At 54.4% G+C, this 67,474-nt stretch overlaps 3 protein-coding genes across 8 annotated transcripts; all 3 read right to left on the reverse strand.

The window, feature by feature from the left end:
- Positions 1–10,580: 10,580 nt before the first annotated feature.
- Positions 10,581–34,736, reverse strand: ALOXE3 (arachidonate epidermal lipoxygenase 3). Its single transcript, XM_084864255.1, has 15 exons — positions 33,389–34,736; positions 32,591–32,795; positions 31,411–31,492; positions 30,789–30,908; positions 30,328–30,453; positions 26,922–27,025; positions 26,208–26,380; positions 25,612–25,755; positions 25,294–25,497; positions 25,108–25,194; positions 24,238–24,407; positions 23,381–23,502; positions 18,471–18,571; positions 17,718–17,888; positions 10,581–11,405 (listed from the first exon to the last, which is right to left on the reverse strand). The coding sequence occupies exons 1-15, from the start codon at positions 33,533–33,535 to the stop codon at positions 11,226–11,228; spliced, it is 2,136 nt and encodes a 711-aa protein (XP_084720381.1). The 5' UTR covers positions 33,536–34,736; the 3' UTR covers positions 10,581–11,225.
- Positions 34,737–36,386: 1,650 nt separating this feature from the next.
- On the reverse strand, positions 36,387–41,140 carry HES7 (hes family bHLH transcription factor 7). 4 transcript variants are annotated; one of them, XM_084863797.1, is made up of 6 exons: positions 41,044–41,140; positions 39,555–39,610; positions 38,743–38,838; positions 38,341–38,448; positions 38,100–38,187; positions 36,387–37,796 (listed from the first exon to the last, which is right to left on the reverse strand). In XM_084863797.1, exons 2-6 carry the CDS (start codon positions 39,594–39,596, stop codon positions 37,345–37,347), a joined length of 786 nt encoding a protein of 261 aa, XP_084719923.1. In that variant the 5' UTR covers positions 39,597–39,610; positions 41,044–41,140; the 3' UTR covers positions 36,387–37,344. The 4 variants fall into 4 exon arrangements, with proteins under 4 accessions (XP_084719923.1, XP_084719922.1, XP_084719924.1 ...); XM_084863796.1 differs by lacking the exon at positions 41,044–41,140 and having other exon boundaries at positions 39,555–39,722; XM_084863798.1 differs by lacking the exons at positions 38,341–38,448; positions 41,044–41,140 and adding an exon at positions 38,559–38,603 and having other exon boundaries at positions 39,555–39,722.
- Positions 41,141–51,128: 9,988 nt separating this feature from the next.
- On the reverse strand, positions 51,129–66,311 carry PER1 (period circadian regulator 1). 3 transcript variants are annotated; one of them, XM_084863099.1, is made up of 22 exons: positions 66,218–66,311; positions 60,670–61,089; positions 60,470–60,568; positions 60,222–60,376; positions 60,008–60,129; positions 59,715–59,916; positions 59,514–59,565; positions 59,245–59,387; positions 58,799–58,877; positions 58,616–58,722; positions 58,312–58,465; positions 58,116–58,224; positions 57,898–58,029; positions 57,586–57,691; positions 57,045–57,216; positions 56,833–56,963; positions 55,666–55,896; positions 53,839–54,449; positions 53,227–53,413; positions 52,842–53,031; positions 52,358–52,508; positions 51,129–51,977 (listed from the first exon to the last, which is right to left on the reverse strand). In XM_084863099.1, the coding sequence occupies exons 2-22, from the start codon at positions 60,942–60,944 to the stop codon at positions 51,708–51,710; spliced, it is 3,678 nt and encodes a 1,225-aa protein (XP_084719225.1). In that variant the 5' UTR covers positions 60,945–61,089; positions 66,218–66,311; the 3' UTR covers positions 51,129–51,707. The 3 variants fall into 3 exon arrangements, with proteins under 3 accessions (XP_084719225.1, XP_084719224.1, XP_084719226.1); XM_084863098.1 differs by lacking the exon at positions 66,218–66,311 and adding an exon at positions 56,469–56,645 and having other exon boundaries at positions 60,670–61,082; XM_084863100.1 differs by lacking the exons at positions 51,129–51,977; positions 52,358–52,508; positions 66,218–66,311 and adding exons at positions 52,638–52,772; positions 56,469–56,645 and having other exon boundaries at positions 52,807–53,031; positions 60,670–61,082.
- Positions 66,312–67,474: the final 1,163 nt, after the last annotated feature.

The raw sequence follows: 67,474 nt of genomic DNA on the forward strand, positions 1-67,474 counted from the left end.
CTGGGCACCCGGCTGAGCAGAGCCACTGGGCAGTTACCTGCATCGGGTCTGGCCCCAGTGGGTGGGGGTTGGGGAAAGGGTGCAGCTGGCCTGCTGCCTGGCCATTCCTCTCTGGCAAGTGGGACAAGCAGTGGCCTCAGCAGGAAGGCTGGTCCACCCTGCCAGGGCCCGGGCCCACAGAGGAAGGGTGCGGGTGAGGAGGCTGGAGCTCAGGGACCCTGGAGAGCAGAGAAGGTCAGGGATGGGAGAGGAGGGGATTTGTTGCTTCTGGCTGAGCCAGGATCAGCAGAGCAGGGACTGGGTTGACTACAAGAAGAGAAGACAGTTGGAGTACATTTGGGACACAAAAACTAAGCTAAAGAAAAATATGTAATTTGCCGAAACTGGTTTGGCTCAGTGGATAGAGTGTCAGCCTGCGGACTGAAAAGTCCTGGGTTTGATTCCGGTCAGGGGCATGTACCTTGGTTGCAGGCACATCCCAGTGGGGGTTGTGCAGGAGGCAGCTGGTCGATGATTCTCTCTCGTCAATGTTTCTAACTCTGTCTCTCTCTCTTCCTCTCTGTAAAAAATCAATTAAATATATATCTATATATCTATATCTATATATATTTTTTAAAGAATAAATATGTAATTTGTAGTATAATCATAACAGAACCCTACCCAGCAATTAAAAGTAAGAATGGCCAGCACCGGTTTGGCTCAGTGGATAGAGAGTCGGCCTGCGGACTGAAAGGTCCTGGGTTCGATTCCGGTCAAGGGCATGTACCTTGGTTGCGGGCACATCCCCAATAGGGGTGTGCAAGAGGCAGCTGGTCGATGATTCTCCCTCATCGATGTTTCTAGCTCTCTATCCCTTTCTCTTCCCCTCTGTGAAAAATCAATAAAATATATTTTTTTAAAAAAGTAAGAATGAACTATGACATGAATTAATCTCATAAAATGATGTTGCATGAAAAAAGCCAAACATAAAGGAGTACATGCTCTATCATTCCATTATATGAAGGTCAAGAACAGGCAAAACCAAATGATTCTTGTAAAAGTCAGGCCAATGAGAGTCACGTAGGGAGCAGGAAATGTTCTGTATCTTGATCTGGGTGACATATATGACACTATAAGCACTTTATTATATCTGTGTTATCCCTCGGTTTTACAAAGTACTCACTCCACCTCCCACCTCCCCCCAAAATAGAAACAAAAAGAATGAAGTTAGAAAGAGGGTTGGAATCAGGGGTTGGGTTCCAGTGGAACTGGGTTTGTCGGGAACCCGGTCATTCATTCCTCCCTGCCTTCATTCATTCAAGAGATGTTTAAAGAGCACACATAGTGTTCCGGGGGCTTTTCTAGGCACTGCGGGTACAAAGAAGAAGTAAAACACACACAGAGCTTCCTGAAGCTGGAGAGAAGGACGAGAAACTGTAAACAGCCCTGGCCGGTTTGGCTCAGTGGATAGAGCGTTGGCCTGTGGACTGAAGAGTCCCAGGTTCAATCCCGGTCAAGGGCACATTCTTCAGGTTGTGGGCTTGATCCCCAGCAGCTGACCCACGGTTCTTTCTCATCATTGATGTTTCTATCTCTCCCTCCCTCTCCCTTCCTCTCTTTCTAAATGCCAACAAAAAATATTTAAAAGAAGAGAAGCAGTAATCAGTTTCTTTGCTGTAGGGTTAGCCATTAGGTGCTCTGTAGAAAATAAGTGTGGAGTGGCAAGGGGAGCCACGAGGCCCGAGGTGGGGCCGGGCCCTGGGAGAAGCCTAGATTTAGGAAGGTGTTGGGACTAATTGTATGAGAGGCCCTGAGTTATACTCTCAACAGCCAGCATTTGAGACCCAGGGAGAGTGAGAAGAGTCACATTCCCATCCCCCTTTCGGGGCCTGCCCTCTCCCCTTCTGCCTCCCAGGGCGGCTCCTGCCAACCAGGAAGCACCAACCCAGGTCTCCTCCCTGGCGGCACCCTTCTGAAACCATCGAGGGAAGGTCACACAGTGCCCAGCCCATGTTGGGCCAAGGGGAGCTGGGATTCTGAGATGGAGAGAAGGTTCTGGTAAGTTCAGATTGAGCTTAGAGATAGGGGTGTGGTTGGAGCTAGGGAGTGAATGACCTTTCTAATACCCAGATCTGCTCATGTCACCCCCATCCCTCCAACCTCAGATCAAGCCTGGCAGGGGCTCCTTCTTGCCTTTGAAATAAGGTCATCATGCCTTCACATGACCCCTCTGGCCTACTTCACACAGCTCATCCTCACCACATTCCCCTTTGCTCTCTTCTGTACGGGACTAGGAGCTCTGGACTTGGTACGTCACGTGAGGACTAGATGCCTTTCATTCATCAGCAACAGAGAATACTATGTGCCTGGCACTGAGTCAGATCCTAATAATACAATGCAGCCAAAGCCAATCCCTGCCCTTTCTCCTGGGGCTTACAATCTGGTGTAGGAACAGACGATATTATTTTATGACCACGTACGTTAAGCACTCCGTTAAATAGTGATAAGTGCCGAAGAGAAAAAACAGAGCAGAGAAGCATAATATAAAGTACAAGGGAACAAATTTTAGATATACACTGAGTGTCCTCATTATTATGAATTCTGAACGCATATGTAAATATTAGAGGCCCAGTGCATGAATTCGTGCATGCGTGGGGTCTGTCCAGCCTGGCCAGAGGGAGGGGACATGAGCAGTTGGTCGGCCTGCCTGCTGGTTGAACTCCTGGTCAAAGGGACAATTTGCACATTAGCCTTTTATTGCATAAGATAATGGCCAGGTTCTTATGCTTTCAGAGATCATAATAATCTGGCCACTCAGTGTAGAGTGGCCAAGGAAGAGCTCTTTGCGAAGGGACTTTTGAGTAAACACATGAAGGAAGTGAGGTCAGTCCCTTCCAACCACAGGGCCCTTGCACATGCTGTCCTCTAACTCCTAGACCTAATTAATGTTTCCTCTTCCTTCTGTTCTTAGCTTGACCATTGCTTCATCAAGGAAGGCCAAATTTAACTAGTAATGGCTCTCATCGCATGATAGTTAACTTTTACTAGTATTAAATGATTTTTTTATATAATTTAATAAATCTTTATTGTTCAGATTATTACAATTGTTCCTCCTTTTCTCACCCATAGCTCCCCTCCACCCGGTTCCCACCTCACCCTCTGCCCTTACCGCCCCCCACTGTCCTCATCCATTGGTGGATGATTTTTTTCCAGTCTCTTCCTGCACCCCCCACACCCTTTTCCCCTCGAGAATTGTCAGTCAATTCCTTTTCTATACCCCTGATTCTATTATAGTCACCATTTTATTCTGTTCACCAGATTTTTTATTCACTTTATTTTTAGATTCACTTGTTGATAGATATGTATTTGTTGTTCGTAAATTTTATCTTTACCTTTTTCTTGTTCTTACTCTTCTTAAAGAATACCTTTCAGCATTTCATATAATACTGGTTTGGTGGTGATGAACTTCTTTAGCTTTTTCTTATCTGTGAAGCTCTTTACCTGACCTTCAATTCTGAATGACAGCTTTGCTGGGTAGAGTAATCTTGGTTGTAGGTTCTTGCTATTCATCACTTTGACTATTTCTTGCCACTCCCATCTGCCTGCATAGTTTCTTCTGAGAAATCAGTTGACAATCATATGGGTGCTCCCTTGTAGGTAACTAACTGTTTTTCTCTTGCTGCTTATAATATTCTCTCTTTGTCTTTTGCTCTTGGTATTTTAGTTATGATGTGTCTTGGTATGGTCCTTTTTGGATTCCTTTTATTTGGGGTTCTCTGTGCTTCCTGGACTTGTAAGTCTATTTCTATCACCAAGTGGGGGAAGTTTTCTGTCATTATTTCTTCAAGTAGGTTTTTATAATAGTATCTTGCTCTCTCTTCTTCTGGCACCCCCATAATTTGGATGTTGGTACACCTGAAGTTGTCCCAGAGGCTCCTTACACTATCTTCATATTTTTGGATTTGTTTTTCTTTTTACTTTTCCTGTTGGGTGTTTTTTTGCTTCTTTGTATTTCAAATCTTTGACTTGATTCTTGCGATCCTCTAATCTGCTCTTGGACCTCTGTAGATTATTTTTTATTTCAGTCAGTGTATGCTTAATTTCTAGTTGGTCCTTTTTCATATCCTTGAGGGTCTCACTAAATTTATCAGCCTTTCCTAGAAAATTTTTGAAAAACATTGTAACCGTGGTTTTGAACTCTATATCCAGTAGTTTACTTTCCTCCATTTCTTTCATTTGTGACCTGTTTCTTTGTCTCCTCATTTTGGCTGGTTCTCTGAGTTGATAGAGTGGCTTTGTGTGCTAGGTGTTCTATAGGGCCCAGTGGCTCAGCCTTCCCAGTTACCGGAGGTGGACACTCTTGGTGCACCCTTTTGTGGGCTCTGTGCACAGTCTTGTTGTAGTTAAGCCTTGATTGTTATTGGGAGGAATGGATCTCCAGGCCAATTGGCTATGAGGATCAGCTGTGTCTATACTGGGAGAATGTCTGTGCTGAAGACACCCTTATGAGGCAAGACTTGCTTCAGTGGGGCTTTGAGTCTGCCCCCTGAGTGTGTCCCTTATGGATCTGAGGAGTTGTAATCTGGATTGTCCTACTCTGACCCATGGGTACACTGGCTCTTGGGTCTCTAAGGAGGTGCTAATTTAGCCTCTGCCTGAGGCCACCCAGTAGGAGCTAAGGAGAGATCTGCAGATTCCTCCTTTTTGTTTGGGTTTTGGAGGTGCCCAGATGAGGCCCATCTGTGAAGCAATGCAAGCTGCTGTGGGACCTTAGGCCTTCTTTTGGATGTTCTGGGTCTCACTGACTCAGCTGCAGTTTGTTAGATAAGTTTGGATTTCAAAGGACCAGGACATTCATATGCAAAAGCCTCTATGCAAAGGTAGGGTGGGGCGGAGTCTCAAGGTAGAGCAAAGAGCAATGGCTTCCCGTCATCCCTGCCCTAAGAGGCCCCTGATTCTCAGTGTCTCTCAGTAATCGCTGCAAGCACCTCTGAGAGAAAGCCGCCCCCGAGTTCCACCCGATGTCAGACAGTCCAGTTTCTCCCTGTATGAGTCTGGGTCCCCAGAGTCTTGCCCAGAGCTGGAGTTCAGAGTAGTCGGGAGCTTGTGTCTCCCTCCTGCTTGAAAAGATAGCCACATACTTAGTTGCCAGCCCTCTCCGTGTGCGCACCTCCACACCTCTGCCTTTACTTCAGCACCTTCTCTTCCCTTCTAGTTGTAGAATTTCCACTCAGCCAGCCTTCCTGTGGTTCTGGATGATGTCCATTTTGTCTTTTATTTGTAGTTTTGAAGTTTTGTGTGAGGTAGCAGTTCAGGTGTTTACCTATGCCGCCATCTTGGTTTCTCAGAAGGTCAGAATCTCGGAGATCTCCCCAGCTTTAAATGATTTTATTCTAATTCTTTATTGATTTCAGAGAGGAAAGAAGAGGGAGAGAGATAGGACCATCACCATGTCCATCACAATGTCCACAATCATTCATTGGCTGCCACCTGCATGCCCCCCACTGGGGATCGAGACCATCTGGAATCACACCTCATTCTGTGACTTCCTGGTTCAGAGGTCAATGCTCAACCCCTAAGCCCACCCAAACAGAAGGTAGTTAACATTTTTTTTTATTAATGTCTGACTTCTCCAAAAGATTAAACTGTCATTTGCTTTGCTTTTCTCCCCCACTCCAGGCACAGTACCTGGCACCTTGGAGACTTTTGAAACAGAATTCCTTTTTATTTTTATTATTATTATTATTATTATTAATCCTCACCACAGGATATTTTCCATTGATATTTAGAGAGAAAGAAGGGGAAAGAGAAAGATAGAAACATCGATGTGAGTCATATTGATTGATTGCTTGGGATAAAATCGGTAGCCTAGCTATGTGCCCTTGACCAGGAATCGAACCTGTGATCCTTCAGTATGTGGGCTGACACTCTAACCACTGACCAAGGCAAAACATAATTCTTTTTTTTTTTCTAATTGATTTTTCACAGAGAGGAAGGGAAAGAGATAGATAGCCAGAAACATTGATGAGAGATTATCATCTACCAGCTGCCTCCTGCACACACCCCCCACCGGATATGCCTGCAACCAATGTACATGCCCTTGACCGGAATCAAACCTGGGACCTTTCAGTTCGCAGACCGATGCTCTATCCACTAAGCCAAACTGGTTTCAACCAAAACATAATTCTTTTTAAAATATATATATATTTTTTTTTATTGATTTTTTACAGAGAGAAAGAGAGAGGAATAGAGAGTTAGAAACATCTATGAGAGAGAAACACCGATCAGCTGCCTTCTGCACACCCCCACTTGGGATGTACCCCCAACCTAAGGTACATGCCCTTGACCTGAATTGAACCAGGGACCTTTTAGTCCGCAGACCGATGCTCTATCCACTGAGCCAAACCGGTTTCGGCCAAAACATAATTCTTAATGGTTGGATGGGTTAGTGATAAGAACAAGGTCAAGATTAGGAAAAGAATCAACAATAGGGTTGGAATTAAGATGAAGATTCAGAGAACTGAGGTAGATTGGGGTAATGATGAGGTGAGGGATAAGGAGAGGTGGGGGGGCAGTTGTGGAACGAGTTAAAGAGATGGAGACAGGATTGGGGAGAAGGCTGAAGATGAAGGTCATGCCCCCACCCTGGATGACTGGCAGAGCTGTCTCATCACCTGGCACCATCCTGTCCACACTGAGAACAGGAGCTGTCAGGCAGGTCAGGCCCGCCCTCTCAGCTAACCCGTGACTCTTGGGGAATGCTAGAAGCCTGTTGATGCAAATTTGCATCTTAAGATGCAAATTCCTGCAACCTCTCCCAGCTTCCATCCTTCTAGCCACTCCTCTCCCCTGGAGACTGTGTCCCCAGGGGGCTGCTAAGGCTTGGTGAGAGGCAGGGTGGGGTGAAGTGGTAACTTTGGCTCGGGGACTTGGGAAACTGCACCTCCAGGTTCCTCTGGGGCACAGGGGTGAGAGGCCCAGCCTTAATCCTCTGACCGAGTGGGAAAATCACTCAGAGGGGGGCGGGGAGGAAGCAGGGACACACAGGTAGGGCAGGAGGAGACCTTGGCGAACAGGGAAGGGAGTGGAAGAGTTTGGTGTAGAAGCGATTGGGTGTCAGCACAAACGGTAGGGTTCTGCCCCCACGCCCAAAGGCTGCCTCCTCGGTCACAGCCCACTCTCAGGAGGTCTCCCCTCAGCCACTCGCTTTCTCCCGACAAAGCAGGAGTGGGGCTGCTGAAGCCTGGAGTGGGGTTCAGGTTCCTGAGGGGAACAGAGAGGGAAGCGGGGGTGGTGGGGATGGGACTGTAGCTGGGGACGTGGACGGGATTAGGCATGAGATGTCACTGGGGCACTCCCCAGTTACGACCAAAACGTGGACGCATGACTCTGGGTAGGTGCTCATTGGGCTGAAGAACTGGTTCTCCTGGACTGGGGTGGACCCAGGGAGCAGGAGAGGCCTCTGGGAAGGATGTAAGCTTGCAAGGCTAGCTCACAGTGGCCACCCACACAGGAAGCCCAGTCTTCACTGCTGGGGCACCCCTCTCCCCATCTTGCCCCACCTCTAGCCCTGCAAGGCAGGGAGCAGCCCTTAGATCCCACACCTCTAAGACACAGAGACAAAAGTCAAATTGGGTCACTTCTCTGCTTAAACCTCCCCTGAGCTTAAAATGGTGTTGCCCTTAAAAATATATTTTTATTGATTTCTTACAGAGAGGAATAGAGAGTTAGAAACATCGATGAGAGAGAATCATCAATCAGCTGCCTCTTGCACACCCCCTAGTGGGGATGTACCCGCAACTAAGGTACATGCTCTTGACCGGAATCGAACCCGGGACCTTTCAGTCCGCAGACCGGCACTCTATCCACTGAGCCAAACCAGTTTCGGCACAAAATGGTGTTGCCCTTAGATTCAAGACCAAGGACTATGTATGACCCATCTTCTGTCCATCCTTCAGTCACCTTACTCCAGCCCCCCTGGCTTTCTCCTCATTCCACAAACACATGCCCTTCAGGGTCCCAGCACTTGGCCTGTGACATCTTTCCCCCAAGCTGTCCCGAGTGTTTTATTCTTCTCATCCAGATCTCAGCTCAGCTGCCACTCCTCAGAGTGGCCGTCCCTGACCACCAGACCTAATGTTTCCGCCACTCACCACCTCCGGGCAGGCTCACACCCCACCTGGTCTTATCTCCCGACTACACTACCACCATCTGACAGGGCTTGTTTGCATGTCTGGTGATCTATGTGTTTGCTGTCTGTTGCCCTGTACGTCAGGAGAAGTAGATGGTACCAGGGGAGTTGACAGCTACTTCCCCAGTGTCTCAAACAGTATCTAGGGCTGAAACCGGTTTGGCTCAGTGGATAGAGCGTCAGCCTGCAAACTGAAAGGTCCCGGGTTCGATTCCAGTCAAGGGCATGTACCTTGGTTGTGGGCACATCCCCAGTGGGGGGTGTCATCGATGTTTCTGGCTCTCTATCCTTCTCCCTTCCTCTCTGTAAAAAATCAATAAAATATATTAAAACACACACAAAAATAATAATAAATAAATAAATAAAAATAAAAACAGTGTCTAGGCAGGGGTCCTCAAACATTTTAAAGTGGGGGCCAGATCACGGTCCCTCAGAGAGCTGGAGGGCCGGACTATATGAACTACTAATTCCTACTGTAACACCTCGGCTGCGCTCACTGCCCAAAAAACCTGGCGGGCAGGATCAGACTCCTCTGCGGGCCGCATGTGGCCCGCGGGCCGTAGTTTGAAGACCCCTGGGAGACAGGAGCTATGAGGCAAGCAGATCCTAGAACGTCAATGCTGGAGGGACTTTCCAAGGCTTCTTGTCCCTCCCATTTCTGACATTATTTGGGCCACTGAGGCTGAAGGCCTCGCTCAAGGCCTGCTGGGAAAAGAGGTCTGCTGGGCTCCTCACTGGACCAGTCACCTTTCAGACTGACCACAAGGCACAGAAAGGTCCAGAGTGCAAACTGGAGAAAGCTTCCTATCTGACAGGACTCGAACCTTTTACATGAGCCCCCTCCCCAGCGATGCCCAGAGCCGGGCAGAATCCTACGTGCCGCTGGCTGCGTCTCCTCAGCAAATCTCCCTCCAAACTGGTTTTCGGGAAAATCAGATTCTAGAGATCCGCCCTGCTCCCCCCCTCTCTGGCCCGGGGGCATTTTCAGGATGGGCATGCCTCACTCCAACTTCGGTGCAGGCGAGGAGTGTTCATCCTCCTGGAGGGACAAGCTGCCTGAGTGTGCCCTGACCCCCCTCCAGCGTATCCTGGGCCACCGTATCCTGGTCCTGCTGAATAAAGAGAAAGCCCAGGATGGTGATGGGGCGGGGGGGGGGGGGGGGAGTGGGGGGAGGGGCATATCCAGCCTCTGCCACAGTCTCGCTGGCCACAAGGGACACCTCTGGATACGTCTTAGTCCTATGATTTTGTTCCAAAATGGACAAAATCTGGTGATTTTTACTAAATTCTCGGGTTACAATCTGCAAGTGAGATATCTCCACACACACTTTTTCGTGCACAGTGACATAGGGATCGCCATCTCCCAGGATCTCAGGTGCAAGATGTGAAAACCCGACCTTTGCCACAGCCAAAGATGCACACACACACTCTTTCCCCCCACTCTCCTGCCCCCTGCACGGTGCCTCTGAGCAGAGAGGAGCCATGAGCAGGCTTTGATTAGGCGCAGAATTTGACTCAAGGAGCAGAGTAGGTAAAGGGGGCAGCATCTGAGGTCCAGGGAAGCAGGAACAGGGAGGTGTGGAGTGGCTATGGAGAAAGATACGAATATCTGTTTTTAAGGGCAACGGGGCTAGAAGGGAGAACATCAGACGCCCTAGATTGCCATCTGTTTCCGTCAGGATGGGCTAGATTATGCTGCAGCAACAAACAAGCCTGAAATCTCAATGGCTTAACCCAACAAATGTTTATTTCTCTCTCAGCATCATGTCCAACTCAGGTCAGCAGAGGGTTCTGCTCTAGGCCCTCAGAGGCAGAAGCTGATGGAAATGCCATCTCAACACATGCTTCTAGAACAGCAGAGACAAAGAAAAGAGAACTTGGAGGGGGATGGGGGGGAGACTCATGCCAGGAATAAATGTTCCAGCCTGCAGGTGACCTGAATCACTCTGCTCACAGCTCATTGGCCAGAACTCCTCCATGACTCCACTCACCCACAAAAAAAAAGCTGGAAGTTGAGTCTCCCAGTGCGTGAGTCCACAAGAGAAACCAGATCTCAGCGGCAGCACTAATAGCTCCCACACCCAGAAGCTGGATCCTCAGGCTTTGCAAAATGCCTACGTTTTTCCTATCAGCTCCTGGAGCGTGGAGATTCCTTCACTTCCTGATGGATGACATGCTCAGGGAGGTGAAGGCAGGAATGTAGACACTGGTTAGGTGGTGGGTTGAACTGAGAGGTTTCCTGTCTCCAGAACAGATGATCCAGGGATTCAGAGCCGCTCCATCCTTCTCCAAGCCCCACCCACCGATCGCACGCACGTGTGCGCACCCACACACACACACACACACACACACACCAAAACAAAAGTGAAATGGGAGTCCAATATGTTGGTTTTTATTGAGTTCACTGGGCTCAAGGACAAACAAAAGGAGGGGGGGGGGGGGCAATGGGAAAATGAGAGCTGGGAGAGACTCCGTGCACATCCAGGCTGTGGAGCGTGGCCCTGAGAGAACCACAGCCAGAGCCCCGGCGAGCTGGGCTCTAATTCGAACCCTCCCCTGAGATAGGCTGGGGTCCGAGGGGTCCCTATGGCCGGCCTGAGGCACACATCCCTTCTCGCCCAGCCTCCATGCTCTTCCAGAGAAAGGGTTGGGTTGGTTGGTCCCAGATTTAGAGGAAAGTGGAAACAAAGAGGCCAGGTCGGAGAAAGTTCTGGGATGGCGGGAGGCTGGGAAGGAGAGCTGACGATCCCACACTGGGGATCCCAGTGGGAGGAGGTAGATGTTGACAGGAGAGGGACGTAGGAGGGCAGGGGGTGACGGGGTTCCATCCTTGGAGGGTCTGTTGTGCATTTGACTTTAACCAGCAGCTTCTCACCCAGGAGACAGCTCGGAGCCGGTTCCCATGATGCTAGAGCCATCTCGGTGGAAAAAGCCCCACCTGCGAGGAGCAGTCTCAGGCTGCTGGCGAGCAGGGAGGAGGAAAGAGCCTGGGGGACGAGGAGAAGCCGGCCCTCCTCCTGCCCGGCCTTTCTTCCAGGGCGGGAGGCCGAGGGGATTAGATGGAGACGCTGTTCTCAATGAGGGGAGGGTCCAGGTAGGCGTAGGGCAGAGCCAGGCCTTTGTTTCGCTCCCGGATGTCCTGGGAGATCTGGGCCAGGCGGCTCTGGAAGGCGGCGATGCTCCGGCGCGGGGCCTCCTCGGTGAAGTGCTCATCCGGGTAGGTGCCCAGGGGCCGCTGGGAGAGAACCAGGGGCGGGTCAGGGTGATGCTCAGGGCAGCATGGAGGATAATGAAGGCCCACATTTGCCAACCAACGCAGGCAAGGTGGCTTCCCAGGGCATGAACTAGGCACAGCTTTTGCAAACTCAAGATCTTCAAACCACATCCCGCAACCTCCACTCCCCGCAACCACGGGCACTGGCACTGGCACCAAGCAGAGCAGCGGACACTGAGGCTCACGGCGCAGGGAGTGTGGAGCCTGAAGGGGACCTGGGAGCAGCCAACCTGGAGGCAGTGCGCCCTCTGCTGGTAACTCTGTGCCTATTCCCCTGACTCTGTTTCTGCGTCTGAAAATGGATGGACTGGACTAGAACAGTGGTCTACAAACTGCGGCTCTTTGGCCCCTTGAGTGTGGCTCTTCCACAAAATACCACGGCCTGGGCGGGTCTATTTTGAAGAAGTGGTGTTAGGAGAAGTTTAAGTTTAAAAAGTTTGGCTCCCAAAAGACATGTCAATGATTGTACTGTTGATATTTGGCTCTGTTGACTAATGGGTTTGCCAACCACTGGACTAGAAAACCTTTAGAGGTGCCTGGGCCAATGTCCTATGAACTAAAAGAACACAACCACACTCACAACTCAGCTGCAAGCCAAGCACACACGGTCCAGCAAACGTGCCTATGTGTACACCTGTTACCTCACCACTGAACCAAATCCAGGCCCTGAAGACAACCAGGCCTGAGGTATCTTCCCAACCACCCAGCATCATGGCGCTTTCGCCAGCACAGTCACCATCACCGTACACTGTCACACTACGCAGCATGGCCAACTGCAATCAAGAAGCATGGCGGCCCTGGCCCGTGTGGCTCAATGGACAGAGCATCAGCCTGCGGATTGAAGGGTCCCAGGTTTGAGTCCTGTCAAGAGCACATGCCTGGGTTGCGGGCTCAGTCCCCAATTGGGGGTTTACAGGAGGCAGCCTATCAGTGATTCTCTCTCATCATTGATGTTTCTATCTTTCTCTCCCTCTCCCTTCCCCTCTGAAATCAATAAAAATATTTTTTTAGAAAACAATAAAAATTTATTTAAAAAAAAAATACTACAGTAAACTTCAGTCAGTGGCATCCTGTGGCAGTACAGGGCTGCCCCTCTCTCCATGACCACACACCCAACCAGCGCACCATCATAGTTCATGGGCTCCTCATCCTAAATAGAACACACTTCTTGTCCAATACAACCTTCGACAGCATAACCTTTGCCAATAGCACTGATTTTTAAACATTCTTTGTCTTGTTTTATCACGCTGGTAAACCTTCCAGAACAGTGCTAAATTGCAGCGGTAACAGTGAGCACTGCTTTATTGTCCCTGACCTCTATTGTTATACATTAAGGACGATGTTTTTGTTTTCTAAAATATATATATATATATATATATATATATATATATATATATATATATATATATATTTTTTTTTTTTTTAATCAAAACTGCATCAGGGAGTTTCATTTACCTGAGTTTTTATTAGTAAATGGCTGCTCACACTTAGCAAATGCTTTTTTGGCCCATATTGAGATAATGATATGGTAAGTTTCTTCGTTGATGTAAAAATTATATTGTCAGATTTCATAAGGTTGAGCCAATCTTTCATCCCTAGAATACACTAGACTCCGTCATGGTGTATTGTTGTTCTATTGTGTATTATTGGCCTTCATTGGCTAATGATATATTTTTAAGATTGTTGCAGCTAAGTGGAACAAGTTTATAATTTCATTTTCTTAATTACAGCTAACATGTTGTAAGCACTTTATATGGACCATCGCAATGGCACAATCATCCTGTTAGACAGGCCCTCTTATCATCATCATTTTATAGAGAAGCGGAGGACGGTACGGGGGTACATGGTGATGGAAGGAGGCTTGGCTTGGGGTGGTGAGCACAGTACAGTGTACAGGCGATGTGTGTGGCACTGAGCACCTGAAACCTGTATAATTTACTAACCAGTGTCACCACAATAAACTCAATGAAAAGGAGAAGGAAGGAAGGAAGGAAGGAAGGAAGGAAGGAAGGAAGGAAGGAAGGAAGGAAAGAAGGAAGGAAGGAAGGGAGGGAGGGAGGGAGGGAGGGAGGGAGGAAGGAAGGAAGGAAGGAAGGAAGGAGGAAGGAGAAGAAGAAACTGAGGTTTGGAGATGCCCAATTATATAGCCAAGATCACATAGGGGGGAGTGTAGATCAGTGATGTCTACCTGTCTTCTTCTTCTTCTTTCTTCCTTTCTTTTCTTTTTTTTTTTTTTTTAAGAATAGTTTACTATTTTTTTTTTTTAAGAGAGACAGTAAGGGAGAGGGAGAGAGAGGAAAACATCAGTGTGAGAGCAAAACTGGGAAATTGAACCTGAAACCTTTCCGTGCATGGGACAACGCCCAACCGACTGAGCTACGCCGGCCAGCGCCCACCTCTCTCCTCAGGAGCACTGCCTTTGCAGGTGCTGGTGCCAGGGTCCCCAGTAAAACGGAACTCAGAAAAGTAATTTTGGAAACTTTCAACTTTTTCTATAACTTTCAACTTTTTCTATACCTTCAAGCAGTTTGAATAATTTAGGAATTACTTGTTTTTTGAAGGTTTATTAGAATCTTGCTTTGCAAGGACGGGGTTCAGATCTTTTCATTTATGTATAGTTTTCTGGTGGTACGTTTTGTTTATGTTTTCCTAGAAAATTATTTACTTCATCTAGATTTCCACATTATTTGCATAAAACTATCATTAGAATTTTCTAATTTCTTCAGTATTCTCTGTATTTGTAGCTGAATGCCTTTCCCATTCTTAATGTTGTACATTTATATTCTTTCTTTCTTGTCTTCATTAGAATTGTTTCTGCTTTTTTGCTTTTATTGGTCCTTTCAGAGATTCAATTCTATGTTTTATTTACTAAATTGACATCTAATTTCTAAAACTATAATTTAGCTGTTTAAAAAGCAGAACACAGAAGTATGGGAGACTGGGTTCAAAGCCCTTTTACTAGCTGTGTGACCTTGAACAAATTGCTTAGTGTCTCTACATCTCAATTTTCTCTTCATAAAATGGAACTACTGTCTGGCCAGTGTGGCTCAATGATTGATCATTGACCTATGAACCAGGAGGTCACGGTTCAATTTCTGGTCAGGGCATATGACCAGGTTGCAGGCTCAATCCCCAGTGTGGAGTGTGCTGGAGGCAGCCAATCAATGATTTTTCTCTCATCATTGATGTTTCTAGCTCTCTAGACCTCTCCCTTCCTCTCTGAAATCAATAAAATATATATATTTAAAAATAAAATGAAACTACGATTTCCTGAACAGTTATATACGAGGCACTGTATTAAGCATTTTAAATATAGCTACTTATTTATTTTGTATATTAAAATGGTGGATGTCCTAACCAGTTTGACTCAGTGGATAGAGTGTCAGCCTGTAGACTGAAAAGTCCTAGGTTCGATTCCGGTCAAGGGCATGTACCTTGATTCTGGGCACATTCCCAGTAGGAGGTGTGCAGGAGGCAGCTGATCGATGTTTCTCTCACATTGATATTTCTAACTCTCTGTCCGTCTCTCCTCCTCTCTGTAAAAAAAATCAATAAAAAATATTTTTTTAAATGGTGGGCATACGGTATCTAATTTAATGACTAAGATATAATAGATCCTCAAGGGTTAGCTGCTAGAATTGTCCAGGTTAAACTCCCCATTGTTTCATGGGCAAGGAATCCTTCGCCCTCACCCTCTTACCTACTTATCCCTCACCCCTCTATATTGTGACTTAGAAGAGTATGATTTTTGCCTGGCTGGAGTGGCTCAGTTGGTTGAGTATCATCTCATGAACCAAAAAGTTACCAGTTAGATTCCTGCCAAGGTGTCTGCAGGAGGCAGCTGATTCGTGTTCCTCTCCCACTCCCTCCCTCTCTCTCTCTCTCTCTCTCTAAAATAAACGAAACATTAAAAAAAAAAAAAACAAAAAAAACACACACATATATTTGGTCTTCCTCCCATTCTTGGCACAGAGCTTCTAAAGCCCTTATAACTTCATGATAGAGTACTAAGGTATCTTTTGTTATTCAAAATAAGCCCCTTTCAACCCCACCTCGGTTTATGTTAATGAGGTGACTTCTGGAAAGCCCTTACGGATGGACTACCATGGGAATCAACCAATCGATTAGAGACGCGAAACTTTGAGTCCAACCTCTGGGGAGGGGAGAGGCGCTGGTGATTAAATTAGTCTCCCGTGGCTAATAATTTAATCAATTATTCCTGAGTAATAAAGCCTTCATCCAAATCCCTAAAAGGCGGGTTTGGAGAACCTCCAGGCTGGGGGAGCATGGAGACACTGGGAGGGTGGCACCCCAGAGAGCAGGAAGGCCCTGCACCCTCCCACCGCCTGGTCCTGGGCATTTCCTCCAGCTGGTAGTTCCTGAGTTGTAGCCTCTTATAATCAACCAGTAATCTAGTAAACTGTTTTTCCTGAGTTCTGGGAGCTGCTCCAGGAAATCAGTGAGCCTGAGGAGGCGGTTGTAGAAACCTCTGATGGATAGTAGTTTGGTCAGAAACACAGCTGACAACCTGGACTTTTGACCGGCAGTGGGCACCTGGAGGGGGCAGGGCAGTCTTGGGGGACTGAGCCCTTGACCGAAGGGATCTGACACTGTGTCCAGGGAGTGTCCGAAGGGAGCTAAATCACAGGACATGTCGCTGGTGTCTGAGAATTGCTTGGTGTGGAAACAATCCCACGCAGTTGGTGGCCAGAGTGTTGAGTGAGAGGTTGAGAGTATCACAGAGTATTCTGTGAGTAGACAAAAAGCAAGAGAGAGTTTTTTCTGTATAATGACAGAAACGAAAATCTTGGAATCCTTGGGAGGTGGGACCAGAAAGGATCAGGATCCAGGGAGGAGTTTCTGGCATTCCAAGGCCATAAGATGGTTACGTTAAAACTTGTTAAACCAAAACCGGTTTGGCTCAGTGGATAGAGCGTCGGTCTGAGGACTGAAAGGTCCCGGGTTCCATTCTGGTTAAGGGCATGTACTTTGGTTGTGGGCACATCCCCATTGGGGGGTGTGCAGGAGGCAGCTGATCGATGTTTCTAGCTTTCTATCCCTCTCCCTTCCTCTCTGTAAAAACTCAATAAAATACATTTTAAAAAATAATACTTGTTAAGGAGATAAAGCATGATAAATGAGGGTAATCTTGTAATGTCAGAGGATTTGTGAACAGGGCCGGGAGGGCAGAGGCATGACTGATAACGTGCAAATGAAGATGATGGTAATTGGCTATTAAAGGGCTGCTCCCTATATATAATAAAACCTGGCCTAAGCAACAGCCTCCTCCCTGCCATTCCCGCCTCCAAAATAGCCCTTCCCACCTGTCTACGCAGACACAGAAGCGCTCTTGCTAAAGCACAAACTCAGCCACGTCACTCCAGTCTAAGTCCCTTCGGTATCTCCCCATTGTATTCTGAATGGACACTGAGCCTACACTGTGCCTGTTAGGATCCTCATGACACACAAAGGAACTCTTGCCTTCACTTCCCTTCATTTCACTTGGTCTCACCCTTCCCTCTGCCTAGAAATTGACCTGCCCCTGCTTTGTCTGCCAAATTCCTGCTTGTCTCACAGATTTCAGCTTAGATGTCCCTTCCTCCAAGAAGCCTCCCCGGGTTCACCCAGCCTCAGTCAGGTTCCCCAGGGCCCTGTCTTCACCTCTCCCATTAAACTCTAGCAAGCCCATAAGGACTGGGTTCCTACCTGCCCAACGGTGTCTGGCTCATTGCAGGCACTCAAGAAGTACGTGTTCAAATGGAGGAATTATACCTAAGTAGTTCCTACAACACCGTGGTATCCTTGTTCATTTATCTTGAGCTAGACAGTAGCATTCTTGGAGGCAGGAAGGCCTGACTCATCTTGATATGCCTGATGCCCAACACTGTGTTGACACATGGGAGGTATTCAAAAAATGTGTGTTGAATGTTTGATGAATGGATGAGTGGTTGATAGATGAATGTCTGGTGGATGGAAGAATACGTGGTTGGATGGATGGATGGATGGTTGGATGGATGGATGGATGGATGGTCTGGTAAACTGGTGAATTGGATGGATATTGTATCCCAGCCACTAATAGGTGTTTGCTTCACTATATGTCTCTTGGGATCAACTATAACTTCCTGAAGGAACTAAAGAACCCAAGGCCGTTCAGTAGTGGACATAAATGCCAGCAGTCATTCCCCGAGTCCCTCTGGAACAGTCTACCATCCCCTCCACTGCCCAGGCCCTGCAAACCTCTCCCCACCACCGGAAAACACCTGCCACACACACCTGGTCCTTGGGCTCTTGGCTGACCAGCCAGAAGAGGAGGAGGTTGTTACAGGTGATGTTCACTTCCGGGAGGGTCTCCAGGTAACTCTTCAGGGTGGTCGTCCCCTTGGTCTGCGGTGGGGGCTGCCTCATGGATGACGGCGCATTGGGCATCCAGGCCCCAAAGTCATGCTGTGGAGACCCCCGCCCCAGTGAGTCAGCTGGCCAGAGGGAGAGGTCCAGCTTCTTTGTCGTAATTCCTGATCCTGCCTCCTACCATCCCAGGTCTTGCACTTGGGAAATGAGGGATTGTGTGGAGAGGGAGTGGCATAGAACAGAAAGTTCCAGAAGTGAGGCAGGAGCCTGCCTCAGCCCTTGTTACTCCCCACCCAATGTCCCAGGACTGGGTGGAGTGAATCACCAAGGAACAGGGAGGACTCAGAGAGGAGGTAACCCTAGAAATGGGCCTGGGGCTGGCATGCCTAACGCAGCAACCTGAAACTCCACTCGCCTGCATCCCAACAAGGACAGAAGTCCTTGCGTTCTGCTCCCTGAGCAACGCCAACTCAGGTCAACATCGCGGCCTTGGGCCCAGCTCCACCCCAGTCATCATCCAACACCCGTCCTTCACTCCACCCAGTCCCCACTCCAACCCCATCCCTGATAATAAGCTCATCCCACTCATGCCCTCATCGGGAACTCCGGCCTCGGGTGCATTGCTGAGCCTAACCTTTCCTGGCCAAATCGCCCCTGGCCTGCCCTCTGCAGCCTCACCTGCCCACTGTTGACAGCGGCGTGCTGGGCGGAACAGTTGAAGATGATGGCTGTGAGGAACTTCTGCAGCTCTTGTGGGGTGCGCAGCCGGCATGGGAAGCCTGGGTATGGGAGGAGAGGAGGGAGGGGAGAGGGTGTGGAGGGGACTGGACTCCTGGGGGCAGCTCAGGGCTGGGGCTCGGCGCAGGGGGAGAGTAAGAAAGTGAGGGCTGAACATTTGGCCACCACTGTCAGAGTAGGATTAGGGTTAGGATGAGGTTAGGGATGGCTTTGTGGTCTCTGAAGGGGGTCAGGACAGGAGCTGGGTCCTGGGGTCGGACCAGAAAATGCCCAGCCAGCAGAGCGCACAGCGGAGCAGCCAGGTTCAAGCAGACCACCAAGGCAGCTCTGCCTGCAGCCTGTACTAGCATTTCATGATTTAAGTCTACCCAGCTCACTAAGATTTGTCCAAGCAAGCTCCCAGTGGCAGGTCATCTGCTACTGGGCTTAGAATGTGCTGCTCACAAGCTCACAGTGATGGAAGCAGAAGGAAGCTCACGGGCCAGGGCAGGCAGGCAAGGCACAGGGGCCACATCACTGGGGAAGAGCCTCCCTGAGTGAGCGGGTGAGCTGAATAGAAAGAAGACCGAGGAGGCGTTCCAGCCCTTGGCTCTCTTCTCTCCATTCGTCACTGGTCTTATCCACGGCCTTGGCTTACCCACCTCCCAGGGGCTGACAGCCCCTAAGTTCACATCTCTGGCTGCTCCCCGGGCCCCTGGACTCTAGACTCAGACTTCCCATCTGTATACCTGATGCTTGACTCCCTGCCCTACACCCCCCCTCCCCCAAACCTGTCCTCCCCACAGTCATCCCACTGGGATACCCTTTGTCCTGCACACTGACTCTTGTTAGCTCACCCCACACATGTCAGCGATACTCCCAGAAGCCGATTTTGTCTCATCGCCTTGTCTCCACCACTACCCAGTACCCATCCTCTCATCCTGGATGAATCTACCAGCTTCTACCATGACCCCTGCCAGCTAGGGTAAGTGACCCTTTAGAATCCTAGGTTCAGTGATGTCACTACTGGCCAAAACCCTCTACCGGCTTCCCACATCACTTACCTCCCCGTCATCTTATCTGGCCTGGCTCTGGCTTGTTCTCGGACTTCAGTTCCTCCCCAACTTTTCTCCCTCTCACTTACTCCAGCCATGCAGGCCTTCCTTGGATTCCTCAAAACTCCCAGCATGCTCCCACCTCAGGGCCTTGTCCTCCCACCTCTGCCCACACACACACTCTCCCCCCAGCGATCCCCAGAACCAGCTCTCTCGCTTCCTCACATCCCTACGCAAACATCACCTCCTCAGGGAAGCCTTCCCGGACCGCCGATCCAAACTTAACCCCCCACCTCGACACACTAGTGATTTCAGATGCTGTTTCATTCTCCTTACCGTTCGTAACCATATGTTTTGTTATCTGTGTCTCCCCACAAGAATGTTAAGCTCTATGAAGGCTGGGGCTTTTGTCTGTCATGTTCACGGCTGAACCCCAGCATTTGGAATAATAATGAATGCATATCAGCAGCCCAGTAATGACTGGTTGAATGAAGTGAATACACGAGAGGGTAAGAAGCCGGAGTGGAAAGGAATGGGGTGTAAGCCAGGTGAAGGGTGACTGGGGGTGAGGCTGCAGCAGGGTGCCAGTCCAGCTGGATTCTGGGCACCATTTCAGAGGATTAGCGGGGAGGCGCCCCACAGGCTTGGCAGGTAAGCAGGAGAAGGCTGGGAGAGGTGGCACTGGCTGAGAAGCAGCCGCCACAATGCAGGAACAATGCGAGGACTGGGACTAGGGTGGGGACGGTGGGAAATGATGGCGACAGTAGGGTTAGCTACCCAACTGGATTGAGGTGACGAGGAAGGCAGAGGGGAACGTGAGTCAAAGATGGATCCTGGGTTTGGAGTCACGATGACTGGAGAGAGACTCATGCAACAGAGCAGACAGAGAGGTTGGGAAGAAGGCCTGGCGATCTGCCTGGGGATGTGTGGGCATTTTCTGAATGTTCACTTCGTGGTTGAAAGTCTAACCCTGAGGGCTGAAGATAAAAAAAAAATAAAAGTAGCCGAAACCAGTTTGGCTCAATGAATAGAGTGTCAGCCTGCGGACTGAAGGGTCCCAGGTTCGATTCCGGTCAAGGGCATGTGCCTTGGTTGTGGGCACATCCCCAGTAGAGGGTGTGCAAGAAGCAGCTGATCGATGATTCTCTCTCATCGATGTTTCTAGCTCTTTATCCTTCTCTCTTCCTCTCTGTGAAAAATCAATAAAATATATTGAAAAAAATTAAAAATAAATAAAAATAAAAGTAGCCGAAACCGGTTTGGCTCAGTGGATAGAGCGTAGGCCAGAGGATTGAAAGGTCCCAGGTTCAATTCTAGTCAAGGGCATGTACCTTGGTTGTGGGCACATCCCCAGTAGGGGGTGTACAGGAGGCAGCTGATCAATGTTTCTAACTCTCTCTTTCTCTCTCTCTCTTCCTCTCTGTAAAAAAATCAATAAAACATTTCTTTTTAGCCGAAACCGGTTTGGCTCAGTGGTAGAGCGTCGGTCTGCGGACTGAAAGGTCCCAGGTTCGATTCCAGTCAGGGGCATGTATATTGGTTGCGAGCACATCCCCAGTTGGGGGTGTGCAGGAGGCAGCTGGTTGATGTTTCTAGCTCTCTATCTCTCTCCCTTCCTCTCTGTAAAAAAATCAATAAAATATATATTTTTTAAAATTCTTTTTAAGTGAAGCAGTTATCTATGGGAATTTTTCTCGGCTCATACTGTTTATCTCCGCCCCCCCCCTCCCCCCTGAACTATGGAACAAAAGGCATACTGGCTGAGGTTAATGAATGCGCCTTTTACCTTAAAGCATATGAATCTAGAGTAAGTTTGTCGGGAGAGCTGTCTGTCAGTCTGAAGAATGTTCTGATGTGTTAACTCAGAGAGTTTAATGAAGCGAGAGAGGAGAGCTGAGCTAACAGTAAGGATATCCCCCTCTGGGTCTTAAAGAGGAATTGGCTCATCCCAAAGAGAAACTGCCTTTGAGAAGAGCAGCAATCCGAATCAGGACCGCCCAGGGTTGACAGCAAAGCTCGGGGCGAAGTCGCCCTTTAAAAGATCCAAAGGCAATCTGGCTGTCACCGCCTTTACTCAGAAATCACCCTGGGCAGCACTTATGTGAGACAACCTGACATTATGTGCCTCCCAAGATGAAGCAACGAGGAGACCACAGCATCACCTGAGAAATATTCTGGCCAAAAAATAGTTAACCCTTAGTTTACAGGGGCCAGAGGAACAAGCTGAATGACAGCATGAGGAAGCAACGTGATAAATTCAGAAGGTGAGACACTGTGCAAAACTGCTTCTGGCGTTTTCAGTAGTCTTTGTCCGATGCCCTGTGATTTTATTAAAAAGGAGGGGAGCCGAAACCGGTGTGGCTCAGTGGTAGAGCGTCGGTCTGCGGACTGAAAGGTCCCAGGTTCGATTCCGGTCAGGGGCATGTACATTGATTGGTTGCGGGCACATCCCCGGTAGGGGGTGTGCAAGAGGCAGCTGATCGATGACTCTCTCTCATCGATGTTTCTAACTCTCTATCTCTCTCCCTTCCTCTCTGTACAAAATCAATAAAATGTATTTTTAAAAAATAAATAAAAACATATCTTCAGGAGGGTTTTTTCCCCTCTTTTTTCTTTTCTTTTCTTTTTTTTTTTTTCTTTTGAAGCTACAAGCGCTGCTCATTCTATTGGTGGGTGTGTGAGACCATTCCTCCTCCCTGGGTCTACACACACACACACACACAGGAAGTTCTCTGGGCGGCCACTGGAAGTTCTCAGTCAGCTGAGAGATGTCCTGTGCAGTGAGAGTCTTCCCCACGCAGGCGAGGGCCGGGGGCCCTGTGCCACTCAGAGCTTTGCTTTTCTCTTACCACACCCAGAGGTAGCAGTCTCCTCTACATTTTCCAGTGCCCGCCGTACAGACCATAATACAGCGGCACCAAGGAAACGGGCTTTGAAGAGTAGCAATGGGGTGTACCACCCGGAGAGGCCAGAAATCCTTTGGAATGACCTCATTTCATGTTTGGGTCTCAAGAGTGAGAAGGAAAGTCCTTCAGGAGATGCGGAATGGAGGATGCCCAAGCCTGGAATCAGCCACAGGAGGGACAGGAGACAAGGTCAGTCAGTGAGGGCGGGGCAGAGAGAGGAGACAGATCCAGGGTATGCCAGCAGCGGGGGCCGGGGGAGAAGCGGGAGGTTCAAAAGGACCTGTTCTCCCAGGAGCTCAAGGGAGACTGAGGACGGGAGGGCGTGCTAAGTTGGACTGAGGTTAAGCAGAGGCCTACAGAGGGTTGGTGGGCCTCAGAGGCCTCTCGGGCGGTGTCAGAGGAGAGGGAGGCATTAGGGTTATGTAACTGGAGTAAATAAGGGGAATTGGGCAGCGGCAGGACCAACTCACTCTTTGAAGCCAAACGAAGTGAGAGAGGCTGATGGTGGAGGGGCCGGCACAGTCATGAGAGAGTATGAGAGAGGCTCCCAGAATCCTGTGTGTTTGAAGCCAAAAGTGACTCCTCCTACATGATGTGACACATCCATACAGCTCAGCAAGGAGAAGTGAGCGGGTGGGCTCAGGCCCATGGAAAGGTCTAGAAGGGACCAGATGGGCACAGGGTAGTAGTTGAAAGCAGGGGCTTGGCACACCGGAGGAGCTGGCTCTGGGTCCTGCTTCTGCCACTTATTGTGTCACCTTCTCTGTGCCTCCTCCTCATCTGTTCAGTGGGGCTAACAGGATGCACTTCAGCAGTTGATCAGTAAATAGGAACTGGTTAATGGGGGGTGGGGGGGGGAGCATTGGGTCATTGGAGCCTGTGGGTGGGGGATGGAGAGGGAACACAGTACCTGAGCTTTCCCGGTTCAGGAACCCCCAAGCAAAAATCTCGCCGACCCAGGCCTGCAGTTCGGAATCCTGCTGCACAGACGCATCGCTGGGGTAGTAGTAGCACACAATTTCTGAGACAAAGCTGCAGGGAAAAGATGCCCACGCCATGGCCGTGACCTTGGGCTCAGGCCTGACCAGAAAACCGAGCTGCAGTGCTGCTCAGAGTCCACTGAGAGCCCATGGGGTTCGGTGGAGAGACCCCCACCAGATGCAGCTGGAACTGGGTGCCCAGGCTTCCCTCACGCCTCACCCTCCGCTCCTGAGTCATGGGCGCTCTGGGCCTCCTTCCTGCACTGAGGGCTGAGGAGGGTACACAGAGGAGAGCCAGGCTCACACTGCAACCTCTCCCCACTCAGCATCCAAGAGACAGGAGGGCCTGCCGCCTAGAGGCCCCAGCCTACGCCTGGCTGTTTCACCTTCTCTGGATGCCCTGTCCTTCCCTTCCTCCACGGTGTGCACACACAGCCAGCCTCTCCCCAGGGCAAAGCTGTCAGCCATTCCATAGGGGACCCCAACCCCCTCTCACCCTTGGAGTGCCCCATGCTTGGGCCAGTAACACCTGGAGTCCCAGCACCAAGAGCCCCAGCCAATGCTCCCCCCTCTCCCTCCTCCTTCCCCCCCCCCCCCATTAACCAGTTCCTATTTACTGATCAGCTGTTGAAGTGCATCCTATTAGCCCCACTGAACAGATGAGGAGGAGGCGCAGAGAAGGTTACACAATAAGTGGCAGAAGCAGGACCCAGAAGGAGACTCATACCGCCCCTGGACCAGGAGGCCCGCCGGAGGCCAGACTGGGTCCAGAGTCCCAGGCCCACACCTCTCAATGGCGGCCCAGATCTTCAGGCCATCATCCCGGTAGTGGTAGTTGGGGATAGCCAAAACCCCGCGGGCCCGCAGGCTGTCCGGGAAGCAGAAGTTGGTGTAGGTGAAGTGGGCCAGGCCGGTGCTCATGAGGTAGAGGAGGCCTTGCCTTCCGATGGAGGTGACCTGAGGACACATCACAGCTCAGCTCAGCTCCCGGGCCCTCCCCTTACCCCCACCCATCCCCCACTCCCAGGGCCGGGGCACCAGATGTGACGAGTGCCGCAGCAGAGGGGATTTCTCAGTTAATCAAACGGACCAAGACCACGGATCAAAGCCTCCATTAGGGGCCCGACATTGGCTGCTCAGGTTGCGGCCCTACTATGTGCATAGGAGGTCATCCTTAGGTATTTAGTAACTAAAAGAATGAACTGCTGCTACAGAGGCAGGGAGGCGAGCAAGGGGCTGTGCTTCGACGGGGAAGGGGGGGTACCCTACCCACTTGAAAGCCTTTTTTAAAAAGTCCCGATTTTTTGAAAGATTGGAAAGATTCTTTCCAAAAATTGGGACTTTTTTAAAACGCCGCGGGAAGCGGGAAAATTTGTTAGAAATCAGGACTGTCCCGCCCAAAGCGGGACCATCTGGTCACCTTACCAGAGCATTTGGAACTTGGTCTGAAGGGGTGGGGCCGCGGGTGGGATGAGTGGGCGGAGACCCGGTGTGTGGGCGGGGCAAGCAGGAGGCTGGCGGGGAGGGGCGGGTCTTGTGGGCGGGGACTGGCAGGAACCGTGAAATGAGATTGGACGGCCAACGAGCTTGTGGGCGGGGCAAAGAGTCTTCCGGGGCGGGGCCTCAGAGCAGGCGGCGGGCAGGGGCGGCGGCGCACCTTGTCCACCAGGCCCTCCGGGTTGAGCAGCGTGGCGCGGGCGATGGTGTTCACCTGCAGCGTGTACCGGGTGTGGGGAAGCAGGAGCTGCGAAGGGAAGGAGGTCACGGGAGCCGAGGGGAGAAGGCGCCTGGCCCCACCCCTCCGGCCCGGCTTGGGGTTGGGGGTGAGGGAGGTCGCACCGACCTTGTAGACGGGGTGGCAGAGCGGCAGCTGGCGCAGCGTGGCCATGGCGAAGGCCTCGCACAGCAGGTGCGTGCACAAGAAGTGCGTGTTGTTCTCGTGCACCAGGAACTCGGAGTTGCGCACCCACGTCTTGGCCAGCAGCCAGTCCCAGTCGGAGTCCGTGGGGAGAAAGATGGGGCTCTCCGGCCCGGGGGTTTGGCTGAGCTGCGTCCAGGAATAACAACGGGGGCGGGGGTGGGGGGGATGGGGAGGGTGAGACTCAAGCCTCCTAGTGTGCCCCGTGAGGCCCCACCCCCCAAAGCCCCGCCCCCGGCTCACCTGGATGGCCAAGGGCATGAGCGCCCCCTGCGGGTTGAGCCACAGCAGGCAGAGCGGGGCGGCCGCGTACTGCTGGCGGCCGTTGAGGCAGTGGACCGGGGCCTCCGCCAGGATCCAGTAGTCGGCGAGGAAGATGTTCCCCCTCTGAGGAAGGGACACAGAGCCTCGGAATACACTTCCCGCCCGCGCGCCCCCTTTCTCCCTGTCCTCTGCCCACTCCCGCCTCACCTCTGGCCTCAGGGATCAATGCTGGGTACCCCCCACCCCCGCCCCAGAATGTCCGGAGTGAGGTCCAGCAGAGTCCCTCCTTTTGCAACCTTTCACCTGGCTTCCCAGCCTGGACAAGCCCGCGTCCTCTCCCTTCTCCCCATACCTGGTCCTTCCGACTTTAATGCAGAGAGATGACCTCCGTGCATCCAAGAAAAGCAAAATCAGCCAACACCTCAGCCTTCTGGGGGATGCCCGAGGACTAGGCTGCTCCGGAGAGCCCGGGCATCCGCCCCCACACCCTCAGAGCTCCCAGTGCTCCCTGCTGGTTCCTGGCCGTCTCACCCTCACCCGTCACCCACCTTTGTCCACGGGGGCAACTCACCCACCTCTAGCTCTGTCTGCAGGCAGGTGCCCGGCCCCAGCAGCGGGGCCACCATGTCGTTGGTGACGGGCAGCTTGCTGGGCAAGCTGGGGATGCAGTGGATCATGACGGGGTTGACGCCATTCAGGAACTGGTACCCGAAGAAGGAGTCCTCACACCAGTGCTCTGTGACGTACTCTAGGGGGCAGGACGGGGAGGAACTGGTTGGTCTGGAAACGGCTCCCCCAGAGCCTGCTCTTGCCCAGGCCTTTGCTCATCACGAAGGTTTAGGGTTTCGTGACAGCAACCCTATGAAACAGGTATAATTACATCTTCATTTAACACCGGGCACTGAGAGTCAGAGAGATAGAGTGAATTGCTCAGTGGGGTGGGCATAATAGGGCTTTGCACCTACGTCCGGCCCCAAAGCCCAGAACTCTTGTTGGTGGGGGTAGAGGAAGAGAGGCGAGGGCTGCCGATCGGGATCCGGACTCCCTGAGTGACCCTTGACCCTCTCCCAGGCCAAGCAACGTGTCTCTCCGTCCTCACGCCCACGTTCTTGTCCCCTGGCAGAGGAGTGGAGAAGCGTGGGGTCCGGAGGGGAACCTGAGATCGCCACCTGTGGGACCACGAGCTCCTCCCCCTGGAGCCCCATCCCTCTGGGAGCGCTGGAGGTGCTCCCCGGAGGGCTCTCCGGAGGGGCCCGCGGCCTGAGCACGGACCCGCTCGCCCTGCGCACCTGAAGTGAAGGTCTTGTGGCACAAGAAGATGTGCCGGATGTCATCCAGCCTCTTCCAGGAGCCCTTCCGGTCCAGCAGCCCGCGGAGCTTCATGCCCAAGGACCTGGGGGGTGGGAAGATGGGGAGGGTGGTTCCTGGGACAGCCGGGGACCCTGTGTCCCAGCCGAGAGGTCTGGAGGGAACGGACAAGATCAATGTCCAGAACAGAGGCGCCTAGCAGTCCTCAGGGAAGAAAAGTCTAATGGCCAGCTGAGGCTTTGTAGGGGTGACTCCACGTGTGTGTGCAAAGGTGGCCCCTCGTGGCCACGTGGTGCAGGGGAGTCCCTGTCACTGGTGTTTTGGCTGCTTCCTGCAAGCTCCCATCTCCTCGCAGACATTCACGGGCACCTCTTCCTGCAGGACAAGCCCCAATGCGAAGGCAGGCCAGGAACTCCCCACCAGCCGGTTTCTATCAGCCCACCCAGTTCTTTCTCCTCCCAGGTGGAGAGAAAGGTGCACTAGAGAAAGCCAGCACTCCAAACACAACTAAAAATGTATTTTGCACGCTGGACTGATAAAGGTAGGCATGGAGCCAGGACCAGTTTGGCTCAATGGATAGAGCGTCGGCTTGGGGACTGAAAGGTCCCGGGTTCGATTCCGGTCAAGGGCATGTACCTTGGTTGTGGGCATATCCCCAGTAGGGGGTGTGCAAGAGGCAGCTGATCAATGACTCTCTCTCAATGATGTGTCTAACTCTCTATCTCTCTCCCTTTCTCTCTGTACAAAAATCAATAAAATATATATATTTAAAAAAAAAAAAAAAAAAAAAAAGCCAAGACCGGTTTGGCTCAATGGATAGAGCGTCGGCTTGGGGACTGAAGGGTCCCGGGTTCGATTCCGGTCAAGGGCATGTACCTTGGTTGTGGGCATGTCCCCTGTAGGGGGTGTGCAAGAGGCAGCTGATCGATGACTCTCTCTCATTGATGTTTCTAACTCTCTATCTCTCTCCCTTCCTCTCTGTACAAAATCAATAAAATATATTAAAAAAAAAATAAATAAAAAAAAAAAGGTAGGCATGGAAACCTGAGGGGCGTGCTCTTTCCACTTTGTGGAGGTCTCTGTTAGATTTCTTACAATGAGCATATGTTATTTCATAATGGGGGGGGGGGGGGGTGGTAAGTGCTTGGAATGAAGTCTGCTTTCTCCCCTGCCCAGGGCTTTCATTAAACTACTAGAGGCCTGGTGCGTCCTCTCAGCCCAGCCTGTACCCTCTCCAATCCGGGATCCCTCTCACAATCTGGGACCACTGGATCCTAACTGCTCACCTGCCTGCCTACCTGATCGCTCCTCACTGCCCGCTTCTGCCAGCCTGGTTGCCCCCAACTGTCCCCTCTGCCGGCCTGGTTGCCCCTCACTGCCCACCCCGCCCCCCACGCCACCTGGTCATCCCTCACAGCCTGCTGTTCGGTGTTGGGTTGTCCCTCATTAACCACCCCCTGCCGGTCTGGTCACCTCATACAGCCTGCTGTTCGGTCCTCACTGTGAGGCGACCTGACCGATTTGCATTTTACCCTTTTATTTGTATAGACGCCTCTCCTAGAAAGCCATCTCCTACATCTCCACCTCGTACCAAACCTACGTGTCCTTCTGTGTGCATTTTAGAAGCAACATCCTTTACGAAGCATACCCGACTGTCCCCCACTGTGTCTTTCCCAGAACGCTCAGCACCCCCTTCACTGCCTCGTAAAGGCAATGTACTCACTCGTACCACCGCCCGTTGCGCTGGGCGCTCTTGGGGCTGTGACTGGGCTCTGTGCGCCCTGGCATAGCCTGGTCACAATACTCACTCCCTCCCCAGGCCAGGGCCAGAGAAGGGACTACAGCACAGATCAGGCGGGTTTGTGGCAAATGGCCAATAAGGCCGGCTCTATGAGCACGCCGGTGCGGGTCATTGAGGCAGCAGGGGGCGGGGGCAATAATGACCTGACAAGCCCGGGACAACTTCCTGTGTGCTCAAACGCCACTCACTCCTCCTTCAACATGTGCTTGCTCAGGGCCTGCCCAGCCAGGCCCAGGAGGTGGGTGGGAGGAGTGTAAAGGAGAGAGAAAGGCCTGCCTCTTCCCAGGGGCTGCCACAGGCCGTTCCCACAGCTCCCTGCAGGGACCCACACCAAAGACCTGGCTACTGACCCTCCTCTCCACCAGCAGCTAGCCGCCAACTGCCGGCTCCCTCTTCCCTCAAGCCTCTTCCCACGCCAGCTGCCCTGGTGTTCTCCTGGGACATCCCCTGCCTAGACCCACATATCCATTCGGGGAGCAACTCAGGTGCCGCTACCTTCCCGAACGCTCCTCTGGTCCCCGGCAGAGGTGCCCTGCCAGGGCCTCTTAGTGGCCCTTGTCCTGAGCCCTGAAGCCCGAGACGCCTGGGCGGCCTGCCCGCCCCCATCCACCTCAGACCTTCCCACCCCCCGCCATTCCCTCTCCAGAAGCATCCTTCTGGCTCCGAGGCCTGGACTCAAGGCGCTTATTGTGGCCTCGGCTGGGCCTCTTAAAGCAGCCGCTGAACACATGGCTCGCTGAGCCTCTCTCTCCTGCCAAACCTGCCCAGGTTTGCCCAGAACCCACCCACTTGTCCTCTGCCTTGTCCTCTGCCTCCCCTCTCCCTGCCCTGGTTGCCCCTTTTATGGCCCCAGCCTCTTCTCTCTCTGTCCCTCAGGCTCCGCTCTCTCTCCTTAGACTCCTCTGTTCTCTGTATCCCTAAGGGCTCCCCCTGGCTCCTTAGTCACCCATTCTTTTAACGAATTCAATTAACTGTGCACAGCATGGCTCCAGGCACTGCTGGGACCTTGCTGAGTAGAAAGAGAGGTCTGGCTCTTCAGCTTTAAGAAAGTGGTCAGACCACGTCAGTTCCAGCTCCCAGAACCAGTGCTTTCTAGCTGTGTGAGCTTGATTTTCATTTAGCCTCTACATGGTTTCCTCCTTTATAAAATGGCAATACTATTCATCCCTACCTTATGGGCTTGGGAGAAAATGTAAGGAAGTACCACCCAGCACAAAATAATGTCTCCGTAGAAGCTGGTAGTGTTAGGGTACAATCTTGGCCTGGGGAGCTCAGTGTCATTAGGGAACAGAGTTAACTAGCAGCTGAGCAGTGCGAGGCCGCAGCGGGCGCTGTAAGTGACGTGGCTGGAGGGGCACAGCGACCCTCTGTGTCCAGAGGAGGCAGAGGCTGGGGGGTGGGCAGGGAGTGGCTCTGGAGCGGCAGGTGGGCTGGAAGCAGGCTATGAGCCAGGGAGACAGGGAGAGGGGAGGCAGAGGACAAGGAGAGGGAGCCGGGCAGGGAGAAGGGACAGTGAGGCTGAGATGTGGCTGTGCATCCAGGGGCAGAGGCGGACGGAAGAGGGAGCAGGAGGGCAGGTGCCTCACGCAGGGAGGGCATTGAAGAGCAGCGAGGCCGTCTTGGTGGCCGAGTATCTGATATTGGGCTCCATGTGCAGCAGGGATGGGATGTCAATCTTCATGGGGAAGCCAGGCAGGTACCGATTCCCACTTCTGGGGGACAGGAGAAGGTGGGGAAGGAGAACAGAGAACCGTCAGTAAGGCCTACAGCCCACTTCTCTATTCCTCCTCTCTCTCTTTCCCCAGACATCCCAGGCCTCCCCTCACACTGGGCTCCTTCCCTGCCCTCTCCCATCAGGCCAGAAGCCACCTCCTCCTCTCTGCCATGCCCCGGGGCCACCCCTGCCTCCGCTGCTCCTGGCACTTGAATTAAATCTCCCTTATTGTAGCTCACAACTTCCCTTTCCAGGCTGTCTGGGGCCATCCTCTCAACAGACCCTTCACTTCACCCCCCTCCACCTTCTTCCCAAGCCTGGGGCCTGCCTCACCCGTCGTCCTGGTTTGCACGGGTTGTTGTCCTGGTCAAGGTAAACTTCTTGTCTGACTCCATCTGCTCAAAGCTGCTGACGTCCACCATGCCTGGGAAGCCAGGCGCAAAGACCTTCCAGCTTCCGGGGGAAAGAGGTCAGAGACAGCGAGTCACACTTGGCGAACACAGAAACTTTAGCTTTTAAAGACATGTCTTAGAATGAAAACTCCCCGGAACTCCCACTTCCTGGGTGAGTGACAAAGAATTGGGATTTTCTCCCCAAGGCCCTGGGCTTCAGATCAGGGCAGCATCTGAGGATGACACGAATGTCCAGGCTGGGTTAGGGTCAGGTTTCTGTTGAGGTTAAGATCATGGCCAGTTTGGGGGTGAGGGTGAGGATAGGCTGAGATTTGTCAATACCACAGTCCCATTGAGGGCTGAGTGCGGATTCCCTGATGGTATTGGGACGATGATTGGCCCTGGCCTTCTGGGGCTGGACTCCAGGTCAATACCAGGTTTAAATAATGGGCCTGATTGGAGTTGGGCCCCAAGGCTGGGGCTGAGGTCAGAATGAGTGACTGTGTGATTAAGCCTGCAGTCAGAATGAAGACGGGGAAGAAGTGGAGTTCGGGCTCCCTCACCGGTAGCATTCTTGTCGGGCCTGGAGTTCCCGTTTCCTGTGGTCCAGGAGGAGGGGAAGGGAGTCGTGACAAATAGTTCTCGCTGTGGGGAATGAAAATTACTCATCGTTTCAGTCCTTTCTAAACAACAACTTCTCCATCAAAGCTTGTCTAACCCTTACACCCAGCCCCTCTGTAATGTGGACACCCCATGTTCTTTGTGTGTCACCAGCACAGGGGATTCAGGAAACCTCACCCCCAAATCCTAACAACCTTCCTTATTGATTGCATGTTTGTTTCCTTCCCCAGACGATAAACTCTTTCTGGGCAGAAAGCACCTTATATTCGTTTTTATTCCCAGCATCTGGCATGCGTTGGATAAATGAGACGAGCACATATGTTTTGTAACGTGATGGGTAGATCGCTATGATGATAATGGGGTTTGAAGTGACGTCTATGAAGAATTCACTACAGGCTGAGGGGTCAAGTTCACTTATTTGACCTTGACCTAGAACAGCATCTCTCATCCCTAAGACTCACTCACACTTTGGACTAGCCCTAGTGGTGCTTTTCTAGGTCAGACGGCTCAGGAGATGTGGGGGGTCAGAGGCTGGCGGAGTTAGAGCCCAGCATTCTTGAAAGGCCACCCAAATTCAAGAAGAAATCCTAACAGCCACCCACGGGGACGTCAGCCACTCTGGAGAAGCCACTAGTGGTGGACAGGGCCTTGGCAGCTCAGCGCTCGGAACTTCTCCTCCCATTGAAATCCAACTGCTCAGCTTGAGGGTTAGCTCCTTTGGGGTTCCAGAGGAATCGCCATCTGTGTGTGTGTGTGTCTGTGTCTGTGTCTGTGTCTGTGTCTGTCTGTGTCTGTGTCTGTGTCTGTGTCTGTGTCTGTGTCTGTGTCTGTGTCTGTGTCTGTCTGTGTCTGTGTCTGTGTCTGTGCCTGTGTCTGGTGGTGTGAGTGCACACAGTGTGGGTCTAGCCTCTGATTGTCTCCAGAGAGGCAGATCCTGTCCGAGAAGCCCCTGCATTGCAGGGCTGTAGAGGCTCACTTTTTCTCAGAAAGCATCCACTTGGGAGCCCTGAACTGGTTACATAACCCCAACCCTGTGCCCTACACCCTGGGCTCCGGGAGACCCCACCCCTAATCCCAAAAGCTGCGCTCTGCAGCCCAAGGCCAGCCCCGCCTCCGGCCCACCTGTGCCTGGTCGCAGCTCCAGGGTGCAGAAGCCCTCGATCCACTGGTAGCAGGGGAAGGGGACGAGGGTGCCGTCGGGGGCGGTGACGCGGACGTGGCTGCAGTACCAGGAGTCCTTGCGGAAAAAGGCATAGCGCTCCTTGTGCAGACGCAGCAGCAGGAGCTCCCCCAGCTCTGCGGGGCAGCGCACTTTGTACTTCTGCACCTGAGGGGGCCAAGAGAGGGGGCAGGTGAGAGGCGAGGACCTGCCAGAGCTGTCCTTGCACCTTGCAAGGTGCGTCTACCCCCGCACCTGTCCTGGCATCGGAACCTGAGCTGCCGCTAACCCATGTGACGGCTTTGTGTGGATTAGAAAAAAGCAGTCCTTCCCCGGGCAGAAGCCACCACCGCTGCCACAGGCAGGGCAGCTTCTGCTCTTCACTGGCCCCCTTGGTGGCCAGCTTCCCCCTAAGACGCACCCCCCAGCAATCCTGGGGCTTGGCGGAGAAGGTGGATGCCCTCCAGAGAAGAAACCCAGACTCCGGGAGTTCAAGAGACTCGCCCAAAGCCCACCCTCAGTTACGAGAGGAGAAGCTGGAATGCTGACGCCCCTGCCCAGGACTCCTTCACACTCCTGTCTGGGTTTATTCTCCCGGGGAAAGACAGGAACCAGACAGAACAGGGATGGGGAGGAGCTCAGAGCCAGCAGCCAGAGTTCTGCAGGATGTGATGAGCCCCGAAGGGACGGTCCCCTCCTTCAGGGTCCCCTGCTGGCCCTGCCCCCCCGGGGGTGCTCCTCCCTCTCCCCTCTGTACTCACCGATCCGGGGGTAAAGTCCCTGCCCATGTGATCCAGCGGCTGCTTGGGGCTCTCACCGCACGTGCCCACCAGAGTGACGGAGATGCTGTCCAGGGTGCCTGCCCCCAGGTAGGCACCAGTGGTCACACACACGCGGTACACGGCCATGACGGGCGGGAAGGAGGGATGCCCCCGGCAAGGTGAGCCCCAGCAGCAGCCGGCCTGGAGGCGAGCGAGCGGCAGGCGGAGCAGGACGGGACTGCTATGGTGCTGAGCCGCTGGCGGGAGGTCTGGGGGGCGAGGGGAAAGGCCTTGGGAGAAAGGCCCAACTCCCTCTGAGATGTTTTCTCTGTCCTGAAGCTCCCGGCCTCTGCCGGGGCCTCTGCTCGATGCCGGCTCCCTCTCCCCGCCCACACCTGTCTGCTAATAGCTGTTTGCTGGCCTCTGGCGCAGCCGGTCTCTCTGGCTGGCAGGATAGGGCTCACCCAGATGGATATCAGGAGCCCCAGCCTCATTGGGAAGGGAGGGACCAGATGCCCGGAAAGAGGCAGCGAGGAGGTGACGCCTGTCTGATTGGGACATTGCCTCCTCCTGGTCAGGGGCCCTCCAGATGCTCTGGGGGCTCCTGTCCGCCCGGCCTCTCCCACGTTCCCCCTCCCCAAGACCTTTTCCTCATCTCTCAGCCGCAACCGGGAACGAAGCACCCACATTCCTAGTTGTGAATCATCCACGTGAATCACGGTACCGGAGTGAGACACACTCCGCCGTAGAGCACACGTGACCGCAGCCACACGCAGGTGAGCCGCACGCGCATTCCTGCACACTGCACGCGGGTCAGAGGCAGCTCCCCGGTCAGCCCGCACTCCGCAGCGCCGCCCCACGCCCGGCCCTCGGTGACCCCTGTCTTTGGCACGCCAGATCTCAATCTCTCCCTGGAATGGAGCTCGTCAGGGTACCGAAGTGGACTCCCGGCGCACAGATTCTGAAGGTCCCATGTGGCATTCGGGCCCGCCCTCGACCTTCGGGCCGGTGGGCGGGAGCGGGGGTGCCCGAGTGCCTAAGATTTAGGTCATTCACACCCCGGGGAAACCTCCCCGCGAGGAAAGCCCGCAGCCGGCAGCGGCCCCGCGCGGCCAGTCCCGGCACCGCGCTACCCCAGCCGCCGCGGCTCCAGCCCTCGCTAACCAAACGGCGGAAACTACTCGAGGGAGGCCGGTAAGAAGCGCGATCAGCAGTTGCCCGCCGCTCCAGCTTCCTTAGGGTCTGCTCCGGAATCCTCTGAGCACTTGCATACAATTTCCCGTGGGTTTTGCAAGCGTGGAATTTTACAAGTCTATTGCTCTTAAGGATATCAGAGCACTAGAACCTGCAGAGCCCGGATAGCTCAGTCGGTAGAGCATCAGACTTTTAATCTGAGGGTCCAGGGTTCAAGTCCCTGTTCGGGCGTCTCACCTTTTTTCTACTTAAATAGCAATATTCACTTTTAAGTACAATTAATATTTGTATTCCTTCAAACAAAACAAAGGAAAAGAATAACAAAAATACTATTAATTAGTTTTAAAAGGAACTGGTATTAAGTACGCCAGTTTTTAATTTTTAAGTACGCAGAAGATAGAACGAGTAATGGGAAGGAAAATAGACATGCTTTAGAGTAGGACATATACGAGTTATATATGCTATCTTAAATTTTCTGGTAGCCACATTAAAAAGAGTAAAAAGTTTAATCAAGATGTATATACATTAAGTGTGTGCAGTGTTTTGTATATCAATTATACTTTAATAAAATTAAAAGTAAAATAATAATAATGGAAAAAGAAACTGTGGTGGTAACAGGAGTACATGGTAGCTCTCTGTACTTTCTGTTCATTTTTTCTGTAAACCTAAAACTGCTCTATGAAATAAAATCTGTTATTTTCTTTAAAAGAGTAAAAAGCAACAGTTGAAATTAATTTTAATAGCAAATTTTATTTAACCCCAAATATCCAAAATCTGAGCATTTTAAACATGTAATCAATATTTAAATGTTAATAAAATTATAACTTTTCTGTATTAAGGCTTCTATGGACGATTTCTATATTACACTTACAGTACATCTCAATTCATATTTCAGATGCTTGATAAGGGCGTCTACTTTATCCAACAATTGTTTTTATGTTGTTTTGTCTTCTCTGACGAGTACAGAGCAATAAGTAGAACAGAGTTTACCATTGTATAAATATTCAGAAGGCCTTCGAGCCAGTTGGTTCCATGGTGTAATGGTTAGCACTCTGGACTCTGAATCCAGCGATCCGAGTTCAAATCTCGGTGGAACCTTAAGCTTTGTTTTTCACAGTTGTCAAATGTGTTCTATTATGTATTGTTTTATATATGAGGCTCTTTTATGAAAAGGATTTAACAAGAAAAACTACAATTTTGTTCTTTGGGCTTTCACACTGGGTAATTGAAACCTAGCACACTCTGAGGAAAACAGTCAATCGTATATGTATATGAACACGTGTTGCGCTAATTTTGAGAGGTAAGCATGTTATTTGAGAACATGTTAATTGGCAGATCAGTAAGTTACTAAGAAAAGAAGGTTACTTTGGCAGTTTCCATCAGGTCTTGGTTTGGGGCTGGGATGCAGATTTAGGTAGGGTATGTCTGGAATACCAGAGAGGGATGACAGTGGTGAGACCTCTCTATGAAACTGAGGGAGATCCCACAAGGGCATGAATTGTTTCAGGATGTATGAACCAGGAGGAAAAAGTCTTAGTTTGGCAGCGGTGGGATTCGAACCCACGCCTCCGGAGAGACTGGAGCCTAAATCCAGCGCCTTAGACCGCTCGGCCACGCTACCTGCGTGAAGTAACTGTTATCCCACAGTCCTCCTAAGAGACTATAGAAAAGTAAGCTAGAAATGGTTGTATTAAATTGGCTGGTCTTCTTTGGAAACCATCTAGATTCAGAACTGCAGAGCAGCAGACAGGCCAAAGGAAACAAAGACACACCGAAATTTACAACGAAATGAGTTTATTTTGATGGGTGGGGCCACATCTGGGAGTGGGGTGCGCCCGGGCTGGAAGCATCCCCCAAGCAGGCAGCCGGAGCTCTGTGCTCGTCCCCTCACTCATATTCTGTTGCTCTCTCTCCCTGTTTCTTCCACCCACGTGCTCCCGCGCTCCCACCTGGCTCACCTGCTTTGCGCCCGCTACCTCTCCCAGGTGGGCCTCTGCGGTCCTACCCGCGAGCTCTTGGTATGCCCCTCCGTCTCCCCCTCCCCCATCCAGCATCCGTATGCCGTCAGACGCCGCCGCCAGTTAGCGGGCTCTGTGGCGCAATGGATAGCGCATTGGACTTCTAGTGACGAAAGAGCGATTCAAAGGTTGTGGGTTCGAATCCCACCAGAGTCGATTTTATTTCAACTTTTTTTTTTTCCTTTTCTGTTTTTTGTGTTTTTTTTTTTTTCTTTCTTTCTTTCTTTTTTACCCCAGCTAAAGGTTCCCGTCCCTTCTCCCCCTATCCTAACTCTCTTTTCCTCCTTTCAGCTCCACTGTCGGTCTCTGCTCTGCTCTCTTCTTTACTTACCTGTCTGCCCTAGGGCTTGGGCCTCGAAGAGCAGGACTGGGGGGACAGGAGACAGAAGGGAAGGGAAAGTAGGCGTGGACGCCGAGATAAAGGCAGGCCCCTGGCTTTGGGACACACGGGGATTTAATAACCATTTTATTCCATGCACTAGGGACTCGAGAAGGGGTTGGGGCTGGGCTGGGACAGAGAGGGTACAATCCTAGACGCAAGGGGGGAGCCGGGGAAAGGGACAGGAACCAGGAAAATATATATTTATATAGATACTCTAATATAGACCACATCTCACCCGCGCGCTGCGCCCGCGCGCCCCGCCGCCCTCCCCAACACCTCCTCGCCCCGACGCCCGGATCCCTCTGCTGCCCTCAGGCTGGAGTCTCTACCCTCCCCCCAGCCCCGCCCCCGCCCCCCAAAGCTTAGGGCCAAGGTCTCCAGAAAGCGGGCGGCGGGGGCGGCGGGGCCTTGGGCGCCCCGTCTTGTCTGTGAGGAGGCGGACGCGGCGGCAGCAGTCCGGTGAGGGGTGCCGGCTCGCCGGGGTCCCCGGCGTGGGGGGAGCAGGGGGACGGGGACCAGGCGCACCCGGGGCTGGGGGAGCCCGGGTGCACGGGGGGGAGCGGGTGCAGCGCGGGGCCGGGCGCCGGGGCGGCGGGGTCCAGCGGCGGGCGCGGGGCGTGGGGCCTCGGATCTCGGGGTTCCGGGCGGGGCGGCTTGGGGCGCAGGTAGCCGTGCAGCGCGGAGAAGAGCTGGGCGCGGGCGGCCGGGCTGGCGTCGTTGGCGAAGGCCGCCAGGCGGAGCAGGCACTCTCGGAAGCCGGACAGGTAGCAGCTGGCAAGCGCCTCGGCGTCCTGGGCTGGGAACCGGGGGACCCCTGGAGCCGCGGGGCGGGCGCGGCCGACGGGAGGACGGGCGGTCAGGGCAGGGGCCCGGCGGGGGGCAGGGGCGGGGCGCGGAGGGACCGAGGCCGGACAGGCGCGCAGGGACAGGAAACCAAACGCACGGACAGAGAGAAGGCGAGGGAGACACAGAGACAGACACCGCGGGCGTTATTAACCTCGCCTCGGAGCACAGCCTGCCGCCCCCCAAGCCCACCGTCCGCGGCAGAGCCCGCCCCGCCGGCCCCGGCCCGGGCCCCGGGGACCCCCCTCCCGCCGCTGCCCACCCCGCGCTGTACCCGGGGGCTCCACCCGGCTGCGCTCCCTCAAGTAGCCCACGGCGAACTCCAGAATCTCCGCCTTCTCCAGCTTCGGGTTCCGGAGGTTCTACAGACGGGAGGGGAGGGCGCAGACAGGGGGGCGGGGAGAGAGGGGAAAGTGGCAGGGGGAAGAGAGGAGGGGGGGCGGGGGCTGGGGCTGCCCCCGGGGCGCGTGTGCGATCCCGGATGCGGAGTGGAGGTGACCGAGCGCGGTCCTCACCCGCCCGGAGATGGAACCGTCCAGCCCGAGGGCGTGACACCGACCCCGCACCGCGCGGAGGGGGCACTGAAAGCCGCCAGCCCAGTGAGCGGCATCACCGCCCTGCGGCTGTGGGGAGGGGAGGGAAAGGGAGGAAGAGGGGGAGTTTGCAGACCCCGAGGTGGAAGCAGACCCGCCCTGGAGGGAAATGGGCAGAGCGAGGTGTGAAACTTACAGACCCGAGAGGTGGCCACGGAGGTCGCGTTCTGGGAGCGAGAAGGGGTCTGGGGTGGGATTCCAAGGGCGGGACTCAGGTAAGGAAGCCTCGGGACCGGGGTCGCCAGTGCAGCCAGCATGTGTCCCCACCCCAGCGGGAAGCCCTGGGGCGCGAGGACGGGGCGCGGGGGGTCCGGGAGCACTGACCTGGTCCCGGGTCTGTTCCAGCAGCAGCAGCCTCAGCTCCTCCAGGCTGCGGTTGATGCGATCCCGGCGCCGCTTCTCCACCAGCGGCTTCAGCATCTGGGGCGGCGGGAAGGGAGAGCGGGAGGACCGGACCAGGACTCAGCGCGGCCTCCCCCTCCCCCCGAGAGCCCTGAGAGCCGGGGCCCGGCCCGTGGGGTGCCTCTCCGCTCCCCCGTCTTGTCCCCGCTCCTCCCCTCCCTGTGTCTCTCCTCTGTTCTCTCTACTCCTCCGCACCGCGCCGTCTCTCTCTGCTTCAGTGGAGAGACCTCTCTGCGCCCAGACACGCGGCCACACGGTGCCGGACTCAGAGCGGCGGCCTGAGTGTAGAAAGGGGGACACCGAGCGGACCGCCCTCCTCGGCTCCCTCGGACCCGCGGCGCGGTCCCCGCTCTGGGCCGGCGCTCACGTCCTCCGCCCGGGCTCGGGCCTCGGGAGCCGGTGCCCCGGGGCCAGTGCGTGTCTCCCTTTATTCCCGCTCCGCTCCCTGCGCCCCGCGCCCCTCTCGGCTGTTTCCCTCCAACACCGGCCCCTCCCACGTCCCCGAGGCCGCCAGCTGCCACCGCCGCTACCCAAACCCCAGGCTTCTGCTCCTGCTGCCCCCGCCCCCCCACACACACGCCCGCGGGTCCTGCCCTGCCCCGGCCCCTCTTCAGGCTTTGCAGCCTCCTCCCCAGCTCCGGGCTCCGGGTCTCCGCACACCTCCCGTCCAGCCCGCGTCCGCAGCCTCCCTCCCGGCCGGACCCGGGTCTCCGCTCCCTCCTCCCGCCGCTCACCTTGGCGCCGTCCCTGTTCTCCGCTCGATCCCGGGTGACCATCGCTCCTCCGCACCCTGGTGTGGACGAGTCCCCGCTCGCGCTGCGCCTTATATCCCTCAGGGGCCGGGGGGGCCGGGGGCACAGGGCGGACCCGGGCCCCTCCCGGCGCGGCCCCCGGCACGAGGCTCCCGGAAAGGGGCGGAGCGCCCGGGGAGGGGCGGAGAGGAACGGGCCTGGGAGTGTGGGAAATGAGGGGTCAATGGAGCACCAGCTGTTTTAGGGGCCATAAGGCTGTATAAGAAGGCGGGTCCCGGCTGAAGGGAGGAGGTTATTAGAGGGGAGAGAGTTCAGGTGATTTGGGGTCAGAATTTGCCACCAGAAAAAAGAAAAGAAAAAGAATTTGCCACCAGAATCGAATCGCAGCTTGTTTCGGCGATCACTGTACCCCCACTGAGAGTGAAAAAGCAGTTAGCACCCTCGGCTCCTAGCCTGGATCTTATACATCTCCACCCAAAAATGACCTACGTATTTAAAATAGGAAGAGACCTAAAGTGTGCGAGGTGGATCTGTCTAATTCAACTGGAGTTCTGCCTGGAGCGGGGAGAGAAGCTGTTAGGCCGAAGGCAGTCATATTAATTCCCCAGCAGGGAGGGGACCGGGTGGCCCAGAGTCCGAGGGGCCACGGTGACCCGCGTTGTGCGCACTGGGCCAGGCCTGGGCCATCTGTGCTGAGGTTTGTACCAGAGGTCCAGCTCGTCCCTGAGGGACCGAGCGGGGGGAGAAGACCACGGCGTGTTATCAAGTAGCTAATATAGAATCTAAGTAAAGTAGGTAATCGGGAAGAAGATCATCCTGAGGATGTCTGGACCGGGGCGAGGGGAACCTCAAAGAAAAGGTAGCAAAGCACGGGCAGGCGGTGGAGAGATATTTCCGTAATAAATGTATTTGATTCAAAAATGGGGGCAATTCGGGCGTGTGGCTGCCAGAACACCTGACACAAGTGAGCTGGCTCCCAGGAACCTCCTGGTAACTAACTATAGGGGAGCAGGGAGCAGGCAGTTTTCTTAAAGGGACAAGAAAGGGATACAAAATAGGGATCTACACCCACCCCAAACCAAGACCATGACCCTCTGCAGAATGATGCTACTTCAGAGTAAAATGACCCATAAGGTAAACTGAGAGGTTTAACAGGACAGCAAGAGTGCTAGCGACAAGGAGACGTCAAGACAAGGTTGGAGACCAAGTCGGAAGATAGTTGCGGAGTAGGAAACGGATGGGAATCCGCCTAGCCCTCCCAGGGCCCCTTCACAGCCTGATATTTTTCACGGAGACTACCCGGCCAAAGCAGGGGACACAGACCTTGGGGAGGGCGCTCCCATTTGGGTTTAGGGCCCCCAGCAATCCCACCTCCCCCTACCTGGGCCAAATGGGAAGGCAGATGTGTGGCCCCAGTAGCCCCCGCGGCCCCCCTCCTTGGGAACCTGGGCTCAGGCTGAGTTTTTCTCACCTGCACGCGAGGTTTGGGGGCCCCTGGCTGTTCGCACCCGGGTGTGGGGCCGCCCCTGGCCATATGGGGCAACTTTATGGCCCAGTGGTTGTATCCGGGAGAGAGGAAGGATGGCTGGGTTGCTCCACCCACACGAACTATTCAGAGCCACTCTTTCCCTGGGTCCCTTGCAGGCACAATCCGCCTGATCACCGCTCTGTGAACCTCTTATAGGCTCTGGCGGAAGCCTGCCAGAGCGCGCATTGGTGGTTCAGTGGTAGAATTCTCGCCTGCCACGCGGGAGGCCCGGGTTCGATTCCCGGCCAATGCAACACTTCCTTTTTCCCGCCCCACAAAAAAAAAAAGTTTGATATTTCTCTGAGAAGCATCTTTTATTAATATTCCCGCCAGATATTCATATATTACTTTTTTACTCTACCGAAGGGCTTGAGGCTCTGGATGGAGATCTTGATTCCATAACTTCTCACAAGTCCATCCTCCCAAGCAGGGGGTCCTGCTGCCTGGCCCAGCACTCCCTGCGCCCCCAGCCCCCGCGCCCCCGCGGGCGGGACCCTGAGAAAGGGCGCCGCGCCCGGATCCCTGCCCCGGGGGTCCCCTGGGCGCTCCGCGGGGGAGGGGCGAGGTCTCCCCGCCCCGTATGCTCTGTCTCGTTCCCCTGCTCTTCTTTCCGGCACTCCCCTCGTTCGCTCTCCCTGTCTTACCTCCCGTTCTCTCCGAAGCGCCCTTTCTTTTCCCAAGTCCCAGGGTCTCGGCCCTTGGTGTCTGGCAGCCTCTCTCTGCGCTGCGCACCTCTTGGCGTCTCTGCCTCCGTCTCTGTCACGTTCTTCCCGGGTCTCTTAGCAACTTTCGCGCCCATCTCTCCGGGTCGCTAGTTGTCTCTGCGGTTTTGACTCCGGGTCTCTCCATCTTTCCCGTCTCTCTCCGCGCCTGCCTCTCGGGGTCTCTGGGATCTCTCGTCCTCTCCCGGTCTCTGCCCCGGTCCGCACTCCGCGCTCCCACGCTCCTGGCCTCCCCGGGAAGCGCGCTCACACCTCCGGTTCCTGCCCCTCCGCCCGCCCCTCCCGGCCGCTTTGATCCCGCACGCGCCGCCGCGGCGGGGGGCCCGCGCCCGCCAGCTGCCGGCCGCTCTGAAGGGGGGGGGGGGGGGCGGGGCGGGGAGGGGCGGCTGGTGCCCGCACCGGCCGCGCAGGTGGCAGTTTCCGGCGGGTTCGGCCCCCTCCGCGGCCTCCTCCGGGATCTGCTCCGGCGGCTGCCCGCGCGGTGCTGAGCGGGGTCTGCCTCGGTCCTCCCTCTGGAGCCGCCCTGGGCCTGGTCTCTGCCGCTGGGTTCTGTCTCCTGTCTCCCTCCCACGTCTGTTTCCTCTGGGTCTTTCTTGTCTCTGGATGGTGTCAGCGAGTGGGAATGCTCTCTTCTAGGTTCTCAGGTGGGACAGCGGCCCCAGAAGGACATTGAACAGCAATCCGAGCGTCTGTGTGTCTGTGCGCACAGCCTGTGCCTCCTGCGGGGCTGCAGTGAGACTTGGAGGGCGCATTGGATCTGGTTTCCCCTGAAACTTAGTGCATGACCGTGGACGGGAGACAGAAAAGAACTAAGAAAGCAGAAAATAATATAAATTCAGATGTTATGAGGCTGGGGGCGGGCGGGGGACACCCGGATGTGGCAATGACCTGAGATGAGGAAAGTGCTACTTTCAGTCTGGGTGTTCAGGGGCGGCCGCTAGCAGGAGGTGACATCTGAGCTCAGCTCAGCCGGCCATGAGACCTGCAAAAAAGCAAACAAACCAGCAAGTGCAAAGGCTCTGGGGCAGGAAAGGGGCTTGCTGGTGGGAGCTGGAGCAAGAGGGCGTTGTCCCCGGGAGGGAGAGCTTGGGGCTGCAAAAATGGAAGGAACAGCCTATCACATGGGGCCTTGGAGGCTCCGGGAGGAGTTTGGATTTTCGTCTGAGTGCAATGCGAGAGTTTTAATAGGAAAGTTATATTCACTGACCTTTGTGTGAAAAGATCGCTTTGTCTGCTGTGTGATGGAAGCAGAGATACCATCTGGGTTGCCAGAGCAGTCACGGAGGCAGGATCTGATTGTGGCTTGTCCAGAGGCGGTGGCAGTGGAGAGGGCACGTGAACGCCTAGGTTTTTGGCTTAAGTACCAGGAGGTTGTGGTGCCTTTTATTGAGATGGGAAGGGGGAGGGACAGAAAAGGTTTGGGGAGAGAAAAGAAGCATTTTACTTTACTCTCAGGTTAGTTGAGATCCCCTTAGACACTCAAGTGGAGGGTACAGGTAAGCCAAGGATACACAAGTGTGGGGGCCAGAGCTGGAGGGTAGAAACAGGGGAGTCACTGGATGGTTTTTAAGGTGATGAGATCAGAGTGTCTAGGGAGAGAATGTGGAGAGAGAAGAGGCTTAGCAAGGTGCACTTGAGGTCAAGTTGAGGAGGGAGAATTGTCAAAGGTGATCAGAGAGATAGCAGAAAAGCCAGGGGAGTGGGGTGTCTAGCAAACCAAGAAAAGAGAGCGTAGAAGGAGGAAGCAGTCAACTCTAGCTCAGCTATTGAAGAAAAGCAATCATCTGGTTTAGCACAAATGGCCTGGGGTAAGAGTGGCTGTGCAGTCCCAGCGAGGGGGTTGAGGTAAGAGTGGGAAGTGAAGGCATACAGACAGCGGACATGGACAAGTTTTGCTGTGAATGGCGAGCATAACACTGTGTGGCAGGTAGATGAGGTTTGCTAGAGAGGGTTTGAGGACGATGGAAATAACCAAGTCCTGGCTGGTGGGGGAAGGTGGGGTGAGGTAGGTAGACTCCAGTGGCAGGTAGAGAAGTCAACCTCAGCTGGTAGGGGAGACAGAGGGCTTGGGTCACTTGGGAAGGGGGAAGAATGAGGCGAGTTATTTTCGCAAAGAAAAATGAATCAAGCTCATGTCCGGAGGGGAGAAAGCTACAGGTTGTTTGAAGAGAAGGGGTGAAATGTTCATTTTGGAGAGAGGAAAACAAACCTAAGCTACGCAAATAGGATTTCTAGGCAGGTGGAGAGTCCATCCGAGATTTGGGATCAAACATTTGAGTTTCAGAAGCCAATTCGCCTTGAAGCCAAAGAGGTTTCGGCTTCAGGACCCCTCACTTACTCAGGCCTCTGGGAGGCCTGGCAACACCTCCACAGGCCATGTGCTTCTATAACATTTGCAAAGTGAAGGCATTTTTAACTGTAAACGGCAAAGACCACTGTCGCCTTCCATTCTGCTTTCCCTCCGTCCCATTCCCTCCGCCCGCTGTGCGGGCATTTGGGGGGATCCGTTATGGAGAAGGTGAGTTGGAAAGACCCAAAGTTGACATTTTTGTGGGATATGTTACTGTGGCTCCAGTCCTTCCACATCCAGTTAGGTGCGCCAAGACATCCTGGTGTAGGAATGGCTTCCAGAACCACTCCTATCGCCTGTGCCCACTCACAGCCTTTGTGCTGCGAAGGTGCAAAGCTGAGGGCACCTAGGATAATGTGCCCCGTGGCTCTTGTCACTATAAGTACATGGATAACGGAGGAGAAACAAGATTCGGAATAGATAGGGTTGTGATCTCTTGTTTCACTCTAAATACTTTCTGTACCTAATTTTGTATACTTTTCTAAAAAGCCCTCCCCACTCAAACCACACACACACACACACACACACACACACACACACACACACACACACACTTCAGGCCCCCGTGAGGGCAGTTGTTGGGGCCTGGTGATTTTTCTCCAGCCACGTTCCTGTGCAGCTGTGGCTCTGAGGACATTCCCACCCCCATTCCCAGCAGTTATGGGGTTATTGGACAGGGTCTCTGTGGGTCTGGCATGCCTCTGTGTCAGTGGGGGCCTATATATATGTATGTCTGTTTGTGTCTGTGCATATGGCGCGTGTATGAACGTCTGGGTCTCCAGCCTCTTCCTGGCCATGCTCTCAACACTGAGCCACTGGGCTTGGGAGAGGGGAGTTTGTGTCCATAGAGAGGCAGGGGGCAGGGGGCAGGGGCAGGGGGCAGGGGGCAGGGGGCAGGGGCAGGGGGCAGGGGGCAGGGGGCAGGGAAGCAACGGAGACAGCACAGCTGGTCCAGCTGTCCGAGCTTCCCCTCCCCGCTGGGATTCCTCCCCATGCCTGGGTTCCAAGGCTCAGCTCCTCCCTCTTTGTTCTTCAAAGGGGAAGCTGGCTTCCTGGGACCCGCTGGGTCCTGAGCAGGGGGAGTGTCTAGAGGGTTGGATCCTGGGAGTCGGGGGGTTCGGAAGTAGGAGGACCAAGCCTCTGGGCCAAAGGAAGAATCAGGATAGGATAGAAGACCTTCCTATAGCCCCAAACAAAACAAACAATACTCCTTGCTCTTCTGAGTCAGACACTTCTTGTGGGGGAAACAGTCAAATGAACATTGTAAACACTTACCTTTTGTTGGGTGGTGATAGGTGCTAGGAAGAAAGTGAGGCAGGGAGTGGAGAATGAGGACTACAATTTTAGATCATGAAGGACTCACTGAGGTGAAATGTAAGGTGAGAGTCAAACTACAGGGGTGCCTGTGGGGAGAACACTCCAGGCAGAGGGGTTTGGCGCTCAGAAAGGCCTTGAGGGGCAGCACGCCTGGTTTGTCAGAAGAGCAGAGAGCAGCAGGGCCTGCAGAGGCCTGGCTGGAGTGGAGGCAGCGAGTGCAGAAGTCATAGGAGGTGAGATGGGAGCCACCATGGGAAGGCTGATTAGGAAGGACCAGCGAGGCCGCTGAGAAGACTTTGTCAGGACTCACTCATCTCTCAGTGAAATGAGAAGCCATTAAAAGGCCTTTTCTCTGCTTTTTTGTTTTTTTGGCTCTTTTAATTTGTATATAATTTTAAACTTTAAGAAAAGATACAGCCCTAGTTGGCTTGGCTCAGTGGATAGAGCATTAGCCTTCAGACTGAAGGGTCCCAGGTTTGATTCCAGCCAAGGGCACGTACCTGGATTTCAGGCTTGATCCCCAGTAAGGGGTGTGCAGGAGGCAGCCAATTAATGATTCTTTCTCATCACTGATGTTTCTATCTCTCTCCTCCCTTCCTCTCTGAAATCAATAAAGAAATATATATATATTTTTTAAAGTTACAATAATAATAAAAGAATGCCTGCAGACTCTTTTCCCAGGTCCATTAACTGTTTACATTTGCTCCCGTTGCCTTATCACTGCCCTCTAAATAGAAAATATTTGTTTTCTGAACACAAACTCAGTGTGTGTTTCCTAAGAACAAGGACATTCCTAGCAGAATAGTATGTAATAGGACAAATATCAGTATCAAGAGATTAAAATTAATACAATACTATCATTTAATCCCCAATCCATATTCAGATTTCCTCAAGGGTTTCAATGATATCCCTTAAGCTCTTTTTCCCAATCCAGGATCACATGTTGCAGTTAGTTGTTATGTCTCTTCAGTCTTATTTAATCTGGAAGAATCTTTTCTTTAACATTTAAAGAATAGTATTTTAATCATATGTTTTTCTTCAAACCAGGAAAAATTGTTTACTTTAGAACCTGGAGATTTTAGTGGAATATTGATTAGCAGGTGACTAACTTTGGGACATCAGTTTTATTCTATAAACTTAGGTCTAAGTGAAATGACAAAATTTTATTGTGTAGTTTTCTTTTTCTTAGAGTCAATACTTCTGTGTTTTTTTTGGGGGGGTTGTTTCCTATAAAGTATTACTACTAATTCTTTACCCAAGCTCAACTTTAACTCTCAAGTGTGAGCAAACCCGCCACATAACCCATCAATTTCAGCTTTAACAATTATTTAAAACAGCAATCATGAGAGAGAATCATTGATCAGCTGCTTCCCATGTGCCCTGGGGAGCACTCCTACTGCTCCAACCTGGACGGGTTTCTGCTTCTCTGCTCCACAGCTCCTGGGGTTTTCTTTATCATCGCCTTGAAAATTCCCTTCGCATCTTTTTTTTTTTGTATTAGACTGTGGGTTTCTTGTCAGTCATGGCCTCTTGCCTCACTTCCTCTGTTGTGGTGTTGTGCAGTCTCTAGTTTGCTCTGAGAGGGAATGGATGGGGATAAAGCCTGCAATCTAGGCATGTGCTGGCGGACACTCTATCCACTGTGCCAAACTGGCTAGGGCTGCATTTCTTCCTTTTAATATTTTCATTGATTTTTTTTTTCCCAGAAAAGAAGGGGAGAGCGGTAGAGAATTAGAAACATTGATGAGAGAGAAACATTGATCAGCTGCTTCCTGCACACCCCCCATTGAGGATGTGCTTGCAACCAAGGTACATGCCCTTGATCAGAATCAAACCTGGGACTCTTCAGTCCACAGGCCGACGCTCTATCCACTGAGCCAAACTGGCTAGGGCTGCATTTATTTCTTTTTCTTTCTTTCTTTTAAAATATATATTTTATTGGTTTTTCACAGAGAGGAAGGGAGAGGGATAGAGAGTTAGAAAATCGATGAGAGAGACACATCGACCAGCCGCCCTCTGCACACTCCCCAAGGGGAACGCGCCTGCAACCAATGCACATGCCCCCGATCAGAATCGAACCCAGGACCCTTCAGTCCGCAGACTGACACTCCATCCACTGAGACAAACCGGATCGGCTGCATTTATTTCTTAATCTATATATTAAAAACAAGAAATTCATAGATACCCCATTGAAAGAAGAGAGAAATGAAAATCATTTTTTTTTTTTTTCCACAAAGAATCACTTTGTGCCCAGTGGTTGGAGCATTAAACCACACACCAAAAGGTCTTGGGTTCCACTCCTGGCCTAGAGCATGAAACTGGGCTGAAGGTTCGATCCCTGATCCACTGGGCAAATGCAGGGGGAGGGAGCAAGCAGTTAATATGTCTCTCTCACATCTATGTTTATCTCCTTCCTTCCCACTCTCTCTAAAAAACAATGGAAAAATATCCTCGGGTAAGGATTAACCAAAATAATTTTTTTTAAAAATCACTTTGCTCAATGTGTTCAGAATAGATTGAAAGGATACAAGAAACGAGAGCAGATAATCTGGGTGAAGATGAGGGTGGAATGGGCTAGGGTGTAGTGGTGTAGTAGTCCATTTTTTTTTTAAAACATTTTAAATAAGAAGTTGCTGACATTCAATGTGCAGTGTATGAGAGAAAAATCAGAGATGATCCTAAGGTTTTTAGCCTGACCAACTACAGAAATGGAATTTCTATTAATTGAGATGGAAAGACTATAGGTGGAGCAGGTTTGGGGAAGACCCATCAGGAGTTTGGTTTGGACATTTTAAGTTTATAATTGCCTACTAGATATTCAAATGGAAATGAAATGTAAGCAATACTACATCTGTAAGTCAGGGAACAGTTCTGGAGCTAGAGATGAGAATTTTGTATGTATTAATGTATCACTAGTTGATATGTAAAGCCCTGATGCTGGAGATCACTAAAGGAGTGAGTACAGATAGAAAAGAGGTTGGAAAATTGAGCCTTGGGAACAGCCCAACATTTAGAGATCCAGAAGATGCCGAGTCAGCGAAGAAGCTTGTGAATGAACTGCTAATGACCTAGAAGGAACATCAGAAGAGTGTGGTGAAGAGAAGGCAAGTGAAGGGAGTGTTTCTCAGAGGGAGTGAGCATCTGTGTCAATTGGTCATTTGGTAACCTCAACGAAAGCAGCTTTGATGAATGGGGGCACGAGCACCTGATTAGAGAGAGTTCAAAGGAGACTAGGAAAGGGGAGTTGGAGACATTGGGTATAACGAGTTGCAGGAGAGGGTAACAGAGAAATGGAGTGATAGATGAAGGGGGGACATGAGGTCAAGATAGCTTTTGTTGTCTTGCTTATTCTAAATTGGAATACATTTTAGTCTGTAGGCTGGTGGAAATAATCCAGTTAGAGAGGAAAAACTTGATGGTATGGAAAAGAGCAATATTCGTGAGCCCTTGTGGGCCAGAGGGAAATGGAGATCTACTTAGTAAGTGCAGAGGTTGGTGGTAAGTGGAAGGATTCATCTACAGTACTGAGGGAAAGGGAGAGTATGTGGCCACAGACAGGTAGGTAGGTAGGTAGGTAAGGAGGCAGGTAGGTGAGATTGTGGATATCGATGGGAAAATCTCTTCAGAATGCCTTATTTTCTGTGAAACAGGAAATAAAACCGAGGGGGGGGGGTGCAGGGATTTATGGTTTGGAGTGAAAGGAGAGGGAATGAAATAGTATAGAACGGTTGCAAGGTGGATGAATTATGGAAATGTAATACGATTGATCAATGGACTTGAGGAATCACCTGAGTTTGGTGGAATTATGAATTCAAATTGGCAGTTAAAAGACTTCCACAGTACTGCCATAAAAAAGAAGGAATTCTCATCATTTGCAGCAACCTGGATGGAATTGGAGAACATCATGCTGAGTGAAATAAGCCAATCAATGAAAGAGAAGCACCACATCACCTCACTCATTTGTGGATAATAAAGAACATTATAAACTGATGAACCAAAAGATAGATATAGAGACAGTAAAGCAACAAGTAGACTGTCAAATTACAGCGGGGAGGGGAGGGAGATCTGGGGGAGATAATAGATCAACTGAAGGACTTGTATACATGCATATAAGTACAACCAATGGACACAAAACTCTGGGGAGGGAGGGTATGTATGGGGGGGAGGGGGGCAAAAAAAATCAATAAAATATATTAAAATAAATAAATTAAATTAAATTAAAAAAAAAAAAAAAACTTCCACAGGACACAGCCTTCAGAAATGTAGGAAGGAGTGTAAAGCCTGCAAGAGGGAGTTTATGGAGTGGTCACCGGTGATTGAGTCTGAGAGTTCTAGAATAAATGCAGGATCTTCTCCAAGGAAAGAAATCACTGGGAAAACAAATTACCAAATGACTCTTCTTCAAAACTTCTGGCGCTGTGAGCAGGATTCGAACCTGCGCGGGGAGACCCCATTGGATTTCGAGTCCAACGCCTTAACCACTCGGCCATCACAGCCACAAGGGGCCCACTGCCTGCACAACTATAGCTGTCTATAAAGAGGTTTGCCCCTGGCCGGTTCTGTCCCGCCTCCACCCGGTTATCTCGAGATGTTTGTGCATACGGACCTGGATGCTGCTGGCCGCACCTGCTTTGCATCAGGCATCAGCAGCCCTATGGGCGCAACTTTCCTTCCCTCCTTCCTCGCACGGAGCCAAATATGGCTCCAACAAAATAAGCCCAAATCGGCCCAAACCCTTCAAAGCAAAGGGATGCCCAATTGCGAGAAGCCTTTTGGAAGAGGCGGAAATGAGTTCGCCCCTCAGCAATAATATACTAGTCACCTGGGCCAGGTACCGCTGGGATTCGAACCCAGGGTCTCCTTTTTACGCAGGCCCTTTATTTTACTTATTGATTTGAGAGAGGAAGGAAGAGCAAGAGACACTGATTTGTTTTTCCACTTATTTATGCGTTCATTTGTTGATTCTTGTATGTACCCTGACTAGGGACCCAAGGGCAACGTTGGTGTACACGGCTGATGCTCTAACCAGGCTACCCAGCCAGAGCCAGACGGGAGATTTGACCAGCTAAGCCATGGTGCTGATGCCAGGCTGGTACATCCTCAGATAGAACTATTCATGTGGCCGGTAAAACCAATTACAGAACAATGGCTGCCCCAAGCCGGCAGCAGCTCATCCCTTTCAAAGGTTTCCCTTCCCAAAGGTTTTGCGATCTGAACCACAAAGTTAATGCTCCGCCCCTCCTCCTTCCACATTTTTGGGGGCCAACTTGACCATGCATGGGTTCGTGACTCCTGCCCCCTTAGCCACCGACACCTTCAGGCCTTCTCCTGTGCGGTGACAAAGAAGTCAGAAGTCCTCAACTGCTTCAGGACACCCAACCTGCTGACCCACCATGGTGCTTGCTTTTCATGCCTCCCTCCTTGGACAAAGGAGCTGAGGCCATGCTAGAGTGAGAGGGGTGTGAAGTAGGTGGAGATTCAGCAGGCTCAGCATAGCCCTTCAGTGAAAACGGGCGTGGGGAGAAGAGGGACAGGAACTGCTCTCACAACAACCTTCCTGGAAGCAGGGGGAGGACAGAAAGCCACCTCCTCCCCAAGACCTCCCCTTACCCAACCCCAAACTTTATTCCACAAAGCCCTGGGTTTTATTCTTTTATTTTTTGTTTTTGTATTAAAAAATATTAAGAGACACAATATCAAAAACACAAATGTCATAGGCAGAGGGAACAGCTGAGAACGCCTGGGTCCCACCTGAGGGCAGCACCAAGGACCCCGTGGTCCACCAACCTCCCCCACCTGGAGCAGCTAGAGGTTCGGACCGCTGGCTCCTGCTGGAGCCTCGGCCCTCCTCTCCCATCGGGGGAGAGGCAGGAGAGGACTCCTCCCCCAATAAATAAGTGCAGCCCCAACCCTTGGTTCCCAGGATCAGGGCTCAGCTGGGACATGGAGAGGCCACGTCAGCAGCCTGTCAGCAACCCTGTCCAGGGAGAAAGGACTCAGCAGGGGAGGGAGCTGAGGCTTCTCTGCAGATTCCACCCCTTGTTCCCTAGAGGCCAGAGGCACCCTGGATCCTGGGCTGATGTGATGGGGGTCCAGCCCCCGACAGTGGGAGAAGCTGGGCCAGTTTGCTGCTGGTTGGTCCAGCCACATCTGAGTTCTGAGAGTTGGATGTGGAAGAAGCTTCTCATGCACTCCTGGAGGTGGCCCCCAAATGCAGTTTAGCTGGTGCCATTTTCCGTGGCAGGTAAGGCTGGCCTGGACGAGCTCCCACCTTGTTCCTCCTCCTCCATGGCCTGGTCCTGAGAGCTTGAGATCCGAGCCCCAGCTTGGGCCTGGGCCACATCTCCGCCCTCATCCTCACAACTGCCTCCGCCACCTTCGCCTCCACCCTCTTCCATGGGCTCCAGCCCCAACCCATCCAGTCCTGAGAAGAGGGGGTCTTCAGGGTGGCCGAGGTCCTGGGTGCTACTTCCGCAGTCCACACAGGCCTTGGAGGGAGAGGGGGTGAGTGAGTCAGGCAAGGTTCTCCCACTGATAACCCCCTACCCCAGCTCCGAGCACCTCCCAGAATACACTCCGAGGAAACATAGTCCATAGAGGCATGTGGGCCAAGACTGGAAACTCCACTGTGCCCTGACCCAGGCCCCACCATGGGGCAGTCACAATGGTCAGTAGCATAGAATTGGCCCAGAAAAGATCTACAAAAACACATGTGGTCTAATACTACATAACCCAGCAGCAAACTCAGTAAAATCAAGATTCTTTAGAATAATCCAGCGACAATAAAGGGAATCAGCCCTTAGCCTCTATCCTCTTGACCTGAGTTCAATTCGTTCTCCTCCCTCCTGGCCCAGATTCCTCCTCTCACCATCACGTCGAGGACCCGAGGCAGCTGGCCCTCCCGGACCCAGGAGTGCACGGCGCCCAGCTCCCTCCGCTGGTCCTCCGAGAACCGAGGCTGCTGCTTCTGCATGGCCCGGAGCCGCTGCCGGTCCTGCCTCAGCACGGAGGCCATGTCCCTGAGGGAGGGGGTTCAGAGGTCAAAGCTGGGCGGTGGGGTCAGGGCCCATGAGGCTGGCATTCTTCCGCTACCACAGCTCCCCGCCCACTGCCTCATGCTCCTCCCGAGGCGTTCAGGGCTTCTGAGACCAGGAGAGCTGCCCTCAGCCCGGGAGGAACTAATGAGAGGGCTCCGACAGGCAGGGGACAGGACAGACAGAGAGCCACAGAGGAGAGCCAGCCCCAGAAAAGAAAACCCCGCGTGAGGAGTGAGGGTGGGCCACCTTCTGGGGAGTGAGGGTGGGCCACCTTCTCCACCTCTCGAAAGGATGGCAAGGAGGCCTCAAACTCACCTGGAGGGCACCTGGTAGGTCATCATGACGCGCTGGTCAGCGTTGGCCATGAGCAGCCAGATGGGATCCTGGAGCACGTACTTAATCACCTGGTCCCCCGGCTCAGCCTTGGCCTGGGCAGCCCCAGCCTCCGCTTCCGAAGAGTCGATGCTGCCGAAGTACTTGCTTGTGTGGCTACTCTGACTGCTTCCTATAAAGCAGGGTGACAGGGTGCCAGCCAGTGGAGTCAGCCAGCTGGCACGCCCACCTCCCTCAAGGCCCCATGTCCAGCCCACTGGCCTTAGGAGCCCAAGCCGGGCGTGGCCCAGGCTGCCCACCAACGTGGGGCCTGGACTCAACTCCCCCGTCACGGCTCTACCTCGGAGGCACTGGTGGGGGCACTCACGTGTGATGCTGGCTGAGGTGCTGCCCCCCTCATGGGAGCCTGAACCAGACCCAGAGCCCAAACCGGAGCCCAAGGAGCCTGAGGCGGCAGAGCCTGTGCCCGAGCGAGAGTCTTCTTGCAGCAACAATTCCAGGAGGTCACTGGAGCCCGAAAGTGCGTCCTGATTGGAGGACTCAGTTACCTCCACCTGGTGGGGGAGCCGGGAAAAATTAAGGGATCAACACCTGGGCTTCCCTTCAACTGCTTCCACTTTCCACCGGTTGGGGAGCACACCCAAGCCAAGTGGCCTTTGATCTGATCCAGGATACTGGGAGGGGAATGAGAGAGCAGAGAGCTGGCGAAGAGCAGGGACATGGCGCCGAACCATTTCCAAGGGGCACATGCACGCTCAGAGGTTATTGGGATGTCCACACCGCCTGTCAGACAGACAGGACTGTCCCCCTGCACAGGCAGGCCGCGGGGTTCTGCCTTATTCAGAAACTCAGCTGGGGTCTCCCACCCCCCCGGCCACCTTCTGGAGATGAGGTGCAGGCAGAGGGCAGGAAGCAGTGCAGAGAGGAGGAGGAGCACAGGGAGGAGGGCTGCGTAAGAAGAAGCGGAACCCGTTCTCACCAGTCTGGCCTCTGGCTCGGCGGCCTCCTCACTGGGAGGCAGGGGCCCAGCACAGCTCCCAGGGCCCCCTGCGGCAGCCCCCTCCTCTGCACGGAGGGGCTCCTCCAGCTGCAGCAGGTTTAGCTGGAGCGGGGAGCTGCACCGCGAGTTGAAGAGTGGAGAGTCTGGGCGGCGGGGAGGGCTGGGGGCCGGCGGGGGCAAGGACGGGGAAGGGGAGTGGGACATAGGGGTAGGGGGACCCTCGGCAGGAGTCTGAGGGACCCCATAGGGATAGCTGGAGGGGGTAGGGAACAGATAGTTAGGTAGCACCAAGGCTACAACTGGGGTCATCAGGGGGGCAGGGAAAGCTGCAGGGGACACAGAGGCGGGGGCCGAGGAAAGAGGCTGGGGACCCTCTCGGGGGGAGAATACTGGGAGGGGGTAGGGCTGTACCACAGCTGGGAAGGGAGTGGCGGCTGGAGGGGGGGGCCAAGGGGCGGAGGGGGGGACGGGTGAGGGGTGGGAGACACAGCAGGGGGCTTCCCCCCGAGGGGGCTGGTGGGGCCGTGAGCGCTTGGCTTTGGCCCGGCAGTGGTGTCGGCGGCCGGGGGGCGTGCGGCCGTGGCGGCAGCCTGTGGGGAGAGACCGGGGTGAGGGAGGGCCTCCGTGTGGGCTTGGCGCCCCGCACTCACTGCCCTGCCATTCTAACGCGGGAGAGGGCGGGCGACAGCCCTAGTGTAGCTTCTCAGCCTGCTAGAGGGGACTGGGGAGTGGGAGCCTCCAGGCAAGAATCACAGGAGGCAGGACAGGGGGTTTATTGAGAAAGGAGCGGGGAGGGAAGGTTACATGAGGGCTGAGGGGTTGAGCTGGGTGTGCAGGAGAGGCACTGGCCGATGGGGAGAGCAGGGTGGTCCATAAACGAATGGGTGGGAGGCTTCAGTCCATGCATCAAGCTCCCTCAGGCGCTGCCAGTGTTGGCGCTCCTTCTGCCAGTCAAAGCCACGCTCTGCCTAGCTCTTGATGTAGCGAAGACATAGGCAGGAAAGCCGATCCTGAGCCCTGTGTCCGCCTACAGGAGGCCTCCCTCAGTCACTGCTGGGCTGCTGTCTGCCTCTTGAAGCCTGACTTTGTATAGATCCCTCTCTTTTTTTAAATATTGTTTACTGCTGAAACTGGTTTGGCTCAGTGGTAGAGCGTCGGTCTGCGGACTGAAAGGTCCCGGGTTCGATTCCGGTCAAGGGCATGTACATTGGTTGTGGGCACATCCCCAGTAGGGGGTGTGCAAGAGGCAGCTGGTCGATGTTTCTCTCTCATTGACGTTTCTAGCTCTCTATCCCTCTCTCCTCCTCTCTGTAAAAAATCAATAAAATATATTTAAAAAAATATATGTTTACTGATTTTAGAAAGAGGAGGAGAGAGAGAGAAACATCGATATGATCGATTGCCTCCTATACACACTCGACTGGGACCAAATCGGCAACCTGGGCATGTGCTCTGATCGGGAATTGAACTGGCAACCCTTCGGTGCACAGGATAACATTCAACCAACTGAGCCACACTGCCAGGCCTGTATACGTCTCTTACTCAGTGACAACTGAGTCTGAGAGGGCACACCTCTGACCTGACGCAGAGCGCCAGCCCCCGTGCTGCCCTCTGGCCGCAGCCTGGCTGCCGGCCCAGTGGGGAGACCCTAACGAAGGGCCGGCCCCAGGCGGGCCCAGGGCCCAGGTGTGGAGGCAGTAGGAGTCTGGGTCTCTGGAGCAGAAACATCTCCCTCAAAGACCCCTCCCCGAAACAGTCCGATCCTAGACTGGCAGAGGGCAGCTCAGAGAGGTGAAGGTTGGCTACCTCGCTCTCCAGGGGCCGAGGGAGCCACGGAGGAGCCGTTGAGTCCACGCAGCCGGCTGAGGTCCCGGAAGCGGTTGAGGAAGGCCTGCTCCTCCTTCTGTGTGTGCAGGCACAGCATGGCCTTGGTCAGGCCCACGGGGCGGTAGGCATCTGGGACCGGGTCAGGGGCTGCTGCGGGGGTGGGGGCCGCGCATGGAGCCAGGCCAGGCGGGTCCTCCATCATGACGATGTCTGAGGAGGGCGAGATGGGGAAAGATCATCAGAATCACCTCAAGAGTTACCACCACACCACACCTCCCCTGTCCGATAGCTTAGCCAACCCCTGGCCTCGGCCCCACGGGCCTGGGCCCTGTGGTACTGCTGGGCCCCTCCCCGCCGGGGACTGGCGCTGGGCCCGCTCCTCTGCACAGCTGTCCCCGGAGGAGAGAGGGCACCTGTCCCCCAGGGCACCCCCCCAGGATGACACCCTCCACCCCTCAGAGGGAAGCCCACCCCTGGCCCTTCTCTCCCACGTTTTCCAGGTCACTGTCCCTCAGGGTTTTCTGAGTCCCTGCCGCCCGACCGCCTGTGGTCAGTGCCGGGGGCTGACCCACCCCATACTTTGTGAACTGACAGGAAGACGGGGGAAGCAGGGTGGGGAAGACAAAGGAGCAAAGGCCGGTGGGATGGAGGCAGGAGCGGCAGCCCCATGCTGAGCCGGAGCCTCTTCTCTCCATCAGGGCAGAGGGGTGGGAAGGCCGGCGGGGAACTGGCTGGGGGGCCACAGGGAGCGGGTACCCCCCTTACTCCAGGCCAAGCCATACCCGACTCCGGGGGCTTCTTGTCTCCCACATGGACGATGGTGGAGCTGAAGCTACACTGACTGGTGACGGACACCACGCTCTCCGCCTTATTGGCCAGGGCGAGCGGGCCCAGGGCGCCTCCCACCACCGGCTCCTTCCGAGGGGGGGCCCCCTCCCCCGACAGCACCGCCGACCGATCTGTGCGGAGAGATGGCACCAGTTACCACCACTTGCCCCACCGTTCAGGAGAGGAGTCCCAGGGAGGAGGGGGAGGAGTGGATGGTAGGGAGGATCTGGAGATTGGGAGGGGGACAGGCAGAGGGGGGAGACACAGGCTAGCAGGCCAGCACGGGGCAGGGGGAGCGGGACAGGCTCTGGTCTTTACCTTTCTTGGTCCCCACAGGGACTGGACCTGTCCTCTGCTTGTCGTCATCAGAGGCCGAGGAGGCGGAGCAGGAGGAGGAGGAGGCACATTTGCGCTTGGTGGTGCCTGGGATGTTGCAGCTGTCCAGGTACCTGGCAACGCACAGGACATGAGGGCAGGGCCTGGAGGGGGCAGGACCAGTGCCAGTGGAAGGAGGTGCAGACCAGCCTTACCTGAGGATGCCGTCCAGGCAGTTGATCTGCTGGTAGGAGCAACTGGAGGCTTCTTTCCGCTCAGCCTCCTCAGGGGCCACAGCGGGCGGGGCTGGGACTAGAGCCGGGTCTGCCTCCAGCCCTGGGTCTGGGGACTGGCAGGAAAGGGTCCTGGCCTTGACTGTGTCTATAGCTGAGCCAACAAGAAAAGAGAAGAAAGCTTCTGGGTTGGGGTGAAGGTCAGAAGACCAGCAGTCTCACTCCTCACCCGCGCCCCCACCCACACCCCCACCCGTACCCCCACCCCCACCTGCACCCCCGCCCCCACCCCCACCCCCACCCCCACCCCCACCCGTACTCCCACCCGCACCCCCACCCCCACCCGCACCGACACCCCCACCCGCACCCCCATCCCCACCCGCTCGCACCCGCACCCGCTCGCACCCACACCCGCACCCGCTCGCACCCACACCCGCACCCGCTCGCACCCGCACCCGCTCCCCCACCCACACCCCCACCCGCACCCACACCCGCACCCACACTGACACCCCTGCCAACTCACCGGGGAAGCGGGGCCGGGGAAGAGGCCGAGCCCGGGACTCGATAAACAGCTGCTGGCCCTGGTGCTTCACCAGATGCACGTCCTTACAGATCTGCTGGAAGGTCACCTGAGGGACAGAGCAGGGCAGTGGGCAGCATTGGGCAGCATTCGCCAGTGGCAGGGGTGCCGGGCACAGTGCACTCCTGTGGGTAAGCAGGGAGGCCATGAGGAGAGCAGGAGAAAGGAGGCGGGTGAGCCTGGGATTGGCAATGCTGATTCCAAAAAGGAAGGGGACTGGGCGGCTAGAGGGGTGCAGTGGGAAAGAGCACTCACCGGGGCAGGAGGCCCAGGCCCCTCGGCGTCACCCCCGTTGCTGTCACTGGACGAGCCAGGGCTGAAGAGGGGGCCTGGGGAAGTCACCGGGCCGACGCCACAGAGCCCCGGGGGGCTGGGGCTGTGCACGGGCTGAGGCAGCGAGAGGAGCAGGTGAGGCGTCCGTACCCTGCAGCCCGCCCCTCCCTCCGCTCCAGGCCTCCTCTCCCAGCTCTCACCTGTAACAGCAGCCGGTGGATCTGCTCAGACAGCTCCTGGATCTCAGGGTCCAGGGAAAGAGCAGGGCTGGGGGCTGGAGGCGTGAACACGTCCTCATTCAGGGGTGCCCTGCGGGAAGAGGAAGGGGGAGTCAAACCCAAACCCTACCCCCTCCCACCGCCCCACCTCCCCGCCCGCTCCGCTCACGCCTCTCACGTGCGGACTTTGTGGCGGCCCAGCACGAAGGCCACCTTGCGGCTCCAGGGGTGCACGAAGCCAGCCCAGCTGGTGTCCATGGTAACGTACTCCCCGTTCCGTGCGCAGAAACGGATGGGAGAGTGGTCAAAGGGCTGGCCGGCCAGCTGCAGGACTGAAGGGAAATGGGGGAGGCTCAGCGGGAAGGAGGGGGCGCTGAGGAAGGCGAAGCCACCCCACTGGAGCCTCGGGAGAGCCAGGCCCCGGACGGCACCGCTCAGAAGCCTGGAGGCGGCCGGGGAGGAGGAGCAGGGTGCGGACTCACTCTTCTTGTGGATGGCCAGCATGAGGGGCCGGTCCTCAGGATGCAGGAACATGAGCACTGGGGCCCCCAGGAGGTCCTGGGGGAGGTAGCCCAGCAGAGGGGCAGCCCTGAAACGGGAGGAGGCATCAGTCTGGCCATGGCCTCAGCCCCGGCCGCCCACTCTTCCTCAGGTCCTGACCTCACCTTTCGTCCACATCCTGGAAGAGGCAGCTGGGCGTGTGCCGTGTGGTGAAGATCCTCTTGTCCGGCGGTATCCGGGGAGCTGAGCACAGAAAACGTGGCCACTGGGTCTCATCCAAAATGGTCCAGGACCTCAGCCCTCCATGCCGCCTGGGGCCAGGCTGGCTGCCACCCTCCCCAGCTCTGCCCTGGGCCTCTGGCCTACCAAGATGGCCGGGACCACGCTGTGGCCATTCCAGTAATGAGCGAGAGCAAGGCGCACTGCTTTGCCCTCTCCTGGTTTGGGCTCTTAGCCAACTCTACCTCTAAAGCAGGCTTCAAAGCCTCATCTTTGTAATACCTTCTCTGTTCCAAAATTCCCCGGGGCTCCTGCCTCCCAGACTCATGTCCTGCTTCACCCCCGAACCAGAGGAGGCACCCTCCTTCCACCCCCCTCCTGGCCTGCCCACCTTCGTAGCCCGAGTGGATCCGCTCTGCAGTGAGCAGGCAGCACGGCTGGGCGGGAGCCCCTTCGGAGACCCGGACTTTGGTCACATATGGGGTCAGGCGGAATGGCTGGTACCGCGGCCCTGGGTCCCTGTCGGGACCTCCTCTGGAAGGGAGAAAACAGGCGTTAGTGACTCTCAGGGAAAGGCCGCCCACCCTCCGCCTGGAGGTCAGGGTCCACACAGCGAAGGAGGAATGTGTGTGGGAGGTGGAGGGGTCTGCTCCCGCCTACCTGATACGGCAAAAGACAGACTTCTCCTGGGCAAAGTCCTTGGCGCCTGAACCTGGGAGAGACCGGGAGAGGGTGAGCACAGGCCCCCAGGCCCCTCCGGGCTGGGAGGAACCCAGCAGGGAAAAGCCTGGGCCTCCGGTTCCTCACAGAATGAGCTTCCGGCAGCGGCTCACCCGTCCCCCACGCCCCTGGGGACCTCACCTGCCGAAGCCCCCGCGCCCCAGGTGGGCAGGCGAGCCGGGGCCGTGGAGCCATAGAAGACGCCCACGTCCTGGGGAGCCAGCAGCTCGGAGAAACGGGCGCCCCGGAACACGTCCTGCTTGCAGTGCAGCAGGATACCTGCCTGCTCCGAAATGTAGACGATTCGGCCTGTCAGGAAGGAGACGGCCACGGAGAAGGTATCCTGGGCAGCAGAGGGAAGACAGAGCGGACTCAGAGGCCGTGGGGGCGGGGAGGAGGGTGAGTGAGGACGGAGAGGCGGGGCGGCCGCTGACCTGGTTGCGAAGCGTGTACTCGGACGTGATGTGCTCCAGCTCCTCCAGAGTGTAGGTGGACATGTCCATGGCGCACGCCTCCCCTTCCTCCAGGCTCCACTGCTGGTAGTACTCCTGGTTGGCTACAGGGTGAGGGCAGTGGGACACTCAGCGAGATGGCTCCCCCACAGTAGCCCGGGACCCGGCCGCTGTCCTCCCAGGGAGCACCACTCACCCTGCACCTGCTTGACACAGGCCAGCGCGTACTGCAGCGTGGCCAGCGTCCCGGAGCGGCCCTTGCCGCGGCGCTCTGGCGGCAGCCGGAGCTTCAGCTCCCGCAGCGCTGTCATGAGTTCCTTCTGGGTCCTGGCGCGGGCTGACTGTTCGCTGCTGCAAGGCCCAGAGGGAGGGAAGGGGCACAGGCGTGAGCCTCAAAGCACGGCCCAGGCCCCGGGCCTCTTCCCCAGCCCTGACCCCACACACCTGCAGCCACTGGTAGATGGGTTGTCCTGTTCTGAGCTGGCACTTAGGAGGCTGTAGGCAACGGAACTGCTGGGTGGGGACGGGCTCTGAGAGTTTGTGCTAAGGGAGAAGCAACAGGCCCACGTTGAGCAGAAAGCCGTTCTCCGGGCTCGGCCTGCTCACCAGACCGCCCAGCCCCCGTCACACACGTCCGTACACACCTCTTGCTGCTCTCAGTGGTCTCCAGCAGGGCCGAGTCCTTGCCGTTGCCAGAGGAGGAGCTATGTGAGCTCCGCTGAGATGCACCCCTGGACTCATGCCCGTTGGACTCATTGCCACTTGAGCCATTGCTGTTGGCATCGGTGTCATCAGCCAAGCTGGGGCCAGGGCAAGACCTGTGCTGCGGAGGCCCAGGGGAAGGCGCCCCTCCAGGACAAAAGGATTCTCCGGGCCTGGGGTCCCCTCCCCCATCAGCCCCTTCTAGGGAGCTACTCATGTCTGGGCCATGGGGAGGGCAGGTGGAAAACAGCGATGATGGAGAGGCCACCACGGATGCACAAGGGGGCCAGGAGGCCTGGCTGGGGAGTGAAGGGGGAGACCCAAGTCTCTGAGGATTGAGAAGTTCGGTCACAGGTCAGTACCTGGAGAGGAAGACCAGAAAGGAGGGCTTAGAGAAAGCGGGGCTGTTATCTGGACAGTAGCCGCTACACTCAGATCCTCCCCGCGCCTGCCCCCAGGCTCCTGGGACCCGGGCTTCTAATAGAAGCTAGGGGAGTTCAGTGTCTGGTCCCGGTAGGGGCTGGAGGTGGGTGGGACCTTCCTTTGGCTTTCCCACTGCCCTTGCCAGCGTGGCTGGGTAAGTGGAGCCTGAGCAGTCTACTGACACCACGGCTGTGGGCCAAACTGGCCATCTTCCAGCCCCAAACTCCCCTCTGGCTCCCACTCTGCCCAGGACGCCGAGGCCGCGGGGCGCCCGGCGGGCCCGGCGCCTCCTATATTTAGGTCTCCCGGCTAATTTTATCGGGGGGCGGGGCCCTCTCCGCTGCACATGCGCGGAGACCCGTGCGGCCCCACCACGGCGCTTCCGCCGCCACCGCGGTCACCAGGGAAACCGACGTCAGCCGCTGAGCTCAGCGGTTGCTGGAGGGACCACAGGAGGGTGGGAAGGGCGACCCTCCCCCATTTCCCAGCGGAAGCAGACGACGGACCTACTCCCACACAGGCGCGCAGGCGAGCGTGGCCGGGGTTCGCCCACCTCTACCATCTCCCCGTTCCCTGAGAGGGGTGGCCTGCCGGGACTCCGCGAGCTGGCCCTGCTCCCCGGGGCAACACACAACGGCCACCGGCCACTGCCCTCCGCAAAAAGCCCACAGCCTGGCGCTCGCCTGGATTCCACTCATCCTGGTCAAGATCTCTCAGCCTCACGTTACCTGGCCCCTCCACCCTCACCCAAACCCTCCCCCCCAAACCGAAGCTGGCACCTGCCTCTGTCAGGGACCCAGGAATCCTTTCACCTCAGCCCGCGAATTTTCTGGACACATACCCCACCCCCACCCGAAGCAGACACACTCCGCTCTGAGCACGGGATACACACAGCCAGCGGATATTTCTTCTCCTACTCTCGGTCCAACCACACCCCCAAACCCCGAGCATTTTCTGAGCCAAAGGAAGGCTGTGGCCAACAGCAAGAACTAGCACCGAGAACGGGATGTTCCAGCCCGAAACGGACTGACATCACGGCCGGCGCCGGGCCAGGGGCTGAGGGGGGAGTGCAGGGAGCACAGAAACCCAGAAGGGGTCCGGTACCGCGGCTAAACCGGGGACCCCGAGTGACAAAAAAGGCGGCAGGGGTCATTCCTGCTGAGGGTCGGGCGTGGGACCGGAAGAGCTGGGAGCGGGGGGGGGGGGGGGGGGGGCAAAGCGGAGGTAAGGTAAGGTAAGAGGGTCAGAGTACAGGCAGCCGGTGCAGGGTTGCAAGGAACAACACCTGGGTCCCAGGGGGGCTGAGAGGGTGTGGACATCGGTAAAGGAAGACAGATTATTGGTGTGCTGTCTGAACTCCCGGGCCGGAAGCAGCATAGCAGGCTGTAAGTAGGGGCGATCCGATTGGGAGCTGGTAACCGGCTGCCGGGGGAGGGGGATCATGAAGACGCCTACCTGTCCGCGCGAGCGTCCTCCGGCCCCTGCTGCCGCCGGTGCAGCCGCCGCCGAATGGAAGCTCCGGGCCAGGAGGTGGATTGCATAATGCCAGGCTCTGCCCCTCATTGGCCTCCTGCCGCGGCGCCCGGGCCCCGCCCCCTCTGGCTGGGGCTCTTGTCCTGGCACCTGATTGGCTACTGGCCCCCACTGAGGTCAGGGCTGTGTCACACACGCGGGTGCACGTGGATCTGGGTGCTGGCACAGCCTCTACCCACCAGCCAATGAGCGGGGACGCCTTGTACAATGAATACTGAAAGGAAGGGAGGTAAGCCGCCCCTCTTCCGGGAACATGCCCGGAATACACTAGTATTTAAGAGATGTTCGCTCACTGAACTGATCAGCCCTGCAGGACACTAGGGGTGGGACAAGGGAACGCAGACCCTGGGAGGAGGATCAAGCTGGATGACATGGCTGGTCCCTGAACCAGCCTGACTTGTCCTGGGTTCCCTTTCTCAGCCTTGTCATTATAATAAAGCTGTCTTACCCAACTCCTTCCTCTGACACTTCCAATCCTTACACAGCTAGGAGGAAGGCGATTGAGAATCCAGATATGATGAAGTGTGGTGCTGCTGGTGGCGGATACGCACCATACAAAGGCAGCCAGAGCCAGGGGGAGGTGTGAAGGGAAACAAAGGCAGGTGCTCCTATGGCCAATCAGAGGAAAGGTCTGTAGGCGTAGGCAGCCTATGTGGTGACTAGTGCTTCTCTCCTCAGGATACAGCCACCCACAGTTAGAGCTGCCCCAGAAGTGGAGGGCTAGAAACCCAGGGAAACAAAAGGGATACCTGAGAAAAAAGACCAATTGGGGCCCTAGACAGAAAAGGGTCTGGTGGCAAGGGCTTCAGATCTCCACCGTGAGGAAAAGAGAAAGCCAAGAACATCATCTCTCTATTTCGCTGTATTCCCCAGACCCTAGGACAGAAGCTGACACATGGCAGGTGATAGTAAAAACCATGATTTTGTTGTTAACACTGATAGGGGAGGGGAAAAGGACTCAGCTCCGGAGAGGGACTGAAAATTACAACTTTTTTAAAAGAAGGAGGAGCAAAACACTGAGTCCTAGAAACAGAACAGGGGCTGATTTGGGGAATACAGTAGCAGGGCAGGCCCAGGAGAGCTGCAGGTACAGACTCCTTCCATCCAGGGCTGTAATGAGTAGTTCCTCTCAGGGCTCCCTGAAGGTGCGGGTGGCAAGCCCCTCACCCCCAGCGATGCTGACCCAATCACTCTCCTCGGTGTCACAGGCCCAGGCTTTCCTTAACAATGCTGTTCCCCATTGGGTGCCGGGGGAAGGCTCTGTGGAAAAGCTGGGAGGGAGGATATAAAATAACCTAGAAAAACCAAAGCAAGAAGACACAGCAGCACCTGGGTTTTCAGTCTTCTCTACTTGAATATGTACCCCCAACTCACAAGCTGTGGCCCCATCCCTTGTCTCATTCTCAGACATCTCTTCTGGGGAAACATTTTCCTTCCTCCCAGCGGCGCTCCTCAGGGTAAAGGTGTAATCTCTCCTGACACAAGGCAGCCCTTGCTCTCCCTCCTACACCTCCATATTTATTTTTTGCATAGACAAAGGGTTCAGAGCCTCAGCAGCGCTCACCGGCTCCCACGGCCCCGGTTGTCCTGCCTCCCGGTCCCCACAGTAACAGGCCCTGCTGCCGTCAATGGAGGAGAGGGGGCGGGAGGCAGCGGTGACGTCAAAGCGGAGGAGCGGGGCGGGGCGAGGAGGCCAGGGAATGTGGGGCAGGGCGGCTGGGGAGGCAGTGGTTTGGCCGGCGGCCAGACCCTGAGGGCGGCGGCCAGCGCACTTGGGAACATCGTGTTCTTTTGGCGGGTGGCCCAGGACATGCACCAAGCCCGAGCGCCTCCCACAACCCAACAACAGCCGTCCTGTCCCAAAGCCAGGGATTCCTGGAGAGAGGATTAGAAGGGGTCCCTCCTCCCCCGCTCTTTGCAGACACGCATCGCCCTCCCCTGGGCTTGTCCCTGCAGCTCCTGGCCCTGCCTTCTCCCCTCTCCCAACTGTACACATCTGCTGGCGCAATCCCAGGAAGGCCGGGTTCTGTGAGAGAACACACGCACCTTTGCTCTTGCGAGGCCCCCTTCAGAGCCTGAATCTCTGGTTTCTATGGCACCAAAGAAGGAGGGGCAGGGTGGAGAATGAGTCTAGGATGAGGAAATCAACTGGGAAAGCAAGTGGCTCAGCCTAGGGCCTGGATCCTGGGAGAGGGTTTTGGGCTGGTGCCTGAAGACCAGAACCAGAAGAGGGAAAGGGGGAGGGAGTCACCAAAACTGGCAGAAAAACTCAAGAATGTGAGAACAGTTCCTAACCACAGCATTCACATAAATCTCTCGCCCTGTTGCTGTTTTGTCATCCTATAGGCATATTTTTAGCTAAATAATTTTAAAAACACAACCCAGGCATTTTGTCAAGCACTTTGCATACATTATCTTATTTAATCTTCATAGTAACACTGTGAAATGGGAATTACTATCCAAAGGACCCACTGAAGCTCATAAGTTACTAAACTTTACTAAATAGTCTCATAACAAGTCTCAGGCTCTTAACAAATAGAGCCAGAGTTCAAATGTGACCTGTGAGAATGGCTTGAAATTCTGGCTTTTTAGTTTTCTGAAACCTGTGAGGTTAATCAGCACTGGGGAACCGGAACCTCTCAAACATCCAGCCAATTCTGAGCTTGGTGCCTGGAACACAGACCCCATCCAAACCCCCCTCTCATTTGGGACATTCCGTTTGCATGCTCCACACACTTCAAGTCATCATAGCCCCAGTTTTCACATGTGCGCAAAGTCCTTGAGATCATCCTAGCAGCTACCAGACCCAGTGATTTCCAAGGAACCCCACTTCCTCACTCTTCCACCCTACCCCAGGTCCCTTTACCAAAGGCCTATTGTTTGTACAGTTACCAGAGAACCCTGTTGGTTCCTCTTCATCTCCAGGGCCTGAGGAAGATGTGTGCACAGCTAAACGATACAAAACCACCGTCTCTCTCAGGATCCAACAGTTGCTACCTGATCTTTACTCCCAACGATGGCCCCCAGGCCTAACCCTTCCCTTTACACACAAGACATTCAGAGCCCTGGTGTGACTGGCTCAGGGTCACACAAATCATCACCATGTGCAGCCGTTCCAGTTCCCTATCAGGGCGTCCCAGCAGCCTCAGAAACTCTGCCTCTTTCAAGTGCTTAAGACACATAACAAACAGCAGCCACACACTGGAACGCCCCATCCACTCTCAGGGATCCCAGGGGTCTCAGCACCCTCATGTCGCTGAGGGCTTCCGAGCCCCGCCTCCCAGTCAGTCTGGGGTCCAGGTGCCTTAGAGTGGTGAAGGAATTGATGTCAGTGACTCCCCTGAACCCCCAACTAGTCCCTCTAACGTTGAGTTCTGGTCCCTATTCCCCACAACTATCAGGGCTCCCACCGCTGCGATCATGCATTCGCAGGATCCTCCCCACACTCTCCATTAACATCCCTACTGACAGACAGAACACACCACCCCGGAAAAACTGACCACCGCTCTTCTACCCCCAATCGTGAGTACTCACCGCTTGTCGAGCACGCCGAACCCAATCTCTTCCCAACTAGGACTACAGACACGGGGACTCGCTCCTCCAGGCCCGCCCACCCGCTGGGATGCCACGCCCCTCGAGCTTATTGGCCTAAGGGCGCGGATCCATGCCCAGCGCCTCGTGCCTTTGCCAGGCCTCCGCTCAGCCACCATTGGCACAGCCCGCCGCCATCATCTCCTCATTGGTCAATTTACCAATCCGCAGTGACAAGTCCACATTGGGAGGGGCCGCACCGGCACGCAATGATTGACAGAAAGCCGCTCCCACAACCACTTCCGAAGTTCCTATTGGCTGTGGCAACCAGCAGGTCGGTGACGCACATGCTAGCCCCGCCCCCCACACTTTCTCATAGGCCGAGCGGCCTTGGAGCTGTAGAGGACACGTGCAGGCGGCCTCACGCGGCAACTTGTTTACCCAGAAGCTGGGGATTTTCCTTGACACTCACTACTCAAGGCGGAGTCTGCGCAGGCGCAATGAGTGTGACCTGCACGCAGGCGCACTTGTGTGCGACGGCTTAGATTCGGGCGCTTGGTGCCGAGACCCCGCGAGAGGTCCCAGGGTGAAAAGAGCGCCCCGCCCCGCCCCCAGCCTTGGCCAGGCTCCCAAAAGCTGGAAGGTGTGAGCTCTAGGATGAAGAGGTATTAGATCAGTTCCATGCAAGAGGGTGGTGATGATAGCAGGATCCTAGATTTCCTAGGGACCAGGCTAGGTGCTTCTCACAAACCCAGAGCAGGCCGGCTTACTACCAACTGCTTCACAAATGAGATGGAGATCCAGAAAGATTACATAATCTGCTCGGGTTAGCACACCAGTAAGCAAAGGGGCCAAAATTTGAACCCAGGTCCCTAGCACTATAAAGAAGGCAGGTCCTAGGACCTATGGGAACCCTAAACTTTGAAAATATTCAGTAGATGAAATGGGAAAAAGCCCTGAAGACTAACTGGAATATAATAAACCCTCAATAAATAACCGTGTACCTAATTATAAGAATCACTGCAGCCCCTTAGAACTGCCGAATCAGAATCTCCAGAGAAGGGGCCCAAAAATCTATTATTTGTCTGGCTAGTTTGGCTCACTGGAAACAGCCTATACACTGAAGGGTCCTGAGTTTGATTCCTGTCAATGGTACATGCCTGGGTTGCAGGCTCCATCCCCAGTAGGTGTGCAGGATGTTTCTATTTCTCTCTTCCTCTCTGAAATAAAAAATATGCATTTTTTAAAAAAATCTATCAT

Source organism: Pipistrellus hanaki (assembly GCF_964339955.1).
Source record: "Pipistrellus hanaki genome assembly, chromosome: 16".
NCBI lineage: Eukaryota > Metazoa > Chordata > Mammalia > Chiroptera > Vespertilionidae > Pipistrellus > Pipistrellus hanaki.

Excerpts from the sequence above, each read along its gene's own strand:
- PER1 (XM_084863098.1), bottom strand. The coding sequence starts at position 60,944 with ATGAGTAGCTCCCTAGAAGGGGCTGATGGGGGAGGGGACCCCAGGCCC. Across the intron at positions 58,723-58,798 it reads TTCCAGGATGTGGACGAAAG|GGCTGCCCCTCTGCTGGGCT; the intron begins GTGAGGTCAGGA and ends CTCCCGTTTCAG. Across the intron at positions 55,897-56,468 it reads CAAGAAGCCCCCGGAGTCGG|ACATCGTCATGATGGAGGAC; the intron begins GTATGGCTTGGC and ends CGCCCTCCTCAG.
- ALOXE3 (XM_084864255.1), bottom strand. The coding sequence starts at position 33,535 with ATGGCCGTGTACCGCGTGTGTGTGACCACTGGTGCCTACCTGGGGGCA. Across the intron at positions 31,493-32,590 it reads GGAGCTGCGACCAGGCACAG|CGAGAACTATTTGTCACGAC; the intron begins GTGGGCCGGAGG and ends CATTCCCCACAG. Across the intron at positions 30,909-31,410 it reads GCCCGACAAGAATGCTACCG|CTGGAAGGTCTTTGCGCCTG; the intron begins GTGAGGGAGCCC and ends TTCCCCCGGAAG.
- HES7 (XM_084863797.1), bottom strand. The coding sequence starts at position 39,596 with ATGGTCACCCGGGATCGAGCGGAGAACAGGGACGGCGCCAAG. Across the intron at positions 38,188-38,340 it reads ACGGTTCCATCTCCGGGCGG|AACCTCCGGAACCCGAAGCT; the intron begins GTGAGGACCGCG and ends TCCCGTCTGTAG. Across the intron at positions 37,797-38,099 it reads CAGCCGGGTGGAGCCCCCGG|GGGTCCCCCGGTTCCCAGCC; the intron begins GTACAGCGCGGG and ends CCGCGGCTCCAG.